This window comes from Hermetia illucens, chromosome 4 (genome assembly GCF_905115235.1).
Source record: "Hermetia illucens chromosome 4, iHerIll2.2.curated.20191125, whole genome shotgun sequence".
NCBI classification, from domain to species: Eukaryota; Metazoa; Arthropoda; class Insecta; order Diptera; family Stratiomyidae; genus Hermetia; species Hermetia illucens.
In genome coordinates, this window is record NC_051852.1 from 109,532,549 (window position 1) to 109,584,511 (window position 51,963).

At 39.9% G+C, this 51,963-nt stretch overlaps 3 protein-coding genes and 1 long non-coding RNA gene across 5 annotated transcripts; 3 read left to right on the forward strand and 1 right to left on the reverse strand.

Annotated features, from left to right (window-relative positions):
• The first annotated feature begins 251 nt into the window (after positions 1–251).
• LOC119655198 (probable medium-chain specific acyl-CoA dehydrogenase, mitochondrial) lies at positions 252–20,093 on the forward strand. The gene is made up of 4 exons (XM_038060970.1): positions 252–409; positions 12,149–12,502; positions 19,093–19,173; positions 19,239–20,093. Exons 1-4 carry the CDS (start codon positions 398–400, stop codon positions 20,043–20,045), a joined length of 1,254 nt encoding a protein of 417 aa, XP_037916898.1. The 5' UTR covers positions 252–397; the 3' UTR covers positions 20,046–20,093.
• Positions 20,094–21,997: 1,904 nt separating this feature from the next.
• Positions 21,998–29,075, forward strand: LOC119655217. The gene is made up of 4 exons (XM_038060993.1): positions 21,998–22,246; positions 22,308–22,649; positions 24,884–25,500; positions 28,715–29,075. Exons 1-4 carry the CDS (start codon positions 22,061–22,063, stop codon positions 28,986–28,988), a joined length of 1,419 nt encoding a protein of 472 aa, XP_037916921.1. The 5' UTR covers positions 21,998–22,060; the 3' UTR covers positions 28,989–29,075.
• A 4,699-nt stretch (positions 29,076–33,774) lies between these two features.
• Positions 33,775–34,999, reverse strand: LOC119654643. The gene is made up of 2 exons (XR_005249836.1): positions 34,859–34,999; positions 33,775–34,574 (listed from the first exon to the last, which is right to left on the reverse strand). It is a non-coding gene; the product is annotated as an uncharacterized LOC119654643 (long non-coding RNA).
• Positions 35,000–36,237: 1,238 nt separating this feature from the next.
• On the forward strand, positions 36,238–50,867 carry LOC119655528 (protein SON). 2 transcript variants are annotated; one of them, XM_038061441.1, is made up of 9 exons: positions 36,247–37,402; positions 37,457–37,632; positions 37,687–37,865; positions 37,925–38,093; positions 38,147–38,508; positions 45,283–45,396; positions 49,924–50,091; positions 50,153–50,347; positions 50,411–50,867. In XM_038061441.1, the coding sequence occupies exons 1-9, from the start codon at positions 36,456–36,458 to the stop codon at positions 50,522–50,524; spliced, it is 2,424 nt and encodes an 807-aa protein (XP_037917369.1). In that variant the 5' UTR covers positions 36,247–36,455; the 3' UTR covers positions 50,525–50,867. The 2 variants fall into 2 exon arrangements, with proteins under 2 accessions (XP_037917370.1, XP_037917369.1); XM_038061442.1 differs by lacking the exons at positions 50,153–50,347; positions 50,411–50,867 and adding an exon at positions 49,495–49,551 and having other exon boundaries at positions 36,238–37,402; positions 49,924–50,064.
• Positions 50,868–51,963: the final 1,096 nt, after the last annotated feature.

Genomic DNA, 51,963 nt, shown 5'->3' on the forward strand with positions numbered 1-51,963 from the left:
TGAGTTTCCAGGATCGCCTCTAACTCTTCCGCCATCCACTACAAACCGGGCTTTAATCAACCATTCGTTTGAATTTCCATAATACGCCACAAAGTATGCTTTCTCCATTATAAAAGCACGAGCTAAATTGGAAATCCACGCTGAATTCATACCCGAGAGAGTCCCCTGTGCTGTGTGTCCCCAAGCTCGTACTAGTGATTGGTGCGAGTAGCTGCTAATTCCAATTGGATGGTGTTATATCAATTCCAATTTTCTAACTTGACGTTCAGTTGGGAAGTGAATGGAGTAGTGTCAGCTTCGCAGGTTGGTTCAGGTGTGAGTACTACATTTGCCGGTTCGCACGACCCACTTCACGGATTTTTCATTGATCAACACGACCCTCGTATAACAGCCAACGATGTCATTCACGGTGAGTGCACCATATTTACGACAATTGTACGTTTAGCAGCTTACGTATGTATACACCTCCATATTTACGTACACTTTAAGAAAGCTGGGATTGGGGGCCATTTGCCGTTAGTGCCTCGAGAAAGTAGTCGATAACGCGCTTGTTGATGTGATCCATACATAAGTGGACTTTAGTTCGCATATGTGGACTTTGATCCTCTAGTATCTATCTCTATCTCTAGTAACCATATGGTGTGAAGATACAACTTAGCGTTGATGACTGTCTAGTATGTTTTACGAACATTAGGTGGATTACGTATTTTGATTTTCCTTTCTGGAAAGGATATTTTCCGCATTCTTACATAGACCAGTTGTTGATCGTTACTCGAGGTGCTGATAATAATAGTAATAATAATCGTTGACGCAACAATCCATATTGGATCAGGGCCTTGAAGTGTGTTAGAGCACTTCATTCAAGACCGTAAACGCTACACTACATTATACTGTAGGAAGGCAATGTGGCCAGCATTACGCCCGCCCGAGATTATTACCCTGATTTGACTCAGGTACTCATTCACAGCAGCTGACTCGACTGGTATCTGACGTCAAAACACGATACAAATCCCACTGCCACCAGTGAGATTTAAACCACGACCTTTCATGCGGCCGCTTTGTGCTGATATTCCAACTAAATATCGACGTGTAGAAAGTAAACTAATACATACAGTGGCGGTTAAAATGATAAAACACCCCCTATTTTTAAAGAAATCGTAAAAAGGCAAAACGATCCCTAGAAGCTGTGCATGTATCTTTGATAATGGCATCCCATTACACTTTCCTAAGTATTATAATTAACTGAAATTTTCCGGTGTAACATATCCAGTGGGTAAAAAAGATAAAACACTTTATATGTTTGCCATTGTAGACTGGAATTTAAGCAATCGAACCCTGCTCCTTATGATGTTTTAGTATTTTATTGAGCATTCTTACTTTTTTATTATCTTCTTTTTGACAAGCTTTCATACAAAATGTATTAATTGTTTTCGGAATTTGGTGTAATGACAAAATGGAATGGGGGATGATCAGGACGGATACGACCAAGGCGAAGAGCTATCCCAAACACCTAAAGCGAGATTGACCGTGAAGGTCCGCCCGAAAAATATTGAAGCTCATCGAAGTGCTTCGTCGACATGAGCTTGAATGCCTCCATGCTGGCTAGACTCTGGAATGTGGGGAGGGGAGTCCTTTGACTACTTCGATCCGTCACGTGTCATCATACAAAAATTCACGTGTCCTTTAAACCTATGCGCAGGTCCGCAGAGAAGAAAGGAAGATGATGGTTTGCGGGAATCTGGTTGGAAACGGGTCATTGTAGCGAGGTGTTATGCCCGACCGCCCCATTTACTCCGATACTCATGGTGACTGAAGAGATTTCCTTCCTTCGTGGTCGGGGAGAGGATGCTGGTGGCAAATATTCTGTTGAAAACAGAAGTAGGTACCGTGAGACTATGTTTGGCTGATCCAATAGTTCGTCTCCGGCCAATTTTCCGACTTCAAATAGCGAAGATTAGATTACCGTGGATTTCGTCGTGATTTCGTTTTTATCTTTTCTCTTTGTAAGGAAAAAAGAACAAATGAGGGTATAGCATTCGATTGCCGCATTCGGATGCGGAGTTTTACGGTTCCACGCGCGCGGTGGTGGATTTTCAGGATCCGATGCGGACCCATTCATCGGTTAAAAAGACACGTAAATTTTTGTATGATGAAGTATGAGGGATTGAAGTTTTCCATTCTTAAGCTTAAAATCCAAAATATTCCTTCATATTTTTTCAATCTATAAAATATACACATTACAGACGTAGATATTATGCTCACCCTAAATAAATAAACATTGCCTCTTCCTGAATACTGTATTCTATATGCATGTATATAAATTGATCGTACACCTATTTTCAATTTACTTCGTGCATAAAAGTATACATATGTACATATAAAGTACATATATTGGATACCGCTTGTTCAATAGTACAAATACATCTATCTGAATCACCACCCCAAAGCTTCATTTACATAAACATATGTCTCAAGTAATTGATATTGATATATAAATTATTAAAAAACTAAAACGAAATGTTTCTCTGTGACCTCCCATTCACGTGAGGCTCACTTTGTTGTGGTATGGACGAATTGATGTGTTATGCGACGTCATACATGTTTTTGAATGCACGAAATTCACAAAAAATGACAAAGTTTCACCTTCTATAACTTTGTTAATAAAGTTGAACTTCCTTCAAACTTCCCAAAATTAACCCTATGTTATGCATTATGCAAGTGCCAAATTTTGTGGTTCTAGCATGAACTTAAGGGGGGTTTCCGGCGAAATTTCTAAAATCGACTAATATGCTATTATTCATTTTATTTATGCAGATATCGGAAGGGATGTATTTTGAGGCCTAAATTTCATTTAGATACACTACTTGTGATTTTTTTTAGAATTTTCGGATGGATACGTGCTGAGACCGAGGACCTGTTACACTTTTTAGAGGTCATATTTTGAGCTCTCACTCATCTAAATCTCACCCGATATCAAATACCAGTTTCGGAACGTACTAATCGAGCCCTTTCATTTGATAACCTATATAGCCACATTCTGTGAAAAAAATTGTGCACCCTCCATTCACATGTATGGGGAGCCCCTCCCCTCAAACTTAACACAAAATGGCGCCACTTGTTGTATGTAAAGGGAACAACAAGCCACAAGTTCCCGGCAATTTTCGTGACAACCGGTCCAGCCGTTTCTGAATAAATCGGTAGTGACAGACAGACATCGACTCGATTCTAATAAGGTTTTGTTTCCCATGCAGTAGACCGCAATTATCCTACTTTATAAACCGTAGAAAAATATTCTGAATAAGTCGTGAACATTTCGACTCAATTTTCAACATGCAGTTTCAAGAAAAATCGCATTTAAAAATTAAAATGTGATTACTATAATAACTATAAAATATTAACTGACCATTAATTAGCAGATTAACGGTCAGTTAATATAAATAACAATGACCATTAATCTGCTAATTAATGGTCAGTTAATATTTTATGGTTAGTAATCACATTTTAATTTTTAAATACGTTTTTCTAGAAGTCCATAAATCTTTGGTTTTTTTTAAAAAAAAAAAAAAGTGAAACACATATAAAGCCTTGTCTTCAATTCTCCCTCTTTTAGCGAAGTTATTCGAACGTCATTGGAATTAATAAATTCTCCACTTCAGTACGGAGATCGACATAAACTTGACATATGGCACTTGACCTTTTTAACACTTTGATTTCCGAACGTCGCAGAATATCGAAAAATTATTTTGCCCAAATATTCTACACTATATCTGGATACAATTGATGCCAAAAAAATAGATTTCCTCTCCCTTAAGAAGCGAACCCACTGGGAAAGACACGACATAAAAAATAGATTGCTAACACTCACTGAGAACGCCACGACAAATGTCTGCGAACAGCATGACAAATGTCTGCTTCAGACAAAATCTTTTTCTATATCAGACGAATGTCTGTCTCAGACATTAGACAAATTTCTTAGTCCGTGTCAGACAGCAGCCAGATCAGTAATGTTGAAGGGCAAGGTAAAATCGTAGCCAGTGATTAATGAACTCTTGCCTTTATTTGAAATATAATAATTAGAAGTTTTTTGCTTTTTCCCTAGTGTTATTTATTTTATTCAAATATACCTATATTTCGAGAACCACTTGTTCCCTCCATAATTGCTACACGTCGATCGCCTTACCTCAGCCATTGTGGGATAAAGTGAAGTTGCGAACAATAACAAATAGGGCAAGATAGTTTTAAACTATATAATTTCCACAGATGTTATGTCAAACAACTGGGTTTATAACCGATTTAGATTCATACTTACAACCAGTATGCTACCTTACATTAAATATCATATTTACATCAAGTTTCACATACAGTCACGCCAATGTCAAAGATACGGCAACTTCATTGCAATTTTTATTTTTCACTGACTACTTTGACACTATTAGTTTCAGGTGGATTATACTTAAATGATAATAGAAGCAATAGTACCTGTGTCATAACAACACAAGTTATATATAAGCTCATCAGTTCGGATTTCGCAAAATTTTAATGATTATCCCCATTTATGAAAATCCATTAACTGCATATATACTATATCATACTAGATAACCCTTACTTCGCCAGTTCCGTCCTTGATTATGTACATTTATAGCCATAAGTGGCGGTACCCAATTTCGGATCATGTATGTGCGTATCATTAGGGGTTGTTTTCAATTTGTAACGTGTAACGTATTGTCTCAAAAACGGCGAATTCAGATGTGCACCAATATATAAGTGCACTATGGCCTGAACTATTCCCAATTTAGAAACATAAATAATCATATATAAATATATTCCGTAGGGGGCAATTGTGTGTCAGTGAGTCAATTGTCTAATTCAGACAGAAACACTGGTTTAATTCGAAGACAAACATTTATTTGCCTGATGTCTGACACAGATTCAGTCATTTGTCTGAAATAGAAACAGACTACTTGAAGCAAACATTTGGCTGAGGCAGACATTTGTCTGACACAGACTTGTCTGTCTGCTGTTTGATGCAGCCTAAGACAGTTGTCTGACTAATGTCTTTCTTATGTCTGAGACAGATACAGACAAATATTTTGTCTCAAAGAGACATTTGTCTGACACAAGCACAGAGGATTGGCTGAAACAGTCATTTATACGATATAGACATTTATCTGGCAGCACAGATATTCGTCTGTCTGATGTCTGAAATATAATAATAATCATTCGCACAACAATCGAATTGAATCAGGGCCTTGAAATGTGTTAGAGCACATCAAGACCGTAACGGTACACTACAAGATAGCCTGTAGGAGGCAATGTGGTCAGCATTGCGCTCGCCCGAGATTATTATCCTGAGTTTACTCAGGTACTCATTCACAGCTGAGTCGACTGGTATCGGACGTCAAATCACGATACAACCACTCAGCTATCCGGACAGACAATAGGTTCACTGTAAACCTCATTTCTTAGATTTCCTCATGCATAATTTCTACTTCTTCTTTCTTCGCCGCTGCGGTAGCATAGTTTACTAATATCAGAGTCTTTATAGTCCATCTTCTTCTTCTTTTTCTTCAGCCTTTGTCCCGTTCACAAGCGGGGTCGGCTCGTTGTGATCGGCTTCGCCATTTGGCTCTATCGAATGCCTGATTTGGGTGCAACCTCGAGGCTTTTAAATCCCCATCCAGCGTATCAAGCCACCGTTGCTTAGGTCTGCCTTTTGGTCGTTTACCATCGACTTCGATGTTCAGACCAATCTTGGCAAGTGAATTCTCGTTTGCACGAATTGCGTGACCATACCATCGAAGACGCCTCTCTCGCAACTTTTCCACGATCGGTGCAACCCCATAACGATCGCGGATATCCTCATTTCGGATGTGATCTAAACGTGTGACGCCACTAGTCCAACGTAGCATCTTCGTCTCCATTACCGCAAGACGCCGTTCATTGTCTTTTATGGTCGGCCAACACTCAGAACCATAGAGAGCGACTGGACGGACGACATTGCGGTAAATTTTAGATTTGAAACGTTCGTTGATACGTCGATCACAAACAACACCAGTTGTGGAACGCCACTTCATCCAGGTTGCGTTAATGCGTGAAGCAATTTCATAAAGCAGCTCTCCATTGGCTGATAGCGTTGACCCGAGGTATTTAAATCGGTCAGTTCTGGGCAGATCACTGCCGCTGACAGTGATTGTGTCTGTTTCATGGGGATCGGTCGTCAAAAATGCAGTTTTGTTTAAATTCAATCTGAGACCGTGTTGCATGAGGCGATCATTCCATTTTTGAACAAGTTGCTCGAGATCATTTTTGCTATCAGATGCTAGGAAAACATCATCTGCATAAAGCAGTGTGTAGGGCGCTGGACGTTGGATATCCCGTGTGACGGTGTTCATAAGAAGGACAAAGAGGAGTGGTGAGAGGGCACTTCCTTGATGAACACCAACAGAGACACGAAGCGGTTTTGATACACCCGCCATACTTCGAACTTTACTTTTCGGATCGTGGTAGAGCAATTGAACCCAGCGCACGAGTTCTTCTGGCACGAAGTGTTGTCGTAAAGCATACTAGATGAGTTCGTGTGGTACACGGTGAAACGCTTTCTCTAGATCCAGAAAGGCAATGTAAAGAGGGCGATGCTTCTCACGGTGTTTCTCCATGAGTAACCGCGCAGCGTGTATTGCATCAGTAGTTCCGCAGTTCTTGACAAATCCGGCTTGATTCTCGGTTATTTCAACGATTTCGCGAATACGGTTGTCAAGAATGCGTTCAAAAATCTTCATGGTATGGGAAAGTAATCGGATCGGACGGTAATTTGAACATTCTGCTGGGCTACCTTTCTTTTTCCATATTGGAACAGTGATACTTTCTTGCCAGTCAGATGGTGTTCTTCCTTCCTGAATAACCCGGTTAAAGAATTCACTGAGCCACAGTGTTGGGTCCCAGCTGTTCGCTTTCCAGAGCTCAGATGCGATGTCGTCAGGTCCTGTTGCTTTCCCCGATTTCATTTGTTTTATTGCCTCTTCGACTTCAATTGCGCTGACTGGTGGAACTGCTCCAAATGTCGGCAATGATTGTGGAAGTGGAGGATGAGCAAATTCTTCAGTTGAAATCTGCTCGAAGTATTCTCGCCATCTATCCGTTGCGGCTCGACGGTTGGTAAGTAAAGTACCGTTCTTGTCATTAACACAACAGAAGTGTTCGATATCCTGTGTGCTTTTAGCAAGTCGATACAGATCTCTCTCGGCATCCCGAGTGTCCAGTTTATCGTAAAGATTTTTGAAATGGTTCGCTCGGGTGACAGCGACCGCTTTCTTTGCTTCTTATAAATTTGCAAATAGGCATTCTTATAAATTTGCCAATTAGCAGGCGTTTTATCGTCGAGAAATTTGTGGTAGAGGCGTTTCTTTTCACGGACCTTCATTTCAGCATCATCATTCCAAAGCCAGGTATCTCGGTTGATGTACCGCTTACCCGGCTTGGTGACCCCGAAGGCTGCAGAGGCCGCTTTGTGGATCGTGTCGTTCATTTGGTTCCATGATTCTTCCACATTCGTAATGGTTGGCAATCGTATGAGTGAGACCGTTTCTTCTTTCTTCTCACCAAATCGCCAGCATTTAATGCGCGGCGGGCCAGTGCGTTCCTCACGCTGTTCTATCGGTGGCTTAATTCGCAGGACGGCAATCAACGGCCGATGTTGAGGTGCGATGGTCTCATAGGGAACGACTTTGCAATCAGTGACAGTGGTAAAATGTTGGCGTCTTATGAGAATATAGTCGATTTGCGTTTTATTGTTCCCACTATAAAATGTGGAAAGATGAGACAATCGTTTGATGAACCATGTATTGATAAGTACAAGGTCATGGGTCTCCGCAAAATCGATTATACGCTCGCCACCTTCATTGCGCGCTCCGAACCCCTTTCCCCCATGGCACCTGTTACCGTCTGCCTTTTCACCCACATTACCATTAAGGTCGCCGTCATTTTTACCACGTTCGCGTTCAGTGTCGCAGCTTTTGGCACCAGACCATCGGGTTTCTTGCAGAGCGCAGATGTCAATGCACCTTTTCCGAAGGGCTCTTGCGAGTTTCTCCGTCTTTCCAATTAGGGTACCAACATTTAGCGTGCAGACACGTATTTGTTTTGTTCGTTGTGTGCGGACTAACTTGCTTACGTCCTGACGCCGTCCATGCATCAAGAACCCTTGCCCATTTCTCGACAGGACCGGGGCCCGTCCTGCCCAGTCGAGTGAGGTGGACGCCCTAGCATTTCTCCGAGGCTTGAGACTCAATCCGATCATCATGTTTGTAACGACATTCTATGCATTTTCTTGGTCGACCTGTCGCGGGGCCTGTCACCAAGAGAGATCAGGTAGGATTTAGCATAGTAGAATAACTCCAACTATACTCTATTTATCTCTTTCCCTGATCTCAGCATTTTATTTTTGTTTTACTGAGGATAGTACAGAGTGCGTTGCCTCAAACCCTCCTCCTTTACCTGGGCTTGGGACCAGCATACTATGTTAATAGCATGGCGGAGTTAGTCTTTATAGTCCATCACTATACGTTTAAAAATATTTCTTCATTTTCGCGAAAAATCGCATTGTGAATCTGATCTGATGTTAAGCCGGGACTTCGAGCCAGCCATGCGATTGCTCCGTATTATCTAATCTACTTTTGTCGGAACTCATTATTCATTCACTGGCAATTCTTCTGTTGTGGGTGGGGCATGCTCATTTGCCACCAACTATCTCTTCGTTGGCCAATAGGTACATCCTCTAGTATTTTGGATGGCACTTCGCACATCGGTGGATGAATTTAGATGTTGAGAAAGTATGATATTCTCAAGAATTTTATCCCCAAGGCAACCTATTCAAATATTGGCACTAAAACCATGTTTTCCAGAAACCAGCTACGGAAGGTTGTTCTTCTCTCACAACATGCAGGCAGTAAATCTTGAACTTTCGTCAAATGATACGGATAGCTATTGTTGGCCTGAAGTGCCTGATAAATTGACATACGAGGGACATCCAACTGAATTGGGAGCTTGCACCTTTTTCTTCGATTGAACCAATAGATTATAGCTTCCAATTGTGCTATTTTTTAAAACCAGTTTTTAACGGCGAAAATCGATTACTTTGTACTTTGACTTGGTGCTTCTCTTCCAAAACAAACTGGCTCTTTGTCGCCAATTAAAAGTATCAAGCGCTTGGGCAGGCTCACCACAAGCTTTAAAATAGCAAAGTCTTGATTGCTTGAACAACATTAAAAGTTTACTTTATTAAAAACCTCCTATATGCACATTTCCCTTACTTCGTAAAATGTGTGCATTTTTCAAAATTTTGCTCGGAACAATTTGCCATATGCAAGCAATATTGTATGAAAAAATGTCTTTATTTTATTTAAATAAAGAATTTGAATAACTTGGGAACGATTAACAGTCATGAGAAAGTCAATTTGTGTTTGCAATATTCGCAAAATGAAATTTGCGGCTTCGTAGCCATGCATACGAGGACGTACACATATCTTTTTAATGAATTCAAAGATCGTCCTCCCAGAGCCCGGTCCACTCCGAGTCGTCCGCACTTATTGAACTCCTCAGTTGAGTGGAAAACTTGACAAAAAAGCCAAAAATGTTATCCGCTTCGAAATCAGATCAGATTCTCATCGTTCCAGAAGCGAAGAGGGGCCTTGATATCATAATTGATGCTTCTGTAACTTAGTTCGTAGGATCCCTTCCGAAGCGCGATTGGAATGATTCGTCTTTGACCTGATGGATCCTGTACTGAACTTGCGAATGTCATCAACTTATAGTTTCATGACTTAGTTATGATTCAAGATGTTCCTAGAAACTATCACGCTGCTTGTACTTTGAAAGGAAACTGTAAGACGTCCACAATCACACAACCAAACCGAATAAAGCGCTAAGCTAAAAGGGTCTCGAAATTGCGCCCCTGTAATCGTCCTCTTGAATAGCTGTCACACAGAATAAACGCCTCAAAATTTAACATATAACTCATGTTTATTTGACTTGCTTCTTTTCAAACTTTTATAAATACGTTTAATAACTTAAACGTAAGTTTCAACAACTCGTAATTCAAATTGGAATACACTCGCTTTTCAAAGAAATTTTATATTACAACCTTCTATTATAACGAGGAAAAACACACGTCTGACCGCGGTGAAAGCTGGAGACAGAAGAAGGCAATTGTTTTTTCTTCCGTCAATCTGCCACCAACTCATGGCACTTTTCTTGTGTGTTCTTGTGACGCGGCAGGATCTGCAGCATTCGAAATTTATTTCGGATGTTGTGGATGCGGACGGGTAGATGGCGCGGAACTCTCCACTCACGCATTTTAGAACGCACCAAGGGAGTGGAGAATTAGCGGTGGAAAAATGCCGTTGGTTGGGACAGTAAGGACCGCATGGAAATAAGCCCGTCTCTTCTGTTTCCAACCGCGGCGGCGAACACAGTAATTGCAATACCGATCTTTGTTCTGTTTTGTATCGCCTTCGTTAGTAAATTAAAATTTAAATATTCGGAATAGATTTGAAAATCTTCATTAGTTGAAGGATAGAAACATCATAAGTTGACAACGTGCTAAAGTGAATAGATTTGAAAATCTTCATTACTTGAAGGATAGAAACATCATAAGTTGGCAACGTGCTAAAGTGGTGACCCCGAGAAAAACTAAAAAGCCCGACGCTCGAATACGCACCAGCGCCGCCGCCGAGCAGAACCCCAAGGCCATCAAGTCTGGTGATTCCGCCATCGTCATCCTCGTGGTTTTGCCTTTGTGTGGTTTTATTAAGTTGGAAAATTTGTGAATACGGAAGCATACAAAATCCCATCGAAGTGCTACGAAAACATCAGTGCTACGAGCCGACGACGTAAACAACGCCGCATCGCAACCCATCAGCACTCTACAACGGGCACAGGCAGGCACTTCGCATAAACTTCCTTCGTTTCAATTTTCGCCGAAGGCGCATAAATCTCCGTCCGTCTACGGGTCCAGTCAGCTCGGCTTAAAAGTAGCACACGCAAGGACAACTAATTATATCCGACAAAAAAATATATAATTGCTTCCCTCGCAAGGAGTTTCGCAGGAAAGGAGACGGCCATCAACTTCATTCCAATAATATAGCAACTGGCAATCAATCTTCAAATTTAATTGTTGTCGTTAGTTTTGCAATATTCGCGCTAATTGTTAATTATATTATTAAGAGTTTAAATTGTGAACATATTTCAGAGAATAATAATTGAAAATCGCTGCAAGAGACGGCGTTAGGTGGTTCACATCGCGGGTTCTCCGTTTCCTTGGTGGTGTTTTCGGTCTGCACTGGAGAGCGTCCGCTTCGGTCGTCATTTCTCTGTTCGTGCGTGCATTTGTGGGTGCGGCCTGCCGTGTCGGAGCAAAATTCACCGCGTTTCATTATCAACCAACTTTGCACAAGTGCATGGAGGTTTCATCACACTCCGCACAGATGTCCCTACTTTAGTCGGCCGTCATCAGTGAGTATTTTTGCTATGACCCGGAGGCTCTTCTTGATGAGGCTGAAACAATCTTTCGAGCGGTTGGTTTCGTATCCCTCCATGAGCACCTTGGATTCTCCCGTTCCCGTCGCCTCTCCTTTCCTGGGAAGCTCATCCGCGGCCTCATTGCCTTCTAACTCAGTGTTGCCTAGAACCCAGAATATCCAGGTCTTACTGAGCGAGTCGAACGTGTTCAGTCTATTGTGGCATCCCCATACCAGTTTAGAATTCACCTAGTAGGACAGTTAGAGTAGCAATATTCCGCCCTCTATAGTTCCTTTGGATACACTACGGATAGATGAATTAAAAGCAAAAGATCTATGCGTAAATAAATGCATTTCACAATGCATAATGGGATACTACTACCTGGTATCGAACTGACTGTTGTGAATATCGTGCATGCGCGTGTACCACTTCTTAAAGATGGTTGAATCTTCTCAGTCTTAGTTTTTAAGATCGTTAAATAAGTTCCTTCATTTGAAAAATATTTAACAGACTAACTTCATTCATCCGAACAAGAAAAGATTTTAAGTAAAGTCGCTAATTTTTTTTACCAATTACTTTTCACGCCGCTTGCCAACATTCAATATTTAAATTTCTTTCTTATTCTGATTTTCAGGCTCTCAAACCCATCTTACCCTTTGTGGGTAGACGAACAACGAAATGTCTACAAAGGACATTTGCAACACAAGGATTTTCATTAAACTTAACCGATGAACAACGGGAAATGCAAGCGGTAGCACGCAAGTTTGCGCGTGAAGAAATAGCACCAAACGCTGCTAAATATGATAAAAGCGGCGAATTTCCATGGGATATCGTTAAAAAGGCACACAGTATTGGGTTAATGAATGGGCACATTCCTCAGGAAATTGGTGGACTAGGATTGAAAACTTTCGACGGCTGCTTAGTCACGGAAGAACTTGCTTGGGGTTGTACCGGCATTCTACTAGCCATTGAAGGAACTGGTCTTGGGGTAAGTATATGAGTGGATCAAAGTGGATATAAAACAAAAGGTTTTACAGTCCATTAACCGAAACAAAAACTTAATTGATCTATTGATATAAGCATTATCGCATTAATGATTAGGTTACGATATTCATTCAGAATGTTACTTTGTTACAAAGTCCGTCCCTGGCAGATATGCTCTGTAAAGAAAAATAGATCACATTGTTAATTAGCATTGAAAACACTTTAACGATCTCTATATATACTTCTTGTTTATCCTACCACAGATTGTATCCGCTTTGGACTCACCATCCAGTTTCCTATCCCAATGAGCAGAGGAGTATCAGTTTGAATAATAAATTCCCCTCTTAGAAGTTTGATTGCCATAGAAATCTCCCACAATTATAAATATAATACAACTCATGGTTAACCTGGATGCGTCATCCATTTCTACTGTACCATACATGCTCAAAGAACTACTTTGCAAATTCTCTTTGTGAAGGCGAAGGATATTATTCCACATGTCCTAAGCAAATACATCTGTTGCTGTAATAATATACACATAGAAATCTGGACCTACTGAGATTTACTCGATTTTCCTATTTCTTCGTGCTATTTAGGTTTTAGTGTTGGGAGAGCTGCAAATAGTTTCAATTGTAAGCCGATTTTCTGCTTTACTCTGCTCTAGTAACAGTAATAAAGTTGTCATTTGTTGATCACCCAAACCCCATTTCAACCTCATATAATCCGATAACTTCCACAGCAATGTATCTAATTGTACTAAATAATGTAATCTTATGTGGAGCTCCTAAGATAATAACTGTGTTTCTCAGTTTCTGTCAAATTATACATATTTCTTGCTCTCAACAGCCTTTAGTTCAGATTTTTAGTTTCATTATGAAATATTGATTCATTACAGAGATAGGTGGCTGCTATTTAAGGGGGAAACCGCATTAGAAGGACTATATCCACGTATGCTTTTGGGATTTTTAGTGGGAAAAATTAATTGGAATTCAATCAAATATTAGTCACTTTCCTAACAACTTTTTAGAAACTTAAGCCAAAATTAAAAAAGTTACGCGACATTATTCCGCTGAAGGTCGTAACTAGAGATTTTCATGAGATTAACGTTAATTGGGGCAAAAAAGACACAATTTTGTGAATTTTCTTTTCCTACACAATTAAAATCTATTTATTAAGACCAATGGTATATTAAGGTATGGCATTCGAAGAATATTGTGTAAAATTTTCATGAAAAAATATTAAAAAATAATGCCATGACATAATTTCACATTTTTTTGGAGATGCGATGCGATGAGTGCCAACTTATTTAGTCAATTTCCACATAACAATCGAACAATGTTTCCCAAGATGTCTATTGCAAAAAAAAATTGAACGAGGGACAGTGAATCGCCGTAGGCAATTCGAGAGATAGTTGTTTTATGGTGTAGATAGAATCATCTGAAACACAAAAATCAAAATAAATTCGTTAAAGGAGATGTTTCTGGAGGTAACCCTGCAAGAATTTTTTTGTCGTTTTTTCAATTTTTCACATTTGGAAGCCAAAAACTCGATTTTTGCTAAAAAAAAATCAGTTAATTTAAACAAATTAAAAATTAGTAAATTTTAAAATACTCATACTCATAACTTCGTTGATTTTACTCCGATCGACTTCAAATTTTGAAACAATATTCTTGAGATGTAATGCATTCATCTAAAAAAAAACTTACCAAAAAATGCAAAGAAAAATTTTAAATACCATAGCCCCTCCCCCTTAAAAAATAAAACAACGACCCGAGACGTACAAACCGCCTTCATCCAGATCGAGCAGGCGGCGCGAGATCTTGGGCTGCACAGCAATGAAGGCAAGACAATATATAAATATATGGTGGCAACGTCAGCACCGAAAACCAACCAACCAACAACGTCAAACCGCACTGGTCAAACGGGACGAATAAAGATAGGAGACTACAACTTTGAGACCGTTGAAAATCACAATCGATAACAGCTACGACGATGATATCCGCGCACGGCTGGTGGCACCCACAGGGCCTATTTCAGATTACAAAAACTGTTCCGCTCGAAACGTTTCACCATAGGGTCAAAGCTCTTACTGTAGAAGACAATGATCTTGCCAGTCCTCATGTATTCCTCGGAGATTTGGGTTCTTAGCAAGAAAAATTCCAAACTCTTGGCCGCGTTCGAGAGAAGAATCCTCCGAAGAATTTTTGGCCCCCCACCATGAGGATGGACGATTCCGCACCCTACATAACGACGAAATCTATGAACGATATCATGACCGTCTGGTTGTGGATAAAATCCGGCTCAATACGTTGTGGTGGGCGTGTACTTAATCCATATGGATGAGGGTGATTCAGCCCGGAAAGACTATAAGGGCAATATTTATGGTAGAAAAGTAAGACGAAGCGACCTTGACTGAGATGGAGCGATGGTGTAGGTTAGGACGCCAGACAGCTTTTAGGGATGAATTGGTGGACCTCGGTGCAAAACCAAGATTATTAAGGCAGGCCTAGACCGGATACCGGTTGTTGTGATGTTGATGATGATGAATCATTACTGTCATAATGCCTATTTTTTCAGTAATTTTTCTGCTGGAAGTATATTTTTTTCGAGATTACCTATTGTATTGTTGATTTTTCAAAGTTTAGTTTTCACACCCTCCACTCATTTTGCCAGGGAAACTCATTAGCCCCCATTATCATTCGGAGTTTTGAAGCTTGATTATCGACAGTGCACTATCTTTTTCTTCGCACGCCACGTGCAACCAGACAGCCAGTTAACTACTTCGTACCTGACCCGCATATACGCAATCACATGCCTAGAAACTCGACTTGCTCCTATTGTACGTAGGATGTTAATAACGTCAAGGCAGTGTCAAAATTGTTATTATTTTCTATCCAATCAGAAAAATGTCGGTTCTCATTTCTTGTATTAGAACTAAATGTGTTTCTACGAGCTTGAACTTGATACAGAACACTCTTCGTTCTATATATGTTAACACTCCCAAAAATTCGCTTGATACTTTATATCCGATCACACGCTCAGAGTTCAAGTCCTTGCAACCGGAACTATCAAAACAAGTCAAATGCACTACTAACTAATCTAACTGGAATAACCGTACCAGATGTGATGAAAGTCGCGGAATTTACCAAAAAGTCTTGCCCTCGGGACGCGCGTTTATGGGTCCAAGAATATATTCTTTAATAATAGGAAGTCCACTTTTTCAACCGTAAGAAAGCTCCAATGCTATTTAGCGTTGAAACATGCTTTCAAACTTTTGCTGTAAAAGTTATCCTAGTATTATTGCTATCAATGACACGGAGTTTCAAGTTAAAAGGGAAGCAAAATTATAATTCATAACACGTCATGGGTATGAATTATATTCATGTTGAAAACCGTCTGTTAAGTTCAGGTCTAAGGTCCAAGGCTAATCGAAATTTTTTTAGGGATATGAGGGAGTCGTGTCAGGGTCGGATGAGTTGCCTCTGCCCTGGATGAAACTGCAAGTCGTCTATATTTTTTGAACGTGGACTGAAAACTGAGAAAAAATGTTCTTTACAATTGGTCCAGTTCGCGATCAGTGAATACAGGATAGCATTCTGAAATTGATAATTCTTTTTCTCGTTATCGGTGACGCTCTGAAAGGTTTGAACGAACTGTCAACTTTCCTCTAACATTGCGACTATGTTGATGACATCTGTTTACCCCCTCACCGAGTCGTAAACTTTAGCAAAACAACTCTGAATTTGAACAAAGAACCAAATAAATTCAAACTGAGGATAAAAACCAATAAACTCAATGTTTTTACTTTAACTGCTTATCACCCTCTTCCAGTTTAATTGGGAAGTTTCGTAAGTTTGTTGCGATTGTACCATGCTAATGTTCACTCTGTCCTGCGGAAGTTCCAAGCCTTCGCTAACGCTTGTCTTCATCGCATCATCGTTGTGTTCTGGCCCGACACAATCTCAAAAAAGTGCTACACCGCCATAGAGACCACATATCCGTGGACGTGTACAGAACAGTAAAAATTACAAATTCTCCGTAGAGCTACGTAGCGCAAAACAGTGGAGGAGAAGTGCGGGCTTCTTGGGAAGTGCTAGAGAAATGATATACTAGCCATATATTGCCGTCAGATGTTACACCCAAGTTTTGAAATAAGCTCAGATGTGATATAGGTTGTTCGCCAAGAGAGTAGTAAAGGCATATTGGAGAGAATTTGAGTGAGCAACATATCGAGTGGCTGCCGTTTAGTATCACCTTAGTCACAAACCACTAGCGCATCAATAGGATCACAAAAACGGATAGTCCAATATCCTACCAAGGTGGGATTGAATCAGTAAATCGACAGTCTAGAAGATTGTAAATTGTTACAAAGGAAGTACAACATCCACTACACAAGATTCGATTCAGCATTCTTTTCTGAGCTCTTAGTGAACAAATCGGCTCCTAAACTGCTAAACGGTCGGTTGGAATATTTCTACTCTCTAATGAAAGCAGTTTTACCATCGAGGCGACTCATATTCTAAGAAATAACAAGTCGGAATACCGGAAGCTCGTGCTTCGGGTATAAAGGTTTTGTGTTCATCTTATGGAAGAAACTTCAACGCACATTTTTCTGTCCGTATATAGCTACAAATCCAACATACTCCTTCATATTTTTCCAAACTACGAGAAATACGTACATATTGCAGCCATAGATATCACGCTCACCCTAAACAAACAAACTGCCTATTACCGAATACTGTACACATATATGCACGTATATAAATTGATCGTACTCATATTTCCGATTTACTTCTTATATCTATTTGAATTAGGCACTACCCGCAAAGTTCATTAGCACGCATATATTATATACCTATATACACACATGTCTGGTTGACAAATAACTAAAAAACTAAAACAAAATAATTCTCTGCGACCCAATTCATAAGAACTCATTTCGTTGTGGTACTGACGAATTGATATGTCATGATGACGTCATGCAGGTTGTAGAGTGCACGAAATTCACGAAAAATTGTAAAGTTTCACCCCCTATAACTTTGTTAATAATTGTTGGATTTTCTTCAAACTTGACCAAACTGTGCACTATATTCTTCATTACACGCATGCCAAATTTTGTAGTTCTGGAATGAACATAAAGGGGGGGGGGGTGCCGGGTAAATTTCTAAAATGTGGAAATATACTATTATTAACTTTATTTGTGTAGATATCGGAACCGGATATATTTTGAGGCCTAGATTTCGTAGAGATGCACCATTGTGATTTTTTTCAGATTTTTCGGTTGGATAGGTTCTGAGAACGAGACCTGTTACACTTTTTGTCGGTCATATTTTGAACCCTCACTCCCCTATGTTTCATCTAATATCAAATATTGAACCAGATTCGAAAAGTACTAATTGAGACCTTTCATTTGATACCCTACATGGCTACATTCTGTGAAAAAAAATTTGCACCCTCCATTCACATGTACGGGGAGCCCCCCCCCTTAAACTTAACACAAGATGGCGCCACTTACTGCATGTAAAGGGATCACCAGATTACATACTCTCACCAATTTTCGTGACAATCGGTACAGCCGTTTCCGAATAAATCGGGTGTGACAGACAGACAGGCAGACAGACAGACAGACAGACAGACGGACAGACAGACACCGTCTCGATTCTAATAAGGTTTTGTTTCACACAAAACCTTAAAAAGGCCTGACGGTTTCATCTAGGGTAGAAACAACTCATCAGGCGGTTATTCACCTCTGCCCTGGAAACAGTAGGACCAAAAGAAGTTTCTGGGTGTTCCTTGCTCCCTTATTATATCCACAAACGCAACAATTATTTTGAGAGCAAGGAACATCATAGTCATGAGCATCATCGTTACCTATTAAAGGGTTGACAAATAGAAGGCGGTGACTACAAAATACCGCCCACCTAGGCAGACATTTCTTATCTTCATTGACCCAAACATGGAAATTAGTGCCCCCGAATATCAGCACATACCGTGTTGCAACTATAGGCAGTCTACCATTCCGCCAACAGCGGATTTACCCTTCAGCAGTTCATTAGACGCAATCAATGATTTCTCTTTGTAAAGAACTACATCCCTGACTTTTGTGATAAAAACGTTTAGCCAGCGTTTTGGGAATAAAGAATTTCAAGAAATGAATCCGAACTACCCCATAAGAACGTAACCAAATATTTTTTGCGTTTTGGTACGTTATACTATGAACCGTATGTGCAAATTGACTCTATTAGTATAGCTTGCTTTTATTAGCGTAATGCTGTCTCACATTAAAATTACCTTTAGCGCCTTAATCTTGACAAAATGGATTGGTCATATTGAAATGATCAATATTCACACCGAAATTCGTTAAGGGTTTGATCCCACAAGATGTTGGGGTGATGCATTGATTATACATTATCTGATCGGTATTGTCCACTTATTTTATTATACGAAGCAAATTTGCTAGATTTAATGATCAAATGACTCAAAAATCAACACAACAATACGAAAACTTGTGTCGAAATAAATGAGCCCGATTATTCTTTAGTTAAATGTTTCATCAAGGCAAAATAATAATTACAAGACGTCACATCCTTACAGCAAACACCAGTAATTCTCGCTGGAACTCCAGAACAAAAGAAAAAATACTTAGGAAGGTTGCTTGAGGAACCCCTCCTAGCTGTAAGTACAATATTCTCATTGCTACCATTGATTGGAATGCTCTTATGAAGTTTCTCTACCACTAGGCATACTGTGTCACAGAACCAGGAGCGGGATCCGATGTCAACGGGGTTAAAACGAAGGCTGAAAAGAAAGGAGACGAATACATCCTCAACGGCCAAAAAATGTGGATCACCAATGGTGGAGTAGCTAATTGGTACTTTGTTTTGGCACGTACAGATCCAAATCCCAAAGCCCCAGCTTCAAAAGCTTTTACTGCATTCATTGTGGATAAAGATACCCCCGGAATTACCCCTGGACGAAAGGAACTCAACATGGGTCAACGTGCTTCTGACACCCGTGGTATCACTTTCGAAGACGTTCGCGTTCCAAAAGAGAACGTACTTGTTGGTGAAGGTGCTGGCTTTAAAATCGCTATGGGTACTTTCGACAAAACGCGGCCACCCGTTGCAGCTGCTGCAGTAGGTTTAGCACAACGTGCTCTGGATGAAGCAACTAAATATTCACTGGAACGCAAAACATTTGGAGTACCAATTGCAACACACCAGGCTGTTGCATTTATGTTAGCTGACATGGCCATGGGTGTTGAAACAGGACGTTTGTCGTGGATGCGAGCATGCAACTTGGTTGATACTAACAATCCGCAAAAGAGCATGGCCGCATCAATTGCCAAATGTTTTACAGCAGATATGGCGAATCGTGTGGCCAGTGATGCTGTTCAAATATTTGGTGGTAATGGTTTCAATTCCGAATACCCAGTTGAGAAACTTATGCGTGATGCGAAGATTTATCAAATCTACGAAGGAACAACACAAATCCAACGGCTAATCATTTCTAGGGAACTTATCGAAGCCGAGAAGAGAAAAGCTTAAAACGTAATCTGATGTGATATTTTTAAATAAAGATCTTTTCTAAAACAAGTCCTATTTGGAATTTTATCAATAAATAGAAATCATATGGCGTAAAAACCGGCAACTGATTTAACTGCACTGCGATGGTAGCGCAAGGAGCTCAACATAAACTGTATATCACATAACCGGCGATCAGATAGTATGCTCATAGCGATGAAGAACGAAATGCTCCACAAAGGCTAATGCTGGAATGAATAAACTCTGCAGAGTATGTGACGAACAATAGCTCTCATAAATCATTCAACCCATCAAGAAATCAAAAAACGTACACTGACCGCAATAGTAACCTACTGTAGTCATATATTACGTTTTAACATATTTTTGGCGGTTTCTCTTTTGGTCATGTGTCCCAAACTTCACCGATCAGTGTGTGCTTGGTGATTCTTGCGTCACCTTCAAATTTAAATACTTAGGTCCTCACTTGATAAAATTGACTTTGCAAGAAGACACAATTCAGGAATTCAATCTTCTTCATAGAAACATTAAGACCTGACGATAAGACAGTTCACAGAAAGGTACCGTTTTGATTACTCTAATATGGAAATCATGCGCAGAAATTTACTAACAAGTCAGCAGGATGAAACCTTATACACCCCGATGCTTATCCTGCCGAGTCAAAGAGGAAACTCTGATTTCCGGCCATATGGGTATATTGCAGCGATGGTTAGAGTACTTTGATAAACTGGTCAACAACCAAAATATCGTCCAATTGGAGGTCTTGCCAATTGAAGACGACGGACAAATGCTGTCACCATCATTGTACATTATGGACCACAGCAGTGAGCCCAATATGGAGCCGTGTTCAGTAACTTCCATCTAATATTGATTATTTAGTTGAGGTTTATTTGAATAGGCTTAATTTTCTCATTACAGTTACTACCTTCCTAGATTCACCACTTTCAGCATTATGCATTATCCCACCCCTTCACGCCGCCCAATGTGCATTTGGAGTTTCTATTGTACTCCTCCGCAATATGGCTTTTCTCCCGACATCTTGTACTTCGATCATACCGACCAATATCGCTAGCGTATGCCTCAGCGAAGTCTCCAAACATAAAGCATTAGAAACACCTCGACCGCCAATTTCTCCGCTGGTAGTCGCATTACGACCGTTTTAAACTCGCAATGGACTCTTCATTAAGTTTCTCCCACTTTAATTGCTCTTTCAACACAGTGCATATTTCTCTTCTCGATGTCGCTTCGTCAAAATGTATATAGATTTCATGTTTTTGGGCACGTCCTGTGACATCTTCCCCAAGTAAATTTTTGACTTGGTTACGAAAGCCATCATGATGAGATCGCCTTTCTTCTTTTAGTTACTTTTTTCCGAACCGCTGGTAGGCCTCTTTTCCTCTTAGGCGGCTGCTTACTCCGTAGAAAAGGGATGGCCTTTTTCTGCTCTCCTTTGTTTGGTGGCAGTTCATTGACAAAACGGTTAGACGTCACTTCGGTCGTTTGTAACACTGTAGGGAAGGCAGATTTCAGCTTTTCGACGGGACCATTCGTCCTCTTGAGACCTATTATAAAGGACCTTAATGACTCCATTTCATTTTTTCATTTCTCATTTTTTCCCCATCATTCTTCGCCTTTGTTATTTATGTTCTGGATAGGGACGCATTTCCCCTGAATACACCCTTTATTTGTTTCCTTGAACATCAACCATCGCCTCCACAATACAACTTCAGTGTTCTGGCATTTATGAAGCTTATATGCACTAGTTTTCAGTATACACCTTCTAGTTTCACTAAAAGAAACAATTCCACATTTCCAATATGCTAAATCGTCATATTTTTTTGGAAATATCATACCCTTTTTCCTCGAATATATAGCGGAAATGCTCTAAGGACTCTCCTTCAGTTCTACCTTTTCCTTTTAAATCCCATACAAAAAATAGTATACATTCATAAAAACTGACAAGCTTATTAACGAGCTATAGTTGTCAATGATTAAATAACAGAATTTAATTAGTTTCTAAAATGTCCCTCCGATTATGTGAGGATACGATAGTACCGAAGTATAAAAAAGGAAAATGGATATGGGATGAAGACCATGAAAAATTCAAATTCATCGCTCAAGAAAATGGGTCACCTGACTGGGCCACACCAACTCCGAAGTTAAAGTTCGGAGTCCAGTTTAAGGATCATCTCGACCAGATCGATGAGGTATTCCAACTACTCTACTACTATACTATTCATAAGTGTTAGAATAACTTCCAATTCATAGATAATATTTCGAAGTAAATTTGCACGTCCTGAAAACAGTCATGACTCAGATGTTATCACTCTACAAGACATCAAGGATATTGTGTTCTTCACAGCTCCATCAAATGCAGTTACTGGTTTAGTTGTGAACTTTTTTCACACTGAAACAATGGATCGGTTTCTGAATGCTCTCATCATCTATTTTGAAGATTTTTTGAAGGTGGTCGAATATTTGTTGATAAGAGCCGATGAAACTAGTGGTCCACGGGCGAAGTTAAGGAATGAAAAATCTAATCATATTGATGTAATGATAGCAAGATTGTTAGTACGCCGACGGCTTATATTAGCACGGGAGTATAGCAAGGTAAGGTATCATTATACATGCAATCAAGAAACAAATTTATTTTGACTTAAAATAGAAGTGTTAGGGTTTTTATACATTATTAGAGGATTAGGCACTCGCCTTTTCAGAAGGCGTCGAAAATTTATGGCAACAAGGACGTCATGTGTAAATCCAACAATAACGGTTTGGTCAAGTACTTTCAATCGCAGGATACCATCATACATAATGTTCAATAGCAGGCGATCGAGAAAGGCACCCTATGCTGTTAGATTATAAAGTAAATCTCTGGTCTTCCCAAATTCCTCCATACCCCGTGAGAAACTGGGTAATCTTATAATGAACTTCACATACTTTCTATGAATCTGATGATATTATGCTTCGTACTTCTTACCCACTTGCGGCAATATGCTTTTGTATTCTAGAAACCCAAGTGGTAGCAGGCGCGAATCCGGTGTCTTTTTGTTCCTGACGGCTACCGGGAGGCATGGTTTCTGACAGATTAAGAAGCATTACGATTGTACAATGGTATGCACCAACGCAAATTTCCGATATAGTGGAAGGGGAAGTTTTCTAGGAACAGTTCCACGCAGTTCAAGGCAAACTTCCTGAAGGTTATAAATACACATATATACATACACGCTCTGACAACATCTTCTTCGAACAGTTGAGAGAAAGCTCGACCATGGTGACAACTACACATACACTAAGTAACTCGCCTGAGAATATCGATAAGCGCTGGGTCACTCAGGTGCAGCGCAGGTTATCGACCACTTCCCGAAGGTTCGATGAACAGAAGATTCTATTGATCGCTGCAAGTGATGGCGGACGTGGCGCGCTGCAACTCTGATACCGAGCGGAAACCCGGCAAGTTCAGCGTAGTGTGCGCCGTGACAAAAGGGGATTTGTTATTGCGCTGGTTAGTCGATAGTATCACATCCGGTGAGCTATCTTCTCTTATGAATTAAATGGTTAGTCGCCGTATAAGATCTGTTCCTCCAAACAGAAAATAAATCATTTCGGCTATCGATGCACTCAAACGAAGCAAAGCCGGCGACCTCCCCGCAGAGTTATTTATCGATGCACCTTCGCTTTCTGCAGATCTGCTACTTCCACTCGTACAGAAGTCTTGGGAATCCGAGACCTTTCCCAGAGAATGGAAAAAGGGGATGATCGGCACTCGTTTTAAGTGCGACAATTAGAGGAGTATCTGCGTTGTCCCTGACGTCGTAAAAATAATAGCTAAAATAATCCTAGAAAGAGCAAGTTGGTTTTCGCTCCTGATCCTCCTACATTGGCCACATCAACAGCCTTTGGATCATTTTGGAATTTAGATTTTTGTTTCACCTGCTCTTCATTGATTTCAAGAAAACTTTCGACAGCATGAACAGAGGGTGTATCTGGCATGCTCTACGCAGGAGCGGTATTCCAGAGAATAATAATAATAATAATCGTTGGCGCAACAATCCATATTGGATCAGGGCCTTGAAGTGTGTTAGAGCACTTCATTCAAGACCGTAACGGTACATTAGGAGGCAATGTGGTCAGCATTGCGCTCGCCCGAGATTATTACCCTGATTTGACTCAGGTACTCATTCACAGCTGAGTCAAGTGGTGTCCGACATCCAATCACGATAACAAATTCCTCTGCCCCTCTTCCGCTACGATAGCCCAGCGCTCTAACCACTTGAGCCATCCGGTATTCCAGAGAAGCTAAATGCAAAATGTCACGTACTCAGGTGAGGTAAAGTCTCAGAGGAATTTCAGGTTTAAAACGGAGTCCGCCAAGGTTTTACCTTAATATCACACGGGACTAATGCAAGTGACATTAATAATTAACACTTGCAAAGCAAATAGTGCCTTCCGAATTTCTCAAAACGAATTCATTTAAATTAATTATATTCAAGAGCAACAGCCGAAAACGAAAAGCACCACCAAATTGCAAATGGCGTAATCCATGATCAGAACGAACCTTTCGACGTGGAGCAAACTTTACCGAACTGAAATCTTGATTGATTGATCTTCTATCGTGCGTATTACGCACGGATCTTAATTGTGTTTCTTGCTTATCGCAGCTCACAGTTCACACATATTTATGTATATCTGCGGGCATCTTAATTCACCATTTCGACTTGCAGCTAACACGCTTGTAGATATGTAGCACCATATTTGCCTAGAAGTTGCAATTCGTTCTTAACGAACTTTGATAAATGGAATCTAAAGTAGTAGTAATTAACCTACATATTTCTGATCCCTAGATTCTACTAGGAAAATACGACATGAAAAAGTACTATCATCGCGACGAATGTGACAATCGTTCGAAGACTATCCGGGACAAGTCCCTTCACGAACATTTCATATGTTATTGTACCCAAATTGTGTGGATCGCCATGTTCAGAAGAGCTTATTCCGTGATAGATGTTGAAATAAATCGACTCTTACGCTCAGGACATTTCAACGTAGCCGAAAAGCAACTTCCCAATGTTTTGAAATTTTCTAAAATTCAACAGCAAATTCTATATGGCCCAAATGATAAGCGCACCAATTACCGAAAACAAAGATCACCATTAATTGAAGAGTTGGCCAATGTAATGCCTGAAGATGCTGATGTCCTTTGGATTGGCGAACGCAAGTACCGAGGCAAAGATCCTCAAATTAAAAAATTAGAGCTCGAATATGTCGTGGCTGACAGTCAATTATCTTTTATTGGGGTCTCACATGGAATTTTGGGACACCCTAAGGTTCTGTACAATACAATGTTGACACTTGATTGGCATGCCGTCCGATCAACTGGATTCTACAAAGAATACGACCCGTATAATTTGATAAAACAGCCACAAGTGGATCTATCATATTGGAATAAATTCGATAAATGGTATGTACTGATGATATTTGAAAACTATTTTATCCAATTTTAAGTACCTAGGTTGAATATCTATAATAAGTGGAAATTAGATTGCCAAGTGAGCTTCATCATGATTTTGTTGGCATCAAGCCAGCCAACCATTTATTTATATATAAGTACTATACATCATCACCCTAGAGTTCATCTCCAGGGGTTCTTTTCCGAATCTTCCTCTGCAAAACTTGAAACCATACCATGCTACAATTTTCATGATTGAATAGGAAACTTTTGATGTCTACAGGAAGATCACATAGTGTGTACTAAAATGCATATCTTAAGCTTTATACTTGAATCCGGATCTTATTTGGCGATACTGTGAGCCAGCCGTTCTCTGGAATATGGTCCGACCCCAAGAGTAACATAATCATTCTGCTGATAGCAAGGTAGTAATTAAGGCTTTATACTCGGCGGTGGCATCTTCCATGCTAGTGGAGCAGTAAAAATATGCGCTGAACAGTCTGGGCGGTACCCTTAACGTCGTAAAAATATAGATGTGAAAAGGCAGGGCTTTGCTCTTGACAGTGGGCGCAGTCAGCGTCCTGGTAGCAGCTTTCAAAGGTGGAATCTACTTACACTACTTAACAGCCGGCGAAGATTCACCACCTGGGCCAAGTCAAGGAGGATATGGTCCTGATATAACAAAACCCTTTTGGGCCAGACGCATGCAAATGTTTACAAGAATACGACGGACTTCATGGGGCACCGGCCTATAAAATTTGTACTGCCGAAGTTATGGAGAGGGAGAAGAAACCCGATGGCTCTTCTTTTGCGACTGCGGACACTACACAAACAAATCTTTGAGGACCTCAAAGAGATCTCTAGTTGCAGGTTCGAAATGCTACCCTGCGTAAATACTACGGCTAGCTCTGAAGACCGAAGCCGGCTGGATTCTGCTCCCCTTGCTCTTCCCACAGCAGTCAAGATCTTAGGAATTTATTTCATCAAAACATTATCCATCCCCGCTAAAGGGGACCAATCAAGTAGCAATGATAATAAGTACTACTCAAGCTTACAAGAAAAAACATCAACCAACCAATTGATAGGGACATCGAAGAAGGTTCGAACCTTCAGCTATGTATGATAAAATGATAAGTAAATCCATCAATGATCAGTATTTGAAAGAATTTGTTTGACTTACGGGGGAAGGGATTTAAGCTAAAAATACGAAATAACGATTCCTTTCACGGGCTACAAAACACTGTCTTGAGCTTCATTTATTGACTAAAACATGTCTTACACTAATTGCTTAACACTAAGCCCTTACACTTTTCTTATCCTTTTTTTTCTTATGAACACATGTATTGTCCGGAAAATCCCTTCAGAGGTATCATGTATCACTGTAAAAAGATCTTTGGACCTTTGGAACATTTATTAGTTCGAAAATCATTAAACCCTTCTCTAGATGATGGAAAAGTGGTCTTCAGACTCTTTTCAAATTAAAAGTTTATGACATCTGCCAATAATTCAACCATTATGCATAATAATCATTTCAACAGAATTAATAAAAAATAAAAGATTATATGTGATCTCAAGAAAAGGAACATTAAGGAAGCTAAGCTACAAGTGAGTGACGCAGCCAAATACTGCACCATTTTCAACCTGCTAGACAGCCGCAATATAAAATTCTACACTTTTTGAGGAAAAAATGGTAAAGGTCTCAAGGCGATGATAAAAGGCGTTGACTCTGATGTTCGGGGCGAAACCAATACACAATGCAATCAATCGTGTCAAAATAATTCAAACGACCACCTCACCTGAAACAACATTCGGTACGTTCTCTAGAGAGGAGTAACCACAAAGGAAGTTTTATCCTGGGGGCCCCGAATAGGAATTTCACATAAAAACGGGATAATATAATTTCTGCCTCAAGCCAGTATAATTATCACCCCGGGCACGGTTTTTCGCATAATTTTAATCATAACCACCGAAGACCTCTGATTTGACCAGTCTCTTACAACTTGACTCTCAACAACAACTTAATCTACAATTCAAAATCCAGACGAATATCGCCAACACCCTACGGCACCTCAAAGAGACCATGACCGACAGCGCTCTACCCCCAAACATTCAGGACTCTTAGAAAGAAATTACAACAATCAAAATAAACAAATTCCTTAAAACAAAAAGGAAAGCAAAAGTACAATGGCAAAAACATCGTTCCCCGATGACGAAAAAACATCTTTAATAAAGCCACTAAAGCCCTCAATGCTGCCCTAATTATCAACCAAAACGACGATATTTAAGATTTTGTGAGCTGAATGGGCCACGCAGCCGACACCAAGTATTCCATTTGGAAAACCACCAGGAAAAGAGGAACTGGCAGCTTCATCTTGGGCAGAGGCAACCATGGGCGGATGAAGTTCGAAAAAATAGAGACAATAGAATAGAACATTAGACAAAATAGAAGAGGTAACCAACTTCTAAAAAAATAGAACGAAATCTCCTCATACTCACCTCGATCGTGGAAGTATCATTCGCCTCTCAATTTAAGGAGGACTACCGTCACAGTGTCGAAAAAAGAAAATTTTTTGGGAATCCGTGCACAACTGCTATACATAGTACATAACTACTTTGATTGAAATCGTCCCTAATTTAATTTTTATTGTAAAAAATAAAAATAATAATAACAAAAAATGGCCTCGCTGGCCATGAACTACCACCATATCGATTTTCTAGAACCTTAATGTATATGGTTTCATTAAAGCCCTATGCAGGGCATACGAGTCAGCCATAAATAGCAAGCATCATTGTCGGGGAGTTTTGTAAATGAATTCCAACTCCTTCCAGAGATTCCCGAGAAGCTTACAATCTACCTCCACTATTCTCTTCGATTATGATCCACTGCGCATACTGAAGGGTATACCTCGCCTCTTATTCAGCACGAGGTCAACAAAAGATTTTCCGATATGCGGCTTGAGCTTAAGCTTCTTCTTGGGGATCCAGCTGCTATGGTTAAGTGTTCCCCTCCCCCGCTATGTAGACCATTCTTATTTTGCAAAGATCTTGTGTTATGTCCATATAGGCTAATTCTCATATTTATCCTTGATTAGAAGTCCACTTGCTTGTCCTGTTGTAATAATCGTTATTGTTTTTTAACAGGTTGTCAAAGGCTTAGGAAATGAAGCGTTTCCCACTAAACGATGCTTTAATCAGTAAACCATATTTCAATAATCTCATTCAACAGGTATGACCGCGAACAGCCATTATTCAAATTAATTGACGTGAAGCGCGAAGAGGATATTATTACTAGACAAAAGTATTTATGGAAAAACCGTGACAAAATAATGCGTGAAACCAATTTCTTGAGAATCGAAGATTTCAACATCGTTAAGAAATGCCAACGAGAAATCGAGAGAGCTGAAGAGGGGATCAAGATTAATCGAGATAAGATAGTTTCCGATTTCTTGAAAGAAAAAGCCAAACTTCGCAAGCAAAAGAAAAGCAGTGCAGAATTATAAATTCAGTAAGGTTTATCATTTATTTGTTGATAGAGCGACTATTGTTAGATAAAATATTCAATTTTCTTTCTGGAAGATTTATATTCATTCTGCTCTTTTTCTTGCTTAGTCTTTGTCCTGCTCAGTAGGGGGATGGACTTATCTATATCAGATTCCTCGCTCTCTTCCGTCCTGGTGGAGTCAAATCTCCATCTAGTGTATCAAAGTGTCGTTGTTTCGGTCGACCTTATGATATTTTGCGCTCGACTTCGATTATTAGGCCAATCTTAGCTACTGAGTTCTCATTAAACACGAATTACATGACAATCGAAGGCGCCTTTCTCGCAATTTCCTCATAAGGGAAGCACCCCATATTGATCACATTTCGGACGCGATGCCGCGTGTTATGCCACTGTTAGACAACAAAAACTTTATCTATTTTAATTAATAGACAAGGGGTAGCTTCCTCCAAACTACAATTTTGGTTCAATCATAAATATATATTTCGGGAGCGACTTACCCCCTTCATCAATACAAGACGCTGCCTCACCTCTACCCTGGGAGCAGTGCTACCGAAAGTAGCGACAATTGCCTCTGTCCTGGACGAAACCGCCAGTCAACTCTTTTCAAAAACTTGGGTGTTTAACCCAAAAAATAGGAGTCAGTGGACCACAAGAGAGGGAGTAAATTGTTTCCCAAGTGGTCCGATCCGTCATCAAGTAGGTGCGGACTCAGGACTCCCAGCTTCATCAACAAAAAATTCACTTCGGCTTGAATTAGGTCTGAACTTACGACGAATTTCACTTCAATATAATTAGCACTCATTTCATGTTTGCGATTATATATAACAAGTAGGAACGGAACGGGAGAATCAACAAGTCTGTGAACTAGAAAAGTACAGAGAGCAACCGCACCAGGCGCGGAAGTTTTACCAACAAGTCAGCAGGATGAAACCATATATACCTCGATGCTCATCCTGCGGAGACAAAGAGGGAAATCTGATTTTCGACCGAATGGGCATATTGGAGCGATGGGTTGAGTATTTTAATGAACTGGTCAGCAACCAAAATATCGACGAGTTGGAGGTCCCGCCAACTGAAGACGACGGACAAATACTGCCACCACCATGTATAAAAGAAACAGCCCGGGAATTCATCGCCTTAAAAACGAATTGGTTAAATATGGAGGTGACCGATACACCAAGCGGTTCATCAACTGATGCTCAAAGTATGGGGCAGCGAATCAATGCCTGACAACAGGCAACGAGGCATTATCTGTGTCATACATAAAAAGGGGGATATCACGCAGTGCAGCAATTATAGAGGTATCACGTTGCTGAGCATCATCTATAAGATATTCTCCTCTATCTTTCTAGGCCGGATAGCCCCATACGCCCAGAACATCATTGGCCCGTACCAAAGAGATTTCACTCCAGGCAAATCAGCAACAGATCAGATTTTCTCTCTTCGGCAAGCGTTGGAAAAACTGTTGGAATATGGCCATCAGTTGCACCATCTTTTCATCGACTTGAAAGCCACCTATGACAGCATAGCCAGGGTAAAACAGTACACGGCCATGAGCGAATTCAGTATCCCGACGAAATTGATAATGATCATTCTCGAGACCATTCAACATAAACAACGGTCTAAGACAAGGGGATGCCCTATCCTGCGTCCTCTTCAACCTGGCCCTGGAGAAAGTGATTCGCGATGCAGACGTAAATACAAGAGACACCATCCTCTTCAAGTCCACTCAACTACTGGCCTACGCTTACGATATTGACATTATGGGAAGAATAACATTCATCGAATCGCACTGGCCAAACGAAAATTATGAAGATAGGAGACAACAACTTTGACGCCGTTGAAAATTTCTCCTATCTAGGGTCGAAAATCATAACCGATAACAGTTGCGACAATGAAATCCGCGCACGGTTGTTGGCTACCAACAGAGCCTATTTCAGCTTACAAAAACTGTTTCGCTCGAAACGTCTCACCATAGGGTCAAAGCTCTTACTGTACAAGACTATGATCTTGCCAGTCCTTATGTATTCCTCGGAGACTTGGGTTCTTAGCAAAAAAACTCCGAACTTTTGACCGCGTTCGAGAGAAGAATCCTCCAAAGAATTTTTGACACCCTACATGTGGATGGACGATTCCGTAGCCTAGATAACGACGAAATCTATGAGCGATAATATGACCGTTAAATTCGGGATAAAATCCGGCTCAATAGATTACGGTGGGCGGGTCATTTAACCCGTATGGATGAGGAAAATCCAGCCCGGAAAGTCTATAAGGGCAATATCTATGGTAGAAAAAGAAGACGAGGCAGACCCTGCCTGAGATGGAGCGATGGCATAGGTCATGACGCCAGACAGCTTTTAGGGATATCGATTTTGTGGACCTCGGCGCAAAACCGGGATGTCTGGAGTTCCTTATTAAGGCAGGTCTAGACCGGATACCGGTTGTTGCGCCATTGATGATAATGATGATGATTATATATAAATGGAGCGATTATCACCTGTCGCTACTTCCGGTTACGCTGCAAGGCGGAGGTGAGGTAGCATCTGATGAGTTGCCTCTGTCCTAGACGAAACCGTCAATCAACTTTTTTGAGAAGTTTAATGTTTGCGGCAAATTAGACTGCTACTCTTTTCAAATTTTGGATATACTAATAGAGAAACCTAATGAAAGTATTAGGAAATTGTCCGCATATTGGATCAGTTTATTTTCCGTCATCAGTAGATTCTAAAATAGGACCCCCTATTGATTGCATTAGGTGATGGCCCAAATGTTTTTGTAAGCAAATAGAAGTAGTAGAATTTACGAACAATGGAAACTCCCCCAACTCTCCCAAAGATATGTTATAGCTAGAGCTGAATAATCGAAAAAGAAGTGCTTGAGAGTGTCTCCCTCCTCTCCGCATGACAAATCTGGCGACATGGTCCTCTAAAGGTCAGTGTCCTGTGCAAATAGTCTGCAGCTTGACTAAGATGGTGGGCTTTTTGCATCTGGATTCCACGGCTGTAGGTAGTGCAAGTAGATTCCACCCTTGACAATCGCTAACCTGACACTGACTAAGTCCACCAAAAGACTGCCAAGGACAGAGCGCCGCCTAGTCACTCCGCCGGCCCGCTTATTTCCCTTTAGGAAGGGTGCTTTGAATACCGCCCAGACTTTCTAGCGTGTTTGTGCACTTTCCCATCAACCTAAAAGATGTTAGGACTGAGCGGCGGTGGTTTTAATGTCCTGACAATAGAACAAAAGACCATGCAATCTCTTTCTCGTGGGAATAAATGCTCTGCGTTCGTTCCAATTAGTGTAACTTATTCTGTGGAATAAACTGTAGTATTTACTTCTTTGTTGGCCCCCCTCCGATGCTGGGCTCCTATATTACCGGTAGATTGGACAAGTGCTCCTTTAGCGACCAGTTTGTTGGGATCTTGGGAGACTAGATTCCACTGCATGGCTTAGAGTTTTGGAGCGCTTGAGCAACAGGGGGTTCCCTTTCTATGCTACTCCCATATAGTAACACAGAACAAATACTTGCACAGAGCAGTCTCAACTTGATCTTGGTGTTGAGCTAACTGCATTTTCAGATATTAGACAAGGTAGCGAAAGCGAATCTGTCGCTGTTAATACGTCGAGCGACATCTAATTGAGTGTCACCGAAACCATGCTTCCTAGATATACAAATAGATCACCATCTTCGATGCTCTGCCCACTAATACAGATAGAGAGAGTGCGATGACCCGCCAGACTGAGAACCTTTGTTTTGTTGGTATTTATCTTCAGTCCAATTCTACTTATCCCTCTTTCCAAATCCAGAGTCATTTGGCCAAGCTCCATGACTCGGTCAGAGAGCAATCATCACAGTAGTCGAAGTGTTTTTTACGGCGAGAGTCCAGTATTGCATCACCAACACAGTCACCAAGGCTGTCAACCAACCAAACTCCCCTAATAGGTTTGCCAGTCGGGAACACTAACTGCGCGAGATAATATATGGAACCGGACGGCACATGCTGAAGCTAACCCGAATGCCAGCGGTTCGGCGAGATATAGGTCGGATTCTTGGTTCTCAAATATTATCTTCCTGTGAGGACACGTGCCTTAACTCAGGAGTCAACCAAAACAAAACCCACCCGGGGTAAACTGCACTAATAGAGACGTGAAGTCTCGAGGCAAGGTGATACTACCGAGGAGATCAATCCCAAAAGGAGCTAAAATGCCAAACTCACAAAAAACCTAATGCGCGAGGAATGGACGGGGAAGGATCAGCTTAGAGCCGACCCGGACATCTACCCGACGAGCGGCCTCCGTCTCCCTTTCTTCTTCATGAAGAGCCAAATTATATGGTAGCCCTGCGGCGGCCCACCCCAATCTAAACGATAGCCCCCTGCCGCTGTAAGCATAAAAAGGGGGGAGGGGACCGTAGATAAACATGGGAGAACTGACGCTTGCTAGGAGAAGGTTAGGGAACAATAAGAATTCTCTAGAGCTCAAAACATTATAATTATTATTTCTTTTTAAATGTACAAAGGCAAGTTAATGTTTTTCTTTTTCTAACTGTAAACAGTAAAATAAACAAAAACTTTCAAATTGTTACAAATAACAAAAAAAAACTTTTTTTAAGTAGAAATTTGTAGGTGTGTCGCAAACAAAATATCTTCAAATCTTGGGACTTCTTCCATTTAAATACGTGATATTATTTAATTATTTGTACTTAGATATAGCTTCTTTATAATAGAATCACATTTCTCCTTTCCTACTTACATAATTTTTTTGTTATTTTTTTCATCCTCTCTTCATTTTTATTTAAATATATTCTCTCCTCTGAAGACATACTTTCTCCCATTGCTTTTATGATATATATTGCTTATTTACGAATCTTGTATTCTTCATAAATACGAATTATAGCCAATAGAAAAAAATTTTGCTATACTTAAAATGCAAATATCCTTCGTCCATCAGTTGATCTAATCAATAGATATCAAGGCGAGCAGCTCTTTCGCGGCAAAGGAAAAGCAAAGGGATGAGGAACATAGCCCCATTCTCTCACGGAAATTAATCCTAAGTTCTAAGATATAGAAGACTAATAATACTAATAAACTACACAGCAAAATTAATTAGTAGTAAACCTATACCTAAATTCTGCATGTCCATCAAGATGGACCGAATGTGTTCTCACAGCTAAAACTTCCAAAATTTCTCTATTATAAGGTGAACATAGTAATCTCGTTTGGATTTAATTAGTCTCTAAGTCTACGCACTATGGCGCATTTATTCTATAAAGAGTACCTTACATTTAGTGCAAAATTGCACACTCACAATAATCTAGTCCTTTCATTTATCGATCGGGGAACTCGACCCTTCATATGGTTGACCTTATCGTCGACATGGTGCCTTCACTCTCGACAGCGGTCAGAGTCGCAGTGGATTCGATGAACGATGTTGTCACCGCGGAGATGGCAGCTTCCTCATCTTGGACAGGTGCCGCCTCCTTACGTCTCGCAACAAGCGGTTAAAGCACTACTGAAGCACACATCGACGCCTGCGCCAGACACGACCACAAAAAGAGTAGCTAACGTAACGGCGATAAAGGTTCGTCCTGTAGAATAAAAATCTCGGATTTATCTCTCGCGGGGATTGAATTTCCCGATTTTGATTGGGTTTTCGATTAGAAATTGCCGAACACTTTTCAAGGTGATAATAGCGGTCTCCTGCGCGAGACGCATTTATTTGCTCGTAACGCACAACCTATCACCAATAACCCGGAAACAAGAATGGAAAATGACGACTTTTGCTTTCGCACTCGATAGGAAAACAGAATATGTACGACACAATCGCGATCTACTTTTAACATTTAAGTAGTTTTGATACAATAGAGCTTACTATTCGTCAATTTTCTCCCCGGCGACCAACTATCTCTCATCCTTACAATTTTCGATATCCCAACCTCAAAAAACGTGAGCAATACACACCGCAATTGTCACCTTCCTCCTCTTCTTTTTCTTTTTCCCTTCCCGAAAAAACAACTCCTAGCTAGCGCCACAGAGCAGGGCGCCACACGCACAAATTTGTTTTCCGTGGCAGAAGTCCGAAGACTCAAATTTGAAATTTAGAATTTTAATTTCAAATTGAGATATTAAAACCTCAAAAGCGGCCACGAAAATTATATCGGCGTAACATGTTTAAGAAAAAATACATGGTTCATTGAACTCCTCCCCGTCCCCTGGACATGACAGCATAAAAAACATCACCGATAAAAGAAATAATATCGGTGGCAGGATGCAACCCTGGTGGACTCCGTTTTGAACCTCAAATTTCTCTGAGATTTCCAGTATTTCCTTACATTGAGAGGCGTTTACATGACCATCCAGCAGACCATGCCATACGGAGAATGTTGTACGGTTGATGCCGTGTATTCCTCTAGGTCCCTTTTAATTTCTGTACCTGTTTTAAATATATTTCGGAGGACGATCTGCATAATTTCCCTGCAATCGGGATTTTTCCAATTTTTCTCCACTTCTTTCCTGCCTGAATTCCCTATCTGCTCATAGTTTATGGAAACAGCGCACATTTGAATCATTTCTCTCCAATCAGATCTCTCTTGCACTGGATAGATTCCTCCTTGCAAAAAAGAACTCTCGCTTTTCTTCTGGATTTGATTTTCGAAAGACTCACTCAACATTCACTCTAAAGCAGAATCATCGACAATTAATAGAGGAAATATCAGATAACCTTCAAGTAACAGCTTTCCCTGTTAGGTTTATCTAAATTAGGAAAACAATCCTAAACAAGTCGGGAAACCGGAAGCTTGACGCTTCAGGTATAAAAGGTTTTGTGTTTCCTTTTGTAAATTTCGTTCAGATCGGTTTAGTCGTTTTAGAGAAAAGTGCGTGTGACAGACTGACAGACAGACAGTGAGTTTTGTTTTACACGAAACCTTAAAAACCGATTTAGAATAGGTTCGCGAAATTTTATGTCAGTGGGTGTTTACTTTCCACTTCCATTCAATTCCCAGCGCTCACTTTCTACCTTCACTCCAATCATACGAGTGCACTGCAGTGTTTTCGGTTCTGAAATGACGCTTTGGCATGGCAGCAACAAATTATTTGGGAAATATCAGAATTTCCTAAAAAAAGAATATTTCAACAACGGATGTTTGGAAGTTTCATTTTATTCGAACACATTTAGAATGGCCTATACATTTTCCTTATTCATAGTCACGACAAATGGTGTTAATGATTTAGAAACCAGAAATTATATTTTAGTCAATTAAACTACACATTTTCACGTCCGTTGATATCAAAGGTTCAGGGTTGTTGATAGCTGTACAAAAGGTTCGAAGCTGCAATAGCAGCTGTTTTTCAGCTTTGCTAAACTGCCATCCCTCAACCGTACAGAATCCTCCACCGGTTTTGACAGCTGTCGAAAAATTATACTTTCCTCGGTGCGGTCTGTGTTTTGCTGTAGTTGTTTTTAAGTTATGTCAGGGGAACTTGACTTCGATTATACTAAAGTGAAAATCAAGCAGGAAAAGCCCAGTCCCCCTCGGGTCCCCCAAAAAGATGAAATCATCGACGAAATCATTCCAAAGCTTTTCAATCCGAATCCGGAAAGGACATCAGGAGACGATGAAAAGGAGGAAAAGAAACCCGTCGAGCCCGTGAAATCATCCAATGAGATTCTGGCAGAGCTGTTCCGAGTGTTCAATGCTACGCCTCCAGAGAGCCTGCTCAATGACAATTTCCTCCTTGATAAAAAAGAAAAGAAGCGGAAGGAAAAGAAGCACAAGAAAAAGTCGAAAAAGCGTAGCCGGGACACTAGTGACGAATATGACTCCTCCGACAACGAGAAGAGAAAGAAAAAGAAACGTAAGAAACATAAAAAACACAAGAAGGAAAACGAAAAAGCAGACGTGATCCCGAAAATTAAGGAAGAAAATACCTCCGACGACAAGAAGAAGGACAAATTAAGGAAATCACCTACGCCGCCGGATAACATAAAGGTCTCAGATATTTCAGATTTTACTATATCCAGCGAAGATGAAGGCGACATCAGAATGCCTGTTGCACCCATTGCAATTAAGAAGGAAAGGAAATGTAGCCCGAAGCCAGCGCCTGGTAAAATAATCATCAAAAATTTGAAGTCGAGCAAAGTACTGGAGGAGGCAGAGAAGCGACTTGCGAAGGAGAAGCCGAATGCCGAGAGCGGAGAATGCTCAGAAATATCACTTTCTGATGAGGAAACGTACCTCCGTGAGCAGAAGGAACGCAGTCGCTCCAGTCAGGGCTATTACGATCGCAGAGAGAGAGGTTACCCCAGAAATAGACCCAGCGGGAACCCATTTAGGGATAGGTCCAGGGATCGGTTTAAACGACGATGGAGAAACAGTCGCAGTCGAAGTCGCAGCAGATCCCGCTACAGACGAAGGTGAGTGTCTACAACAATTTACTGTTGAATTACCTTATTTTCTTTTTAAATTAGATCCCGCTCCCGATCGCGATCTCACCGCCCTGAGGATTTAGTTATAGACAAGAAGAGACTTTTAGAGATAGCCCGGAAGAATGCAATTTCAATGTTTAAAAACGGATCCCTCCCTGGAACGCAATCCATGCCGCAAGAAGTTAAAAACAAGGTTCTGATGAAGATGCGCTATGGAGGTTGGCAATAAAATTGATTAATTTAATTGAATTCTTCGATCCATTCTTTCTTAGGTAAAAGTGTTGAGGAACTGACAGAATTCTGTAAGAAGCTTTCGAACGGTGAAAATCTTAACGACTTGTCAAGTCTTTCATCGAACGAAGACTCAGACTATGATAAACTTGGCAACGATAAGGCGTTCCACCATCCATTCATATTGAAGGATCGTGGGCCAATAGTAATGAATATAAAGGTAAGGCCGTTTTCCTTGCGATGGATGCTAGTCGGAATAACTTGGTGATTTCTCTGCAGAATGCCACACCGATTCCACCAAAAACAGCAGATCAAGCCAAGGCCATCCTCATGCAGTATCCCGTCTCGTCGGGTCAGCAACACAAACTTAATGAGAGCGAATGGGTGCCGGTGCCAACTTCGAAGCCAGTTCGGACTGAACCACCGGCAACCGTGTCCATACCCAAACGTAACTTTTAAAGAAGCGTCACTTGACATTTAATTAACAAAACTATTCCACAGCTGTCCTCCCTAAAAATGTATTTGAAAAACCCTTGCCGGCAGACACACAACAGCCAGCATTCGTCCCAACAAATCAACCCGCAGAACCTTCGCAAGAAATTCAACCACTTCTAACAACAGTCGCGACGCCAGTTGCCCCGGTTACCAGTACTGTTACCAAAACAAATCAACCAATCACTCCGACAGTCGCGAGAGTACCAGAAGTGCCAATACCCCAACCTGCCCCAAGTATTTTCCCACAAGTTGAATCTCATGTCGATGTAACTTCAATCATTGCCAAGCGGTTGAATGCAATGCGAAAACTACAAGAAAATCCGACGGATCCTGAAGCATTGAAGATGATGTACAACTCGCAGAGGGATGTAAGTACATTTGTTGCTTATATCTCGTCTTTGAATGTTTTTAGCAAAAAAACAGGAAATTACAGTATTATTTGTGGAGAGCAGCTGGTGTGTTGCAATAATGGGCTCGATTGTTCATAACATTCATTTCAAAATAATTTTACTGTCCGGAACTCCTCCAGGTGGCAAACGAGTAGGTGCAGATGACAGCAAAAGCATATTTACTGAAGACTTCCCGCTACAAAATCGTGAATTCAAATGCCTGCACACTCCTCACATATACTCAACTTCGCATGAACCTCCATAATATTCCTCCGTTCAGATATCAGAAAAACATACACCAAAGTCAGACATGAAAAAACTGCTCCTAATCTCTTGGTGTCAATGAGATGATTACTACATTACTATGCGTTCTGTGTTGTCACTGGAGGGCAACCGTTCATTTTGCACAAATAGATAAGAAAACGAACGACGAGAAGCGATCTACTTACCCACCCTTTTCCTTTAATCTCTGTTCCGTTCATTTTTCTCGATTTAGAGGCTTTCAAATCACCATCTAAAGTATCAAACCATCGACTTTTATGTTCAGGCCAATCTTAACTAGTGAGCTGGCGCCAACGCGAATTACGTGATCATACGAGTTTAGTTTCTTCACGATGAATGCAATCGCATATCGACCGCGGTTTTCCACATTTCGAACGTAACCATAGCGAATTGCGGTCATTGATGCGTCAATCATAAAGCACGCAAGTTGTGGACCGCCATTTCGTTCATCACTAACAGTGATCGTGCCTGCCTCATTCAAGTCATATGTCAAAAACTCTGTTTTATTCAGATCCAGTCGTAGACGCCGCATAAAGCGATCATTCCGTTTTTCGGCAAGTTGCTTAAGATCAATATCACCTGTATAGGTGTCCCAGGTGACAGAATAAAGGAAAGTGATGACAGGGCCCTTCTCTGATAAACACCAACGGTTTTGCGATTATGTAAAACGCTTCGAGGTTTCCTAATAGAATCGCGGTAAAGCAATTTAACCCAGCGCACGAGCTCTTCTGACAACAAGTATTGCCACATTGCTTACTAAATGAATTTATGTGTCACACGGTCAAAGACCTTCTCTAGATCTAGGAATGTAATTTAGAGAGGGTGGTGCTTCTGCATTTCTTTGTGAATCACCAAGAAACGTGTATTGCGTCAGTAGTTATGCAGTTCTTGGCAAACCCGGCTTGGTTCACGGTTATTTTGAACGATATCGCAAACATGGTTCTCAAGAATACCCTCAAAAACCTTCATGACATGGGATAACAACCGAATCGGATGGTAATTTCATCCATTCCGCTGAACTAACTTTTTCCTTCCATATTGGGCCGGTTATGCTTTCTTGCAAATAAAATAGTATTTGTCCTCGTCGACGCCTACGAAAAACTAACTGAGCCGGAGTGTTGGGTCTCAGACGCGCAGAAATCCAACTGGACTGTAACGTCGTCAGATTCTGCTGCTGCGTGGTTTCGTTCATTTTTGAAATTTGCTCGAAGTATTTCCGTCATCTGTCCGTCGCGGCAGAACAGTCGATATACATCTCTCTTAGCGTCCCAACTGTAGAATTTATCGTAAAGATCTTTATGGTGGACTACTTGGGTAACAATGGTCGGTTTCTTTATTCGTCAGTTTGCTTTTGTTGTTCTCTGGTTCGTTTCTCACTAATCGGTTAGCGTTTTATCAACGAGAAATGATTATATATTATATGATTATGATAGACAACTTCTAGGGATATCGAGCTGGTGGACCTCGGCACAAAACCGAGATGTCTGGTGTGGTGTTGGACATATTGTATTCGTGAATACGAATAAATTCGTACGATGATTTCCCACGAATACGCATACGGATACATTCGTATTCGAATAAGTGAATATTTTCATGTTTACACAAGTGGGATATCGAGCTGGTGGACCTCGGCACAAAACCGAGATGTCTGGTGTGGTGTTGGACATATTGTATTCGTGAATACGAATAAATTCGTACGATGATTTCCCACGAATACGCATACGGATACATTCGTATTCGAATAAGTGAATATTTTCATGTTTACACAAGTGAATACGAATTCGGCTGAAGTCTAACGTCCGAGTTCCAAAAATATTGAATATGAGCACCAACCTAACGTAACGATGTGAAAGCATTGTCACAAATTTCATAGTTTTTTTTCAAATCTGAGGTTCAGTTTTGGCCGGATTTATGATGCACAGTAAGCAATAGCGAATCAATTACAGCGATGTGTCCCAGTAGACAACACATTATCAATGTGATACGTTGTAACTACCTACCCGACACTGTAGAAGTAGTAATGATGTACGAAGATACCTTCGACGATTTAACATACGGTTGTAATGGAAATTCTCAAGCTCCTACCAACGCAGCTGCTTCTGGTCTTGTCATTTTGGAAATGTGTTCTTTAATATGGTTTACCGGAATGTACATTTTCATAGTTGAGTAAAGTTTGGCATTTGATTGTGAAAAGACCACCTCGCTAGGTGTAAATGCAGAACAAAGTTACTGATACTGTCTAGAAACACTTCTATTGACCATTTCATTTTTTCAAGCCAACCGAAGATCGTTTGAATGCATCAAGTACATCGTTGCGTTTCGCATCGCACGTAGCCGTTGGTTTTGCAAGGAACAAGATCGAAGCCACTTGAAATATTGTAGTTACCTTACATTGGCTCCAATATATCGCAAATGCTAAGTAAAGAATACTAGTAGTTGCTCTTTAATAATATCAATCTATCGCTCCGAGATGATAAATCAAAATATGAAAACGCAGAACTATGTAGGCAAAGAAAGTTTCTCTTACTCTTCCATGTTTGTTTGGAAATCCCGTAGAGCATCCAGCTAACGAACGACATAAAATAAAATAACTTTCAGAGTTAAATTTTTTCCGTATGTCAAGTAAATAAACCTTTAATAATAATAATCGTTGGCGCAACAATCCATGTTGGATCAGGGCCTTGAAGTGTGTTAGAGCACTTCATTCAAGACCGTAACGGAAGCAATGTGGTCAGCATTGCATCCGATTTATGATAGGTCATTAGCCACGTGTTTGTGGTAAATTCTGAAAACTGAGCTATAAAATTGCCCGTCAACTCATGTTACAGTAGTGTTGTATCCGCAATGATCCGGAAAAATGAAATTCTAAAATTTTGATACAGCAGTGAAGTATAATAAGTTAGTAACAAATACGAAAACAATCAAGCTTGCAAACATTGCCACTTCCCATTGTCACACATTGTTCAAAAGTAACTGGCTTGTGCGCCGACCAAGTTCTTTGTTCGAAAATGTCACACCAGCGTACCCCGATGAGCGTTGTTAATGCATCAAACGACATCCAGTTCGGTGCCACCTTCTGTAAAAACCACGTTTCCTAGATATACAAATCGATCGACACCTTCGATAATAATAATCATTGGCGCAACAATCCATAATGGATCAGGACCTTGAATATCTCCGGTTTTACGCTAAGATCATAAAACAATAATTATTGGAAATGCGTTCTGGTCAATACATTGAGAGAGTCGAAATCGAAAGTTTTGTTCCACTTTGCCCAGTGTGCCCCTGTCGATGTTAGCAATAGCAACACAAATAGTGGTAGAAGTAATGAAAACTTGTTGTTTCTTTTCCGTTGGTGTAGGTATTTTATTCTTGCAAATACCGATATTTCACATAATTTCACTCTGACAAATAGTGGTCTTCCGCTTGTCCAAGGTCTTTGAACGATTAGTACATACCAAGAATTTTAGATATCCCTACAGAGAAAAAAATCACAACTTGCAAAGTCTGGCGAGCGTGCTGAACATTCAAAGAGATAAAACATTCAGGAAAATATTCGCGCAAGAGAGCCATTGATGTTTGTGCCATGTGAGGTGTCTTTTTGGAACCACACACCCCTCAGATTCATTCTCCACGTTTGGCAAGGAAAAATTCTTCAATCATCTGGATATAACGGTCAAAAGTAACTGTAATTGCCCTCTCGTTTTCTTAACAAAACCAGGGTCCAATAATGATAGCTATCGATAATGCACACCAAACAATCACACGCTCGTGAAGTTCTCGGAGATCTGTGCCATTCCAATATAGTATGTTTTCATTATTAACGCATCCTGACAGATGAAAATGTGCCTCATCGGTGAAGAACACAAATGCGTCCTAAGGCAGCTCTTTTTCGTGAATCGAAATCGCGTGTATAAAGTTTTCGCACCACTGCCAGTTTGTATGGGTGAAAAAATGAAAAATTCGCTTTACTGTACGATCAGAAATCATAAAAGCAACTGAATGTTTGCGGGCAGATCGCTTGGGGGATTTCAAAATCACCTTCCGTACCTTTTCGATGTTTTCTGGAGCCCTGGTTTTTTCACACACGCTGCCAGTATCCATAAATGTGTCCACCAACTGAACAATTCTTTTCCAATCAGTTATAGGATCTATAAAAACTTTAGGCTGCGCCCTTTTGAATAAGCACACATCTACTTTCGAAAGATTAATGGCCGCTGTGGCGCGTAATTCACATTTTAACTTGCTCCCTCCCTAACAAAAACGGAGATCACCAAAACTGATCCTGCTTGGGTGCAGTGATGCCAAAGAGATATGTAACTGGGTTAGGGGAGAAGCTCCTGAGCATTCAGATCATAGTGGTTCATTGTATCCGACACACACCCCCATCTAACAAAATATCCGAATCACAGAAGTTCCGATAGTGGATGTACATACCATCTGATCTCTCAAAAAACTAAAAATACAAGATTATTCATCAAAATCGATATTATTTCTTTCAACGAGAATTCACTTGCCAAGATTGGTCTGAACATCGAAGTCGATGGTAAACGACCAAAAGGCAGGCCGAAACAACGGTGGCTTGATACGCTGGATGGGGATTTAAAAGCCTCGAGGTTGCATCCAGATCAGTCATTCAATAGAGCTAAATGACGAAACCGATCACGACGAGCCGACCCCGCTTGTGAACGGGACAAATAATAATAATAATAATAATCGTTGGCACAACAATCCATATTGGATCAGGGCCTTGAAGTGTGTTAGAGCACCTCATTCAAGACCGTTACGGTACACTACAGAATACTATAGGAGGCAATGTGGTCAGCATTACGCTCGCCCGAGATTATTACCCTGATTTAACTCAGGTACTCATTCACAGCTGAGTCGACTGGTATCCGACGTCAAATCACGATACAAATCCCACTGCCGCCAGCGAGATTTGAATCGTGACCTTCCGTACGACAGCCTTGTGCTCTAACCACTCAGCTATCCGAAGCACGGAACGGGACAAAGGCTGAAGAAAAAGAAGAAGGAGGTAATCTCCCTTGATTGCAAGGCACTTATACCAGCGTTTTATTCTATCCTCAAAACATTTTTTTATACCCGGGGGTTCTCTAATTTCGAAAATTCAAGCCTATTTAGGATAATTGGTTTTGTTTTTATTTTTTCAATATGTGCTTCGTCTTTAAAAGGTTATTTTTTGATAATTAATATTAATCGCTCCGGAGATTTTGGGACGTTCTTAACTTCGTCACTACGGAAGTATCACAGACGACCTCGTGATAAGACTTCGATCAACTGACTTGTCTCAAACCGAAAAAATTAAGTATGCTTTTAATTTGTGTTACGTTGATTATGTTTTTCCGAGCCAGTTTTTTATTTTCAAATTTATTAGAATTATACAATAACTTTAAAAAAACACGAATTTCAACCTATTTTTTGGTCCTTTAGAGGCCATATGAATGGAACAAAAATTTGGAAATTGCCTTCAGGGGAACATTGAAAAAATTGTTCAAATTCTACAAACATTTGTAGCAAATACTTGTACCACAAAAGTAAAAAATTGTAACTTTTCAGAAATCGCAATAACCAATACAAACAATAATATCAAATACCGCGGGCGTAGAGCTCTTCTTCCTTCCCTTGTTGTTTTTTTATTCAAATTGAACAAGTAGTAGTCGTAAGGACGGTCGAATTGGCGTATGGTGCGTTGTTTATCTGGAAATGCTTCAAATAAACGTTTTACAATACCCAAACAATACTCCCTGTTCTGACCTTCTAGCCAAAATCCATGACGCATGAACCCCGTTTGAATCGATGAAAAACCGCTCACTTTTTTCACTGAAAACAATGTGTTTTCTTGGTCTCGGTTCGGTCTTGTACTATGACGCTATTGGGAGGGAACCTAACAATAAAACAACCGAAATCTGGTTAATATGAGTGCCAGCCCAGGAAACTTTTTGATCAAGGATGTGGGGTGTATGGTCGCCATAGACCCCTGTGTGGGCACACTGCGTCAACCACACCTGTGTGTCATTTGAAAGTCTGTCTACTGAATGTGACAATTCCGTTTATTCACATATCCATTTAAATGGAAATGTATTTCATTATTCAAAGTGCTAAATCTCTCTTTTTCGTAAATTGTGGTAATTTTCCGTTCCATGTCCATCATGCTTAGAAATTCAATCTGCATTGATTTGACCTCCAAAGGGGGCACTCTTTTTGTGCATTGATAGCCTGCTCCCTCCGGAGGTGCTTTTGTATCATGCATCGGACATCACGATTGAAGAATTGCCCGCTATGCCCCTCTGCTCGCTCCTTGTCTAGAAACACCAAATTTTTGATCTGAAATATATCGCGTCTACACTGAGAAATTAATTACAAATCTTTCCATGAACTTTCTTGATAAGAAACATTTACAAACGACAAATAATACAATCTCCTAATTTTAGCACCTTTGATTATTTCCAGATGTCGACTTGGGCCATCTCAAAAACAACTCCAGGTCAATTTACAGGTAGTACCGGTGCAAATATCTTAACTGCACGAGAATTAACGGCTGGACAACAAGCCTGGGTGAAGAGAGTATGTTTCATCTGCAAATAAATTTTGTACTTTTTTTTCAGAAAAAGGAAACGTTCATGATACTTTTCTTTATTACAATACAAGTATTCCCACGGAAGGTATCATGAACAAACAATCAACACATCCGCCCATTTCAGATCCATCTTTCGTTTAAATACGTTGAGACTAAGAACATAAAAGCTTGAATTGATAGTATTTGTTTCTTTGTGTGACGAATGATAACAGCTACCAGCTTTTTGAGATGACGAATTTTGGATCTTGAAATGGCATTAATTCGCGCATCCCTCATCTAATATTATTGTACTTTTTGCGAATCGTAAGTAAACTTAAAAATTAGTAATATTTCTGAAATCAACATAACCAAGAAGTACAATAATATTATCAAAGCTTGAGTTGGAAACGTTAGTTATTGGAAAATATTTGAAACGATAATTTTTCCAATATTTTTCAAATAACACAGTTTTCAAATAATATCGTTACTGACTTCGTACGATTATCTACATTGATTACGTGCATATCCAATTCGCTGGCAAACCAGATTAGAAAAGAAGCTTTAATTTGATTCGCAAATCGTGTAGAACAGTGTATAAAGAACCGCTAACAGTGTACCTATAATAAAATCAACGAAAAACTTGCATGATGCCAGTAAAATCAATATACAAAACTCATGCATAACATTTGCTATGGGTGTTCATGGTGTCACTAATTTCGGAACCTACTCCCACCTACGGCACTATACATGGCTACAGTTTGCAGTCGATAGACAATGCCAACATGAATTACAATTTGCGTTGCGAACTGGCAGATACTTCAAATGAGTTACTTCACCTTTAATGTTAACTATACTCTTATAAAAAACGAGCAGAGAACGTAACAAATAAGAGTAAATAAGAGTCGTTAAATACTCACGGTGCCCAGTTGAAATCAAAACCACATGCTGAATGTGTTTTGAGAATTAGAGGAAGCCTGATGAACAGACTTATTTCTAAACAAGTCGGCAAACCGGAAGCTAGACGCTTCAGGTATAAAAGGATTTGGTTTTCTCTATGGGGGGAATGATGAGCACATGACAGTTCCGTGTATACATAGTTAAAAATTATATTGGAAATCCGATCCTCAACACTGACTTCACATGCAATTCCGCGAACATGCGGTGCCATAAGTGCGTTCAATATAGTACATATATGCACAGTGCACTCGAAAAGTTGCGGTTTGATTTTTAAAAAACCCGGGACAAGTGACACTATCATTCGAATAAACGTGAAAACATATCGAATAAAGTTTCATTCGCTATGTTTGCTTCGGGCATTCGCTTTACAATTTTTTTAACAACACAGAAATCCAAAAGATTTGAAATGATGAACACAACCTATATGGATAAGCGCGAAGGAAAGTTGTCTATTACAAGAAATAGCGACAGATTTCCGGAACAAAAGCAAAGGCTCTGTTTTTGTATGCTTGACTTGAATCCATGTGACTTGATTTTATACGTACAAGCGAAATTCTTGGCAAGGAAAGGAGCAATTTGTGCATCGCATGGCGGGAAATCGATAGTAAAGATCATACCATTTTTACTGGAACAAATACCAACAACGTCCGCATCGCCACTAATTACTCAAGGAGGGGAAAAGTCTGGGTGAACAATGGCATGAAATGCGAAAATACTAAAACTAACGGCCTTTATTGAAGATTTAAATATTGACATTTAATATCACACCCACCTACCTATACAAAACTGGCTTATTGTATGTCCTACCGAAATTCAGTTATGTGAAAACATATTGTACGTTATCGAGTCCTTTTTCAGCGTTTCTTGTTCCCCAGGTGCTATTTTTTCCACCGTGAGAGCACGGGGCGATCCAATCCATGCAAAAGGCGGGTGTAATTTTTTTTTCATCAAATATAGTCATGTGGGGTATCAAATTAAAGGTCTCGGTTAGTACTTTTCGAAGCCGGTCTTGCTTTTGACATTTGTTGGAAAGGTGGGGAGTGAGGGGAGTTGAAAGTGATCATTTCTTTAACGGACCCATTTTCAGAAACTACTTAAACGAAAAATCTGAAAAGTCAAGAGGCTACCACTGTATGGTGCCTAGGCTCCAAAATACCCTCTATACCGATACCTGTTTAATAATAGTAGATTACTATAATTTCTAGTAATTGACAGGAAAACCCCCCTTAAGTTCCTTCTAGAATCATGAGATGTAGGCTATAGCATAGAGCATGATCCTACCAAATTTGGTGAAAATATCACTTACTAACAAAGTTATAATAGGTCGAAACTGTCGCTTCTATGCAAATTCAAGACTTTGAATGTCAATATCACTTAAAAGTGGATATTCGCACATAATATATGCATGCATTACACATGCTACATATTAATGGGACAATTGCACACTCAAATCTCTTTATAAAATAAATACACAAAACCTTTCATATCCTAAGCGTCTAGCTTCCGGTTTCCCGACTTGTTTAAGGTTTTGTGTGAAACAAAACCTTATTAGAATCGATTCGATGTCTGCCTGTCTTTCACATCCGATTTGTTCGGAAACGGCTAGATCGATTCGAAAATTTGAGAGAGCATGTGGTCTGATGTTCCCTTTACATATAGCAAGTGCCCCCCCCAACCCCCCTACATGTGAATAGAGGGTGAAATTTTTTTTTCACAGAGTGTAGTCATGTGGGGTATCAAATGAAAAGGCTCAATTAGTACTTTTCGAAACTGAACCCACATTTCACATCGGGTAAGTGTAACAGGTCTCGTTCTCAGAACCTATCCAACCGAAAAATCTGAAAAAAATCACAGTGGTGTATCTATACGACATCTAGGCCTCAAAATACATCCCGTTACGATATCTGCATTAATAAAGTTAATAATAGTATATTAGCATGTTTTAAGAATTTAGGCTCCCCTTAAGTTGCTAGAACTACAGAATTTCATTTGTATAAAGGACGACATAAGGCACAATTTGGTCAAGTTTAAAGAAAATCCAACTATTATTAACAAAGTTATAGAAGATGAAGCTTTGCCGTTTATTGTGAATTTCGTGCATTCTACAACGTGTATGACGTCATCATCTCATATCAATTCGTCAATACCGCAACAAAGTGAGCTCACATGAATAGGGGGTCAGAAAGAAACATTTTAAGTTTTTGGGTCATTTGTATATCAATATTAATTACTCCAGACAGGCAGGTGTGTATGTAGGTATATGTATAGATATATTAGTACATTAAACCAACCGTATTCAATATTTGAACATATGTATACTTTTGTGCATGAAGTAAACCGTAAGTACGATCAATTTATATATGCATGGATATGTACAGTATTCGATAATAGACAGTTTGTTTATTTAGGATGAGAATAATATCTATATCTGTAATATGTACGCATATCTTGTACTTTGGAAAAATATGAAGAAATATTTTGGATTTGTAGCCATATACGAATGGAAAAATGTGCGTAGAATTTTTTTCACGTAAGGAACACAAAGCCTTTATACTCGAAGCGCGGAAGGTCGCGCTATTCCGACTTGTTTAATATTTTGTATTGTTTTTCTTCTTAGCCCCGAATCGTTTTAAATATACTGCCATTAAAAAGATATTCACGTTTCAGACCGCAGTCTTATAGATTTAGCCGAATAGTTAGTCTGAAAATTAAGGTGGTTAAATCAAATAATTGATGATTGAGTTTCCAACATTTTGTCCACCATAATGGATGGTGGTGTTTCCTATTTTCATCGCCTGGAAACAATCATGCATTAGCTTTAACTTATAGTTTCAATATATCTGTGGGCTCCTTTTATAGAAATTTTCACTGTCCGCCTCTGTTCCGACTTTTGGCACATTGTAGTTCTCCGTCGCTGTGACTACACGATTATTTTTATAGTGCAAATCTATCTACGACGTCACTTAAAATATTAGCTAACATGATCTTGAAAAGAAATGCATTGAATATAAGATTTCAATTTGATTTGGCATTTCAACATGAACTTAAACAAAATTATGCTTTTTAATTCGGCAATATTTTTTCCACCACCGAACTGGGAAAGATATTGCCGCAATTATCGTGACGATATTATTTGAAAATATTTACAGATCTGGAGTAGCACAGGTTGATGAAAACTATAAATAGTATGTAAATTAGAACGATGCGTAAGTATAGTTTAATGAAGGTACTCATCCTCATTGCAATATAGTCAATTGAATTCCATTGAAGTATGAACTTGATTAAAATTTGAATAAACATGGTGACTCTCTTCAATATATAAAAATAATAACAGATTCCAACAGATTGTTCTACAATTTTCAGGCAAAAGCGTAAATAATTTTACTAAGCTTTGTTTTTAGAATTTCCAAAATAAAATAATGCCATTGACCATTTGGAACTATATTGCAATAGTAATTCATCTCGAAATTAGTACGCGTGAAAATTAATCAAGCATCATGTTCAAATTGCGAAAGATTGCGTGTACCAAGCCATCAACCTTATAGAATACAATTTATTTAACTATATTTATCTGCTAGGATCAATTAATATCAACCGCGCCAGTGTCCGGCGGAATGGGAATGCATTTACTTCAGAAAATGGGTTGGAGGCCTGGAGAAGGTTTAGGAAAATCAAAAAATGGATCCCTTCAACCTTTGCTCTTGGAAGTTAAGATGGACAGAAAGGGCCTAGTCACAAGTGAAGAAGTACTTCATTTACATTTATCATTTTCTACCACCATTTTCATAATCTACAATGTGTTTTCAGGATCCTGCTGCAGTTGCATTGCGAAATAAGAAGAAACGGCCTCCAGCCGTACCCGCGCAGGTACAGTTAGATATAAAAAATAAACATCCTGTGTCTTTACTTGGTGAGTTATCTGGTAAACGTAAATGGGGTCCACCGAGCTATGAACTGGTCGATGAAGATGGGCCTGCGCATAAAAAGAGCTTTATATTTAAGGTACATAGCTCCTGGAATAGTCAACTGTTTCTATATAAGATTTAATAATTGATTCCGGTTTAGGTAATTGTGAATGGTATGATGTACCAACCAGCTATAGCATGCAAATCGAAGAAAGAAGCGAAGGCGCTGTCTGCGAAGTATTGTCTTCAACAACTTGGAATTTTACCAACCTGAAAACAATTCGTTCGATTCAATTTAACTTTACATTCGAATCGGGGGGAAGTGCTCTCATATAATTCGATAGTTTGTTCTAATTATTGTGTAAGACTATAAGGAATTGTTTATATTTCTCGATGATCAAACTGAAGGCAATATTATGTGCGCATTAGTCAAGTGTAAATGTACGAAGTTTTGTCGACCGAGTTAATTCACTCCACAACTGAACTAGTAAATACGTTAAAAGTATTGACACAATAATGGTGATTGATTGGGCAACTTCAATGTATGCTTCCATTGTGATGTGTGATCACAATTACATTTTATCTTATGAATAAAATAGTACGCTTAATAATAATAATTATAGTGTTTTCATTTCTTCTTCTCGTGATGAGAGCGATAAAATTGTATTGCAATTTAGAGAAATAAAATTACTTCGTACGCGTCGAAGCAATGCAAGTGTACTCCAATTAAAAAACTATGTGACAAAAACAAGCTCTAAAGCCAAAAATATAAGAATGCAAACTATTAGTTACCGAATGACACTGGCGAAAACGAAAAAATATATTTCATCTACCTCCGAAGAGCCACTAACTTCCCAGCAATCGTCCATTTTACCAAGAACAAGACTTACAATGGAATAAATCAAAGGCAAAGGAATAGAAAAGAATCTGGTAATTTGGCCAAGCATGATTTTTGTGAGGTCGTATTCGAATCTTGTTGTTGTAAAACTTTGTATTGAAATAGAGTTATTGCGTTTAAATAGAGCTCTGTTGAGAAGAAGTTCCTAATTTTTTTTGGGAATCTGGAATCTGTTTCGAGTATAGTAGGGGGAAGTTTCTCGCCACTTACCTGTTCTGGTTAGTTCTTCTCGCTCTAGTGAACGGAATGCTAAACGCTCAAGCCTTACGTTGTTTTTTACTTTCACAACGTTAGACTTCACAATGAAATCATAACAGGAAATTCCAGAGAATAATTTATTATACTGTAAATTGTAATATGATTTTCTCAAATGAAAAGATGGTCAAAATAATTATTCATTTCCAAGGATTTAATGGTAAAATAATGCAAACAATGCATGCTCGAATTAGTGGTCTGAAGGATGCTTTGTTGCCCGAATTCCTGCGACGCGTGAAGCTAGTGCTGAAATCACGTCTCTCGGGGGAAAATAAAATCTGCGCACTGAATATAACTTCACTGACTTATGCATTTGGAATATCGCCGTGGACAAATACCGACTGGGAAAACTTCCAGCAGCGGATACGCACTTCTATGTTAAAATTCCGAATGCATCACACATACCTGCCGTGGAAAGGATGAAGCTGCCTCATGACATCGGAAGTAGCATGTGGTTTACAACAAGAAGCAAGCGAGTTGCTTGCATGCGGCCGCTTTAAAGCAGATTACAGACTGACTCCACTTAACTTGAAGGATCGATCTTTCAATACTCTGGGTGA

Excerpts from the sequence above, each read along its gene's own strand:
- LOC119655198 (XM_038060970.1), top strand. Across the intron at positions 12,503-19,092 it reads TTGAAGGAACTGGTCTTGGG|CAAACACCAGTAATTCTCGC; the intron begins GTAAGTATATGA and ends ACATCCTTACAG. Across the intron at positions 19,174-19,238 it reads TTGAGGAACCCCTCCTAGCT|GCATACTGTGTCACAGAACC; the intron begins GTAAGTACAATA and ends CTCTACCACTAG.
- LOC119655528 (XM_038061441.1), top strand. The coding sequence starts at position 36,456 with ATGTCAGGGGAACTTGACTTCGATTATACTAAAGTGAAAATCAAGCAG. Across the intron at positions 37,403-37,456 it reads AGATCCCGCTACAGACGAAG|ATCCCGCTCCCGATCGCGAT; the intron begins GTGAGTGTCTAC and ends TTTTTAAATTAG. Across the intron at positions 37,633-37,686 it reads GATGAAGATGCGCTATGGAG|GTAAAAGTGTTGAGGAACTG; the intron begins GTTGGCAATAAA and ends ATTCTTTCTTAG.
- LOC119655217 (XM_038060993.1), top strand. The coding sequence starts at position 22,061 with ATGTCCCTCCGATTATGTGAGGATACGATAGTACCGAAGTATAAAAAA. Across the intron at positions 22,650-24,883 it reads TAGCACGGGAGTATAGCAAG|ATTCTACTAGGAAAATACGA; the intron begins GTAAGGTATCAT and ends TCTGATCCCTAG. Across the intron at positions 25,501-28,714 it reads TGGAATAAATTCGATAAATG|GTATGACCGCGAACAGCCAT; the intron begins GTATGTACTGAT and ends CTCATTCAACAG.